The 63,914-nt window shown below is 41.9% G+C and overlaps 2 protein-coding genes across 6 annotated transcripts; one reads left to right on the top strand and one right to left on the bottom strand.

The window, feature by feature from the left end:
* Positions 1-3,696: 3,696 nt before the first annotated feature.
* On the bottom strand, positions 3,697-28,231 carry CENPN (centromere protein N). The gene is made up of 11 exons (XM_033219113.1): positions 27,695-28,231; positions 22,853-23,033; positions 20,756-20,801; positions 17,621-17,680; positions 17,167-17,243; positions 14,661-14,837; positions 12,227-12,328; positions 10,132-10,195; positions 8,216-8,328; positions 4,721-4,847; positions 3,697-4,454 (listed from the first exon to the last, which is right to left on the bottom strand). The coding sequence occupies exons 2-11, from the start codon at positions 23,021-23,023 to the stop codon at positions 4,372-4,374; spliced, it is 1,020 nt and encodes a 339-aa protein (XP_033075004.1). The 5' UTR covers positions 23,024-23,033; positions 27,695-28,231; the 3' UTR covers positions 3,697-4,371.
* CMC2 (C-X9-C motif containing 2) lies at positions 27,857-60,109 on the top strand. Of its 5 annotated transcripts, none has more exons than XM_033219119.1 (4): positions 27,857-28,231; positions 37,451-37,566; positions 54,310-54,381; positions 59,728-60,109. In XM_033219119.1, the coding sequence occupies exons 2-4, from the start codon at positions 37,486-37,488 to the stop codon at positions 59,812-59,814; spliced, it is 240 nt and encodes a 79-aa protein (XP_033075010.1). In that variant the 5' UTR covers positions 27,857-28,231; positions 37,451-37,485; the 3' UTR covers positions 59,815-60,109. The 5 variants fall into 5 exon arrangements, with proteins under 5 accessions (XP_033075010.1, XP_033075008.1, XP_033075007.1 ...); XM_033219117.1 differs by lacking the exon at positions 37,451-37,566 and having other exon boundaries at positions 27,992-28,087; positions 28,144-28,231; XM_033219116.1 differs by lacking the exon at positions 37,451-37,566 and adding an exon at positions 55,292-55,401 and having other exon boundaries at positions 28,043-28,231.
* Positions 60,110-63,914: the final 3,805 nt, after the last annotated feature.

Here is a 63,914-nt window from a genome sequence, read left to right as displayed (position 1 = left end):
TTTTTTTTTTTTTTTTTGAGACGGAGTCTCGCTCTGTCGCCCAGGCTGGAGTGCAGTGGCCGGATCTCAGCTCACTGCAAGCTCCGCCTCCCGGGTTTACACCATTCTCCTGCCTCAGCCTCCCGAGTAGCTGGGACTACAGGCGCCCACCACCTCACCCGGCTAGTTTTTTTTGTATGTTTTAGTAGAGACGGGGTTTCACCATGTTAGCCGGGATGGTCTCGATCTCCTGACTTCGTGATCCGCCCGTCTCGGCCTCCCAAAGTGCTGGGATTACAGGCTTGAGCCACCGTGCCCGGCCGGGGAACGTGTATAATTCTTTTGAGGAGCAGTAAATTATTATCAGGGAGAATAAAAGGACTAGGGAGACAGAAATTAACTTGTAAATGATTCTCTTTGGAATCTGAATGAGCCTGAGGGGCAGGCCTTATGAAGAGGTCCATCCATGTGTGGCTGTATTTCTCAGTCTTCATCTCTTTGATAGATAATGAGATTGGAAGGACAGAATAGAAGGCAACTGTGTTTCTTTTAGTAAGAAGCTTTCTTAGTCAGGCAGGGAAATTCCAGAGGGAGTTCCTCTCTGCCCTTGGTTGAGACAAGAATAAGACAAGGTTAGAGGGACCTTGACTCTCAGGCTTGTTTCTCAGGCCTTTCCATTTTCAAAAGCACCCAGCATGCCCAAGTACCATCATTTTCTGTGCTTCAGTATTCTTTAGTCTGACATTTCCCTAGAAGTTTCACAAACGAAATAGTGAGTTGGCTATGAAGAGAAAAATCAAGTTAAATAGAATAGCATTTTGGCTGGGCATGGAGGCTCACACCTGTAATCCCAGCACTTTGGGAGGCCGAGGCAGGAGGATCCCTTGAGGTCAGGAGTTCGAGACCAGCCTGACCAACATGATGAAACCCCATCTCTACTAAAAATACAAAAATTACCTGGGCGTGGTGGCGTGTGCCTGTAATCCCAGCTACTCAGGAGGCTGAGGCAGGCTGAGCAGTGAGCCAAGATCGTGCCATTGTACTCCAGCCTGGGCAACAGAGCAAGATTCCATCTTAAAAACATAATTAGCCGAGTGTAGTGGCAAGCACCAGTAGTCTTGGCTACTTGGGAGGCTGAGGCAGGAGAATCGCTTGAACCTGGCAGGTGGAGGTTGCAGTGAGCCGAGATCGCATTATTGCACTCCAGCCTGGGCAACAAGAGTGAAACGCTATCTCAAAAACAAACAAACAAACAAATAAAAATAGAGATGGGGATTTCACCATGTTGCCCAGGCTGGTTTCGAACTCCTGGGCTCAAGGGATATTCCCACCTCAGCCTCCCAAAGTGCTGGGATTATAGACGCCAGTCATCGCACCCAGCCTAGCCCTTTTAATTGCACATGAAGAAAAACATGTTTTGTGAGATAAAAGCATCTCCAGGTTGGCTACTGTAATTCCAGATTACTTTTACTGATATTGGTTCACTAAGAAAGAAATTTATAAGACGAAAGACTGTCACTTTTGTACATAAAACCAGCAGGGGTTCTGGAAGGGGGTGACTCGGCACCTATACGCTTAGAAGTAAAAGTCCCCATAGGTTCTCACTAAAAAGGGAAAATCCCTTTTTGGACAGCTGGCAACCAAGGACATTGGAAAAAGAACCTCAACCAAGGTAGGGGGTTAGGGGATGAGACAACTCGTCAACAGGGTCCGTGGCCATGGGAGGCGCGTAGAACACAAGCGGTTCCTCCTGCAGAAACTGTGCTTGAATCTGTGGCCGCCCCAGAACAAAGAAGAGAGTTGCTTCTTTGTCCCACTCAATTCTGACACCATTTAATGTCGTCCAAGGGGCAAAAGACCACAATGCAAAGCTGCAAGACAAGGTGTTTTTATTGAGGTCTTAGAAATTGCAATTTGGGAGACAGATTCAGCTAGAAGCCACTTGTGTTCTGAAGAGAGAGGGTAGAGGAGGGGGTTTTTTAAAAAAGCTGACGGTGATTAGACAAGGTGACAAGTTGTTTTGAAAGAGGCGATTGGCTTAGTACAAAAATCCATAGTTTATTGGTTGGTGCTGTTGAGTTGCAGTGCTGGTGAAATTCAACTTTCCAGGATGCAGTGGTCATTGCCATTTGGCCCAATTCAAAGGTTCAAGGTAAGTTCCTGTATTGTTTTTTTTTTTTGGAGCTTTTATTTTTTTCAAGTTGCAGGTCATGTAGGGAGTCCTTCTTAGAATGGCTTCCTCCCTCCATTTTAGAGCTTTGAACCAGAGTGATGTCATTTATTTTATTTTATTTAATTAATTTTTTTTGAGATGGAGTCTCACTCTGTCGCCTAGGCTGGAGTGCAGTGGTGCAGTCTTGGCTCACTGCAACCTCTGCCTCCCGGGTTCAAGCAATTGTCCTGCCTCAGCCTCCTGAGTAGCTGGAATTACAGGTGCACACCACCACGCCCGGCTAATTTTTGTACTTTTAGTAGAGTCGGGGGTTCACCTTCACCATGTTGGTCAGGCTGGTCTCGAACTCCTGACCTCAGGTGATCTGCCCACCTCGGCTTCCCAAAGTGCTAGGATTACAGGCATGAGCCACTACACCCGACTCAGAGTGATGTCATTTTGTGTATCATGTTTCATACTAGCTTAATGTGTGGGGGAATTGCCCCCCCACTGCCACATCTGGTATCAGAAGTGTGAGAGTACACTAGGAGAAACCTTGGGAAGTGCTGCGATTACAAATGTGAGCCACCATGCCCAGCCCAGTCTAATGTGTTTTTGTAACTCCAAATCATCTCTGAAGATAAAGAATAGATTTTAAAATGTTTAAAAAAGACATGCTGATGGGCATGGTGGCTCATGCCTGTGATATGGTTTGGCTGTGTCTCCACAAAAGTCTCACTTTGAATTGTAATAACTGCCATGTGTTAAGGGTAGGGCCAGGTGGAGATACTTGAGTCATGGGAGCGATTTCCCCCATACTATTCTCATGGTAGTGAATAAGTTTCATGAGCTCTGATAGTTTTATAAATGGGAGTTCCCCTGCACAAGCTCTCTTGCCTGCCGCCATGTAAGACATGACTTTGCTTCTTATTTGCCTTCCACCATGATTGTGAGGACTCCTCGGCCATGTGGGAATGTGAGTCAGTTAAGCCTCTTTCCTTTGTAAATTACCCAGTCTTAGGTATCTTTATTAGCAGCACGAGAACAGACTAATACACTCCTATAATCCCAGCATTTTGGGAGGCGAAAATGGGCAGATTGCTTGGGCCCAGGAGTTCAAGACCAGCCTGGGCAACATGGAGAAACCATCTCTACTAAAAATACAAAAATTAGCTGGGCATGGTGGTGCATGCCTATGGTCTCAGTTACTCGGAGGCTGAGGCAGGAGAATCGCTTGAACCCAGGAGGCAGAGGTTGCAGGAAGCCAAGATTGTGCCATTGCACTCCAGCCTGGGCGATAGAAGGGGACTGTCTCAAAAAACAAAAAACAATAACAAAAAAATTAGCTGGGCATGATGGAGCATGTCTGTAATCCCAGCTATTCAGGAGGCTGAGGTGGGAGGATCACTTGAGCCTGGGAGGTCAAGGCTGCGGTGAGCTGTGATCATGCCACTGCACTCCAGCTTGGGTGACAGAGTGAGACCCTGTCTAAATAAATAAATAGGAAAAATTTTTTAAAAAGATAGGGTATTTAGTGACGATCACTGAAGGACTTTCATCAAAAGTAACTGATGTGCCAGTTTTTTGACACCTTTATTCATAAGTCAGTATAATATTTGTCAGTTTGAATGTTACATACATGGTAAAATAGATTATGAAAAGTATATTTACAATAAGAACATTATTTTATATAACGGACTCACCAAATATGCAACCTCTTGCAACAATAACACAGTGGACTCAACTCTATCCTTTGAATGGACCAATTTCATGATTCTCCTTAAACTTTTGCGTTGAGTATAGTTTCTTGCTGCTTCTTTCTGTGATCTGGTGCTTAAGAATCAATCCCTGGAAACCAGCCAGTGGAACCAGACCTCTCCAGAATTAAGAAGAGACAGCCATAGAAGAAAGGACACAAACCCAAAAGTCTCAAGCGCTGGGCCATATGCTTGATTTCAGAGCATTCAGGCACTCAAGGTCAAGTGTGGGGCCATATATATATATATATGTCCTGTCATCTCAGATGCCACAGCAGCTACAGTTAGCAGGATATCAGAGAGAGGAGGCATATCGCGGAGGAATGAATCACTCCCAACAATTATGCGAGTATTTCTAAAAATTCAATACCACGGATTCTTGAAAATACAAGTTTACAGACAGAAGCTATACAGCTAGCCATGAACTGAAGTGCATGTGCAGTATCAAGAAGGAGGAGCTGTGCTTATGAAACCACACACGTGTTATTTATCTCTAATTTTAAAATAGTTCTTTCTCTTGTTGGGTATGCAAGTGAGCAGTGGAGAAAGTGGTGCATCTGCAATACCTGAAATTAACAACAAAAAAGGAAAAAATAAAATTAAAAGTCATCACAGGAGGATGGATTTGAGTCAGTTTAAAAATGGCTGAGATTAGAGGGTGGATCATAGATGCCCCTCTTCCCCATTAAGTACAGAAGAATATGTAAGAGAGAGCATGATGGGCTAACAGACTGGGGTGATGGGAGAGCTCCGAAGTAATTAGCAGATTCTAAGGACGGAATGGAGGCATGTTGTTAATTTTTCTAGCTTATAGAGTAAGCTGACCACTCACCGGCTGGTGCTAAGGATTTCAATGCTTCCAGAAGATGTGGGCTAGAGAACTTTATTAGGCATCGGAGGGGTTCTTCCCTCTCAGCCAAGATGCTCCCATTTAAATCACTTTTGAATTTCGTTTCAAGCTGTCAACGAACATATTTATAAATGACTATTAAACGTATTGTACAAATACGAATGCTAAAATATAATGAAATCAGAATAACATTTCATTAATTCTTGTCATGAAGAAATAAAGGATTTAACAGGGGTGGGAACCATTTAATCTGCTAACTGCAAACACAGAGGGCAGGTCAGGCATGGTGGCTCATGCTTGTAATCTCAGCACTTTGGGAGGCCGAGGTGGGCGGATCACCTGAGGTCAGGAGTTTGATACCCACCTGGCCAACATGGTGAAACCCCGTCTCTACTAAAAATACAAAAATTAGCCAGGCATGGTGGCGGGCGCCTGTAATTCCAGCTACTCGGAGGCTGAGGCATGAGAATTGCTTGAACCTCGGAGTCGGAGGCTGCAGTGAGCCGTAGATGGTGCCACTGCACTCCAGCCTGGGCGACAGAGTGAAACTGCATCTCAGAAAAAACAAAACAAAACAAAACATGGAGGGCAACTGGTGCATCAAACAACATTCAAGGCAAAATGCCAGCATGCACCGTGCCTGCCACATGGGAGATGCTGACTGCCAGTTCCACCCTCAGGTGCCCTTTACACTTTGCATTCTTAATGGAAAATTAATGCTCTCTTTTGCAATCTGTAACTTCAATGTAAAAATACCACATTTTTTTTGAGACACACAGAGATTTCTTTCTTTCTTTCTTTTTTGAGTCTCATTTTGTTGCCCAAGGTGGAGTGGTACAAACATGGCTTACTGCAGCCTCGACCTCCCTGGCTCAAGCCATTCTCCTGCCTCAGCACAAGTAGCTGGGACTACAGCCACATGCCACCATGCCTTGTATTTTTGAATTTTTGTAGAGACAGGGTTTCGCTGTGTTGCCCAGGCTGGTCTCGATCTCCTGGGTTCAAGGGATCCGCCTGCCTCCGCCTCCCAAAGTGCTGGGATTATAGGTGTGAGCCACTGTGCCCAGCTGAGATTTCTTTTTAACTTCTAATTATGGGATTTTTAAACACATACAAAAGTAAGGAGCATGGTATTAGCCCCATGTGCACATCACCCAGGTAAAATAATTATCAACTTGTAGCTGAGCGCGGTGGCTCAATCCTGTAATCCCAGCACCTTGGGAAGCCGAGGCAGGCGGATCACCTGAGGCTAGGAGTTTGAGACCAGCCTGGCCAACATGGTGAAACCCCGTCTCTACTAAAAATACACCAAAAAAATTAGCCGGGTGTGGTGGCGGGCACCTGTAATCCCAGCTACTCGGGAGGCTGAGGCAGGAGAATTGCTTGAACCTGGGAGGCAGAGGTTGCAGTGAGCCAAGATCATTGTGCCACTGCACTCCAGCCTCCTGGGTGACAGAGCGAGACTCCGTCTTCAAAAAAAAAAAAAAAAAAAGAAGTGAACCCCAATACCATTACCATATCATCTGATATCATCAAATATCCATGAAATTCTAAATTTCAGTTTTTTTTTTAAAGTGATCATCACATTTCAGAGGCAATATAGTAAACTACGTGGTGGATGAGTAATGTCTGCGACTAACTCAAATGGTTCAAGTAAATGCACCAAACTGTTAACAACTGTGAACCGAAGCCAAGAAAAATGGATGTTCACTGGAATATTCTTGCAAGTTTTCTGAAGATTTGACCCTTTTTGTTGAGATGGAGTCTTGCTCTGTTGTCCAGGCTGGAGTACAGTGGTGTTATCTCGGCTTACTGCAACCTCCGCCTCCCGGGTTCAAGCTATTCTCTTGCCTCTGCCTCCTGAGTAGCTGGGACTACAGGTCTGTGCCACCATGCCTGGCTAATTTTTGTATTTTTGGTAGAGATGGAGTTTCACCATATTGGCCAGACTGGTCTTGAACTCCTGGCCTCAGGTGATCTGCCCGCCTCAGCCTCCCAAAGTGCTGAAATTACAGGCATGAGCCACCGCGCCTGGCCAGATTTGACATTTTTCAAAATAGAAAAGGTAGGAAAAAATTAGTAGAAGCTACGAATAAATGTGTACCTTGACATACAGAATAGCGCCATTCTGAGATGTGTCTAAAGGAAAGTTTAGAAAGCACATTTTCTGCATGTTAGACGTGTGGCTCTCATGCTTGCGTGTGCAGACTCAGCTGGCGGGCTTGTGAAAACAGAATGCAGGCTCCCACCTCCCCCAGTCCAGTAGGACTAGGGTAGGGTCAAGAATTGGCATTTCCTCCCCCTTCCCAAGTGATGCTGATACTACTAATCCAGGGACTACGCTTCGAGAACCACTGTTGTAGTTTATCGCCTGTTTAAAGGAACTAGTGTAAAGCCTGCCATTAAGGGACCCAACTTGAAAGGTGTCAATCCATTTTTCCCACTAAAACTAAATCATATCAAACAGGCTTTGGGCCTAAGTGAGCAGATCAATGGCAGATTTAAAGTGTGGCCTGTAGCTATAGAAAGGCTAAAGAGAAAAAAATTTATTGGAAGGTTGCGGGCAGTAAGGTGTTTTGAGTATGAGCATGGACTGAAATTAGAGTGATCACAATATTAGCCTCAAGTTCTCCTAGTGGTGGCAGTGGGTTTGCATTAAACACCTGTAGCCCCTGCCCTGGCCTGTCTGGAAGGCACACTTCTGGAACAAGTCACATTTGTGGTACTGCCTAGGTTACTGGCTTTTCTCCATGTGATGCCGGCTGGAATATGTAATGACTTATCTATTCTTTCTTTTATTCAGCAAGTATTTATGAGTGCCTATTATGTGCCAAATACTGTCCTAGGTTGTGGATGGGCTAGAATGGTATAATCTACATTTTTTTCCCCCTCAAATATACAAATTACTCCCAGTTATGCATAACTGCATTAATATGTAAGATGAAACGAAAAGGCAAATTCATAATTTCTTTCTTTTTTTCTTTTTTGAGATGGAGTCTCACTCTGTCGCCCAGGCTGGAGTGCAATGGCGTGATCTTGGCTCACTGCAACCTCTGCCTCCTGGGTTCAAGTGATTCTCCTGCCTCAGCCTCCTGAGTACCTGGGATTACAGGTGTGTACCACCACATCCAGATATTTTTTGTATTTTTAGTAGAGACGGGGTTTTACCATATTGGCCAGGCTGGTCTCGAACTCCTGACCTCATGTGATCTGCCTGCCTTGGCCTCCCAAAGTGCTGGGATTACAAGTGTGAGCCACTGCGCCTGGCCCAAATTCATAATTTCTAAAAGTCTCCTTTGCTAACACAGGAACTTACAAATACAATAAAGAGGTTTATTTAATTCATAAATTAATTACATGAAATTTAAGTGACAAATGAAAAAGGAACAGTTTTTTAGGTTTGTCTTCCACTTAAGGTTTTTGTTCTTTTTAAAAAATGTTGACATCTTGTAGTTAGTATTTATTACGACGTCTTACCTTATATTGAGCAAATTCTAGTTGTGGTTGAGAATAATCTCCAAATGTTTCTTGAGTTATTCGTTGGACTCTCTCTTTTTCTACTTTGTTTTCATGTATGATCCTTGAATCCACTATAGGTGGAAGATTTCAAATAAAACAGCCATTAGGACTATATTTCATCCTTAAATTATTCTCCTTTCATTCCTAACCCTTCAAATTGTTTGTATAATTTTAAAATAATATTTACTGCTGCTTCTCTTGGCTGTAATAATTTCTTGTGTGTATATATATATACACATATCTAGTAGATATACATATATCTACCTATATATCCACGGCACCCAGCCTATATATGTATTTTTTTTTAAGAGATGGGGTCTTGGCCGGGCACGGTGGCTTATGCCTGTAATCCCAGCACTTTGGGAGGCCGAGGTGGGAGGATCACTTGAGGTCAGGAGTTCGAGACCAGCCTGGCCAACATGGTGAAATCCCATCTTTACTAAAAATACAAAAATTGGCTGGGCTCGGTGGCTCAAGCCTGTAATCCCAGCACTTTGGGAGGCTGAGACGGGCGGATCACAAGGTCAGGAGATCGAGACCATCCTGGCTAATACGGTGAAACCCCGTCTCTACTAAAGAATACAAAAAACTAGCTGGGCGACGAGGCGGGCGCCTGTAGTCCGAGCTACTTGGGAGGTGGAGGCAGGAGAATGGCGTGAACCTGGGAGGCGGAGCTTGCAGTGAGCTGAGATCCGGCCACCGCACTCCAGCCTGGGCGACAGAGCCTGACTCCGTCTCAAAAAAAAAAAAAAAAGTAAAAAAAAAAAATAAAAAAATTAGCCGGGTGTGGTGGCAGGCACCTGTAATCCTAGCTAGTTGGGAGGCTGAGGCAGGAGAATCGCTTGAACCTGGGAAGCAGAGGTTGCAGTGAGCCAAGATCACACCACTGCATTTCAGCTTAGGCAACAGAGTGAGACTCTGTCTTAAAAACAAACAAACAAACAAACAAACAAAAAACAACCATAAAGAGACAGGGTCTCACTATGTTGCCCTGTCTGGACTGGATCTCTTGGGCTCCAGCGATCTTCCCACCTTAGCCTCCCAAGTAGCCAGGACCACAGATGCATACCATTGTTCCCAGCCTCACCTATATATTTTTAAAACTGGAATTGTAAGAGACACACAATTTTATATCCTGCTTTCTTTACCTAAAATGAGATCAACAGCAGTTCCTATGACACTGGAAAATCATAGAAGTGTTTCGTTTATAACAGTGGCACATTTCATTGCCAAATCTCTACTAAGAGATAGGAAAGTTTTCATTTTTTTATGAATTTATATTTTACCCCACCACTTTCGTAAATTTACTTTAGTAGTTGTATACTCTGTTCTCTTGGGTTTTCTGGTGAGAGACTTCAGACATCTGGGAGTAGCAATACAGTCATGATTCTGATTGTTCTAGAAGTTTATCCAGTGCAGTAAGAGCATGGGCTCCAGATCCAGACATACCCGGATTTCACTCCTGGTTTTGCCACTCCTTAGCTGTGTGACTTTGCCTAGAGAGTTACCATACCTCCCTGAAACCCAGTTTCCTGATGAATAGTGCTTATTCATGGGACTACTGTGAGGATTAAGGAAAGGCTACATATAAACATCTTAGTATGGTGCCTGGCACACGAGAAATGCTCAACAACTGTTAGCTAATTTTTGTTTTTGTCATTATTGTTTTGTTGTTTATTGTTATCCTAGTAAATCCTAAAGGAGACCTATGGTAGATTAGCTTTCCTCCTTCAATAGATATTTCATTTTCAATTTTTCTGAAAACAATGAAAGTTGTGAATTAGGATCCTAGTATACACGTTTTACCAAGTGAAAGAAATCGATAAGGGAATGATGCGTTTCCAAAATTCAGGTTTATATTAACACACACATACTATTTATATCCAGTCCAAGGCTTCTTTCCTGTAGAGGTGTTGTAGAGTTGTGAGTTTCAAAGGTCTAGGGAAAAAAAAAGTGAGTATTTTACTAATTTTGACATCTTGATGTACACATATTAATTTTTTTTAGTATATTAAAGTATGCCAAACGCTTATTTTTTTCCAACGGAAAGGTCCAAGGCCATATCCTGGCTGAACCGAGCAGGACGCTGACAAGGAGGCTGCTGAGCCTGCAACTCGACCGTTCTGTTTGAGGAGCTCTGTGCTTTATCATAGAAATGGATCTGGCAAGTGCAAAGCCCAGGGAATCTATGGAAGCATTTGCACTGTGGTATTTCAGCGTCGTCAGTGCTGAATCTTCATAACCCTAAAAAACTTACTGAGATTGCTTTTGGAAAAATAACTTTCCTACTGTAAGACTGAATTTCTTGAACCCCTTCTCCTACCTTCACCCACTGAATCCATTGTTTTTATAGTTTAGTGCTTGACAACGTGGATTTTCCTAAGAATGCCACTGTCTTTGTTTTTTTTTTTTGAGGCAATATCTCAGTCTGTTGCTCAGGCTGGAGTGAGTGGCATGATCATGGTTCGAAGCAGCCTCAATCTCCCTGGGCTTTGGAGATCCTCCTAACTCAGCCCCCCAGGTAGCTGGGACTAAAGGCATGTGGCACCATGCCTGGCTATTTTTTTTTTTTGAGACAGAGTCTTGCTCTGTTGCCCAGGCTGGAGGGCAGAGGTGCGATCTCCGCTCACTGCAAGCTCTGCCTCCCAGGTTCACGTCATACTCCTGCCTCAGCCTCCCAAGTAGGTGGGACTACAGGTGCCTACCACCATACCCGGCTAATTTTTTTGTATTTTTAGTAGAGACGGGGTTTTGCCATGTTAGCGAGGATGGTCTCGATCTCCTGACCTCGTGATCCGCCCACCTCGGCCTCCCAGAGTACTGGGATTCCAGGCGTGAGCCACTGCGCCCGGCATGCCTGGCTATTATATTTTTTGTAGAGACGGGGTTTCGCCATATTGCCCAAGCTGGTCTTAAACTCCTGGGCTCAAGGGATTTGCCCTTCTTAGCCTCCCAAAGAACTAGGGTTACAAGCATGAGCCACCGTGCCTGGCCACTACTGTCATATTATAGCAGAACAGTTTATATCAATTTGGTGAGAGGGTAGTAGGTAGGAGAGGATGGCTAGAGAAGAAAATCATGATCTAACTTTAAAAAACATATATATTATTTATCTTTTATTTTGTAGAGATGGGGTCTCCCTATGTTGCCCAGACTCGTCTCGAACTCCTGGGCTCAAGCATTTGTCCCACCTTGGCCTCCTAAAGTGCTGGGATTATAGGCGTGAACCACTGTGGCTGGCCTCATGGTGTAAGTTCTTAATGTTAATTTTTCCTTAAGGAGGGACTGCTTGCACAGAGCCATCACTTCTTTCTGCTTAGAACAGATGAAAATACAGAACTATAACATCTCTAGTGGCTCAAAGATAAACACAGAGCATTAACAATGCACTCACAGGAGTGTCAACACATATGCAGACATTTGCCATGCATAGTTTGAAAAAACACACCCCTGCATCTGTAAGGACACATCTGTATTTGTCATTAAAAGGAACATTACATTCAAATAATTTTAACACATGAACTTTGGGACTTAAAAAACCACTGCTTTTCCCTTTAATTCCAGTGCCTGTATAACCTACTTGACTGATGGGACAAAAAGTTAATTCTTCTTTTCTGTTGTTTGATATAATAATATATTTAGCTTCAAAAGACAATGTGAAGTTACTCTAAAGAGAAAACAAATTCTACTGTGATTAGCTGATTTGGAAGCTGAGATCTATAACATAGACTCCAATGACTAATGACTGGTATAAAACACAATACAATTATAAAAAGATGGCTGTGAGGAATTTTTATTTTCCTTTCATGTTCACTAATTGCAAGCTTTCTTCATTTCAGTAATATCTAAAGTGATCTCCTCTTGTCGGAGGTAGATTTTCCCAGTAGCTACTTTTCCCAGTAGCTTCTAACTCCTATGTGAAAGAGAAAATAAAGATTTACCTTTAAAGAGAGTCACTGATTGGCTCACCTGATTATACTGTTTAAAAACAATAGCCTTAAGAGAGTCCAGATACCGACTTCTCAGGTCCATTTTCACAATCTGATGGTGTTTGCTAGCAATTGTCAGCGCCTTGAAATGAAAATTTTGCAAGACTATTATTAGGATTACTGTCTCTGTGTTTGTAATATTTGTTGAAGTAAAATGTAAGAGCAGCAATTAGTGAATAGTTTCCCCATAAATGTAAAAAGAAGTCTAGAGAAAAATCTGATAGCCTGTTACTGAGCTTCAAAAACAAAGTGGTTAATACCATTAAGATTCTGATAAATGCAGTCTTTTGTATCATTTTTTAGAAAAGTGATCCTGTTTAAAGTTAGAAGTTACTAATAAATCAAGTTCAGATTTACGAATAAACAATAAATACTCAAAATGTTACTGTTTTTAAATACCAGTCATCTAATACTATAATGATATTGCCATACAAAAATGCAAATATGTATGCTTTAGGACAAACACTGAAGAAAAAAGTGTATACTAAATATAGCTTGTAAGAGTTTCCTGTCATTAGGGGAAAAGAAGACGGAAACAGAATTACTATGATAGGATAAGATGTTTACCCAGATCTAGAGAATAGAGACAAGTATGTCTTAAGATACACAACAGAAATGAGTATTAGGCCACGCGGTGGCTCATGCCCGTAATCCCAGCACTTTGGCAGGCCAAGGCAGGTGGATCACTTGAGGTCAGGAGTTTGAGACCAGCCTGGGCAACATGGTGAAACCCAGTCTCCACTAAAAATAGAAAAGTAAATTAGCCAGGCATAGTGGTGAGTGCCTGTAGTCCCAGCTACTTGGGACGCTGAGGCAGGAGAATCACTTGAACCTGCGGGGAGGAAGGTGCAGTGAGCCAAGATCGCCCCACTACACCCAAGCCTGGGTGAGAGAGTGAGACTCCATCTCAGGAAAAATAAACAAACAAAAAAAAAAACATTAGCCTTTGGGGTAATGTTTAAACTACCTGTGGCAAGGTGTACTCACCTGGCTGTAAGTGGATGAAAGACCACTATGTATCATGGAGGAGAAGACCCCAAATGTAAAGAAGTATTTTAAGGAAATAGAAGTGAGTAGCAGTCTTTGCCATTTCAATAAACCACCAAAAAACCTAAATGACAAGCAAGTAGTCACAGGGACCCTAGGGCTCGCCTGGTCACAACAATGGAGTCCTTGGTACTCCACACTGCACCTCCACCCAGCTCTGCTGTGGAGTGACAGGACATGATGCAGCCAGGATGGCAGAGCTGCTCCCCTACAACCAGCTGACGTAGCAGCTCTGGAACCAATTGAAGGTGTCACTGTGGTTGTGAATGCTAATACTGGCAGCAGCAAGTGCCAGGCCAATTTAGGGAGAACTAACTTTGGGGAAAGATGCTAGGAAGCCTGTGATAGTAAAGGCAGAACCATAAAGAGAAGCAGGCTCTGAACAGAGGCTACATCTTATGTGGAAGCAGTCTTTTTGTGTATGGAATGTGGGAGAAATGGTTACAAAGGAAAATAATGTTCATTAATAAGCAAATTATACAATTATGAAAAAGTAATGTGGTACGTTCATTTGTAACAATGTGGAAATGTTATGTTACTTTTTGGTTTTTTTGAGATGGAGTTTCTTTCTCATTGCCCAGGCTGGAGGGCAATGGCGCGATCTGGGCTCACTGTAACCTCCGCCTCCCGGGTTCAAGCAATTCTCCTGCCTCAGCCTCCCAAGTAACTGCGATTACAGGCACCTGCCACCATGCCTGGCTACTTTTTTTGTATTTTTAGTAGAGACGGGGTTTCGCCATGTTGGCCAGACTGGTCTCAAACTCCTGACCTCAGGTGATCCACCGGCCTCGGCCTCCCAAAGTGCTGGGATTACAGACGTGAGCACCATGCCTGGCCTACCCTGACTTGTATAAGAACTGTCTTGTCAAAGGCAATAGCAAACTTTGACAGTAGTTATTTTGAACGAATGGAATAGGGAAAAGGGGTATGAAGCTTTGAAGACTTTTTATCTTTAGAGACTTCTGTATCGGTTGCATTTTTTTATATTAAGCATGCATTATTTCTAGATCAAAAAACAATAAAGTACAGCTCCAATCTAATATCTTATGCCATGTTCCCATCTGCAGATAACAACACTCTTTGTTCCTTATTTTAGGAGAACAAGAATTACATGTGGTTTTCTGTATCTTTTTTTTTTTAAGAGGTAGGGTGTTGCTTTGTCTTGTGATCACAGTTCACAGCAGCCTCGGACTCGTGGGCACAAGCAATCCTCCCGCTTCAGCCTCCCAAGTAGCTGGGACCACAGGTACATGCCACTGCACCTGGCCTGGTATTCTCTATCAAATACTTATTGAGCAATTAAAATCTATATAGACCTTTGAGATACGATAATAAAATATTATAGCTTGTAGTAATTTGTTCCATACCTGACCCAGAAGCGGTGTATTGCGCCTCAGCGTGGAGGAGGACTTGAAGGCATACGGAGTCTGGGAGTAGTATACCACATAGGTAGGTTTGTACTGGTTTGGCTTTGTGTACTGAGTTCCCCAGGCGATTCGAATCCAGATTGCATTCTCCTCAGTTTCTCTGAAGCTGACTGTCACCTTATTTAAAAAAAAAAAAAAAAAAAAAAAGGCTTAATTTTCTAATTAAAATTTCAATGTGGCATCAACTCCAGATGGTTTTTAGGGGTGAACAATGATGTCCCTATGCTTGTGTATACGGGTTGAGACCTGGCAGTCTTTTTAGGGGTGAACAATGATGTCCCTATACTCATGTATGCAGGCTGAGGCCTGGCAGTCTTTTTAGGGGTGAACAATGATGTCCCTATACTTGTGTATGCAGGCTGAGGCCTGGCAGTCTTTTCTGCTTTTCATGAGTATTTTGGGAATCTTTGGGAAAACATTTTGTGATTTTTTAAAAACATCCTTTTCATTTCTTTTTTTTTTTTTCCGAGAGTAGGTCTTGCTCTGTTGCTCAGGCTGGAGTGCTGTGGCATGATCATAGCTTGCTCACTGGGCTCAAATCATAGCCTTGACTTCCTGGGCTCAAGCGATCCCATCTTGCCTCCCTAGTAGCTGAGACCACAGGTACGTGCCATCATGCCTGGCTAATTTTTTTTAAAAAGTTTTTTTGTAGAGGTGATTGCTTTTTCAATAATTTCTTGGACTTGTCCTGAAAACTGTTCTTCCATCTGTAAGAGTTTATAAGGTAAGGCAGCCTTACAAATGAGATACTTGTTTTATAATGAAGACTTCTTAGCATCTAACCCAGACCTAGCACACACTATAAAGTTTAACAGTAAGATTTCTATGTAATTAGGCTGGGTGTTGTGGCTCAAGCCGTAATCCTAGCACCTTGGGAGGCTGAGGTGGGAGGATCACTTGAGCCCAGGAGTTTGAGACCAACCTGGGCAACACAGTGAAACTCAGTATCTACCAAAAAACAAAACAAAACAAAACAAAACCAGGCAGGCACAGTGGCATGTGCCTATAGTCCCAGCTACTCAAGAGGCTGAGGTGGGAGGATGGCTTGAGCCTGGGAGGTCTTGGCTATAGTGAGCCAAGATCATGTCAGTGCATTCTAGCCTGGGCAAGAGTGGGACCGTGTCTCAAAAAAAAAAAAAAAAAAAAAAAAGATTTCTATGTCATAATGGGCTTGAAAATATACTGTTCCTAATGCTCTTATGCATTTAGCTCAGAAACTAAAAACTCCTCTAAAGGAATGTTATATGGCGAGACCAAAGGAAGTACTACCTTGTATCCATTTCATGAATAAAATTCAGGCCTTTCCAAACTTTTAAATATGGTTGCCAATTGGTCTGGAATTTAATAGCCTGGATTATCAGCTCCCCTCTGATTCAGCTTCCCTTTAAAGCTTTGAGCCTAGAAAGTAGGGACTTGAGTGAGATGCACTCGGCTTGCCGAAGTCTCTGTTTCCTCCCTCTGAGATCTTGTTCTGGGAAAAGTGGGTTGTTATGGTGGCACTAGCAAATTCTGCCCATTCTTTAGCAGCTTTTCCAAATTCCCTCGGTGCAGGAGACAAGAAAGTTTCCCCAGTCCAGGGTATGGTGGCTTAGAGCCGTCTGACTTTCCTGAGTGAGCAGCACAGAGCTTGGCCCCAGTCACGTGCTCAGTGGGCCTCTACTGGCTTGAATGGAAGATCGTCTTATTCTGAGCAGCTTCTTTGTTTCACATTACAAAAGCAAAAACATCTGTAAAATCAACGGTGCTTCAGGTCTGCACTGACCATTACTGGAACTACTGGCTACATGTGGCTATTTAATGTAAAATCATTAAAGTTAAATAAGATTAAAAATTCAGGCTGGGTACAGTGGCTCACGCCTGTAATCCCAGCACTTTGGGAGACCGAGGTTAGGAGTTCAAGACCAGCCTGGCCAACATGGAGAAACTTCATCACTACTAAAAATACAAAAATTAGCTAGGTATGGTGGCGCACACCTGTAGTCCCTGCTACTCGAGAGGCTGAGGCAGAATAATTGCTTGAACCCAGGAGGCAGCTGCAGTGAGCCGAGATCTCGCCACTGTACTTCAGCCTGGGCAACAGAGTCTCTGTCTCAAGAAAAAAAAAAAAAGATTAATATTTCAGCTGCTCAGTCACACTAGCCTCAAGTGCTCAGCAGCTACATGTGGCTGAACTGAACAATGCCAATACAGAGCATTTCCATCACTGCAGAGAGCTCTGTTGGACTGAGCTCCTCCGGAAAAAGCAGCCTCAGGCCCTGAATGGACAGGAGAGAGGAAAGGGAAGTTTTTATAATATTTACAGTGTGTTTTTGATATGGAGTAGAACAGTATGAACTATTACTAACTGAATTTCTTACAAATAAAAAAAAACTAAGATAGTAGCAAATTTTAAGTGCACAGATGTTATGACATTGAATTTTACATAAAAGATGAATTTTATTCTTACATTTTTTAATGCTCTCTGAAGAATTTTCTTAAATGAATTTTTGAATTGTTTCATATCAAAAAGGTCAACATCTTCACCTGCCAAAGTGAAAAAAAATAAAGAAAAATCAAGAGAGCAACGATGTCTTCAGTAAATACATTTGTAAAGTACCATGAAACTAAGCATTTTGTGTAATTCCAGAGTAATAATGATCAAATCAAACAAATGCTGCTAGTACTTCTGACATGGCACCAAGAAATATGTTTCTCATTTTCCATAAGTAATAAATAATCACCTCATTTTTAAAGAAATGAGGAACATACTGCTATTCTTTTTTTTTTTTTTGATATGGAGTCTCGCTCTGTCACCCAGGCTGGAGTACAGTGGTGCAATCTCAGCTCACTGTAACCTCTGCCTCCTGAGTCCAAGCCAAACTATCAAATACAAATGTACAATTGTAAACAGAAAATATTACCTGGTCCTTTACTCATCTGAAAAACATCCCAAACTTTCTGGTGCTGATGAAATTGCGTATCTGAGAGAGGGAAGAAAGGTTTACTACTAGCATATCATAGAACTTTGAACTAATATGCTTATAGATATTTCTATACTATAAAACTTGGGAAAACAGTAATTCATAAATTGGGTTATACAGATTTGTGTTCAAAATATAAACTTTATATGGATTAAATTTACTTCATATAAATAAAGCAAATCATAATTACTCAATTCAACCGACTTAGATGATACAGTTGAGTTTTGGTATTTATTCTGTTAGCCCATTTATTCTATTTCTACATAAGCCTGCCCCACAGAATATCACATTAATCTGGCACGACAGGGAATGCTGTGCCCCACAGGACCCACATTTGAGCCAGCTGTTCCTCTGCCTGGAGCCTCTTTTCCTAGCTCCTTACACACCCCACTCCCCACCTCATTCTGCTCTCTACTCAGAGTAGTCCCCACCCTGATCACCCTACCCCAAACGCTCTGCATTAGTTCCCAGTTTCCGTCGGAGGACTCATCACTACCTGATGTCACATTACGTATGTATGTATGTATTAATATTTTTTTTTTTTGAGACAGAGTTTCACTCTTTGTTGCCCAGGCTGGAGTGCAATGGTGCAATCTCAGCTCACTGCAACCTCCACCTCCCAGGTTCAAGTGATTCTCCTGCTTCAGCCTCCCGAGTAGCTGGGATGACACACGCCTGCCACAACGCCCGGCTAATTTTTTGTATTTTTAGTACAGACGGGGTTTCACCATGTTGGCCAGGCTGGTCTCAAACTCCTGACCTCAGGTGATCCACCCGCCTCGGCCTCCCAAAGTGCTGGGATTACAGGCATGAGCCACTGTGCCCAGCCACATTATTTATTTAGATGGTCATTTGTACACTGCCTGTCTTGCCAATTAGACTCTGATGGAAATGAGGGACCTGTTCACTGTTGTAGTCCTGGGTCTAAATTGTGTGGCATAAAGCAAGCACTCAGTATTTGTTTTGTTTTTCTAAGAGACAGGGTGTCACTATGTTAACTGGGCTAGACTTGAATTCGCGGCTCAAGTGATCCTCCTGCCTCAGCCTCCCAGGTGTCCCACACCACCACAACAGGCGTCAGTATATGTTTGATGAACGAATGAATGACTAAGTATATGACAGAAAACACCTTTCAGGAGTTACAAACTTGGAGTATCTTGGAGTAGAAATGGATCTAGGAAGTTAGCAAGTTCAACCATATCCCTTCATCCTTCTGACTTAAAACTCTCTCTGCACTGACTTGTCTGTGTCTCTGGACCTCAGACCAGGTTTTCTTTTCTTTTTCTTTCTCTCTCTTTTTTTTTTTTTTTTGAGACAGAGTCTCCTGGTATCGCCAGGCTGGAGTGCAGTGGTACGATCTTGGCTCACTGCAACCTCTTGTCTCCTGGGTTCAAGCGATTCTCCTGCCTCAGCCTTCCGAGTAGCAGATTACAGGTACCTGCCACCACGCCTGGCTAATTTTTTGTATTTTTAGTAGAGATGGGGTTTCACCATAGTGGCCAGGCTGGTCTCCCACTTCTGACCTCAGGTGATCCACCTGACTTGGTCTCCTAAAGTGCTGGTGTGAGCCACTGTGTCCAGCCAGGTGCTTAATGAATTTCTGAATGAATGTATGAGAAATGGGAATGGTGTGGATCCACCTTTTATGCCTGAGAGAATCCAACCACTGAAAATGAGATAAACTAAATCAGAGGCAGATGCTCTAAATTCAGCAATAGCATGAATTGGAGCATGCCATGAGTTGGAGCAAAGTATTAAAAAAGATAATTTCTGTTACACTTACAGAAAACAGCTAATACATAATGATTGCAGTTAGTTAATACCAGGCTCTAAGTATTTAACTTGTACTCTTATTTAATCCTCACCATAACCTTATGTGATATTATCACTATTATACAGATGGGTCAAATGATAATTCTAGAGATGTTGGTATGCCACAGAGATGTTAACCAACTTCCTACAGGGCTCACAGGGAGGCAGTAATGGAGCCGTGAAATGAACCCAAGAAATCTGGCCCCAGGGCCTGTGTTCTCAGCCCCTACATTATGCTGCCTGCTGACATCTTGAAAAAGTACAGACGGGAAAGCGAGACAAAAATCAATGAAGTGGAAGGGAGGAGAGGTGAGAAGCTACACTGTAATAGGAACAAATTTTCAGAAAGTTATTTTCAAATCCTATAGTACTACTACAGATGCTTCTTGCCTTACGATGGGGCTATGCCTGATAAATCCACCTTGAGGTGAAAATAATTCACCTCACCTTCATACATCTTAGCTTAGCCTAGCCTACTTTATGTGTGCTCAGAGCACTTACAGCCTACAGTTGAGCAAAATCATCCAAGAGTCTTCTATCATAACCTGTTGCATACCTCATGTAAGTTACTAAATGCTGTACTGAAAGTCAGAAAAGAATGGTCATATGAGAACTCAAAGTGTGGTTTTGTTGAATGTCTGCTGCTTTCATCCTAGTTGAAACATTTTAAGTTGAGCTGTTGTAAGTTGGCAACCTGAGTCATACAAAGCCTAACATTTACTTTATGCTAGTTACTATGCTAACAGCTTCTCAGGCTCTACCTCATTTAATCCTAACAAGAATCTTGTGAAGTAGATACTGTACTATTATCTCTGCTTGAAGTTTGAGGCTCAGAAAGGTGATGCAACTTGTCAAAGAACATAGGGCTGAGTGACATACTGGGCTTTGCAACAAGGTCTCCTCGACTCTAGAATCTGAGGCCTTATATACAAAATTGCTTCTGGGACAAGTACAGCGGTTCACCCCTATAATCCCAGCACTTTGGGAGGCTGAGGAAGGAGGAACACTTGAGCGCAGGAGCTGGAGACCAGCCTGGGCAACATGGCAAAACCTCGTGGCAAAAAATACAAAAAATTAGCCACACATGGTGGTGCACTCCTAGAGTCCCAGCTACTTGGGAGGCTGAGGTTGGAGGATCACTTGAATCCAGGAGGCAGAGGTCGCGGTGAGCTGAGATGGTGTTAAAGCACTCCAGCCTGGGCGACAAAATTGCCTCTGATGCAACTGATCAGTTAAGTGTAAACACCAATCACTAAAACTTACAAATGATGTCTAACAGGGCAGCGTCATTGAGACTTGCACGCTTTTCCTAAAAGAGAAAACAAATTATTTAGTAACCGTGGTGATAGGTTTGGTTCTATCCCATTTGAAACACATTTTAGGATTGGTTAGAACAGACTATTAGTACGTTCTCAGTACTTTACTGACAAACTGTCTCCAATCTGTTCTCCTGTTAACCAATGGACATTCTTACTGATTCATGTCTTAGTCCAGGCATTCACAACCTTCTCTCACAATTTATTCCTCATTCATCACTGTTAACTTTTCGATTTGTACAAAATTAACTTTATTGAAGTATAATTATCATCCATTAAATTGTTTAAATATATACTTTAAATATATTTAAAGTATACAATTTGATACATTTTGACTTATGAATATACACACAAAACCATTACCACAGTCAAGGCAGTGACAATATCCACCAGCACTGCCTCCCAAATTTTCTCATGTTTCTCTTTTTTTTTTGAGACAGTGTCTTGCTCTATTGCCCAGGCAGGAGTACAAAGGTGCACTCTTAGCTCACTGCAACCTTTGTCTCCCAGGTTCAAGTGATGCTCCTGCCTCAGCCTCCAGAGTTGGGATTACAGGTGTGCGCCACCACACCCAGCTAATTTTTGTATCTTTAGTAGAGAAGGGGTTTCACCATGTTGGCCAGCTGGTCTCCTAACCCCAAATGATCTGCCTGCCTTGGCCTTCCAAAGTGCTGGGATTCCAGGCAGGAGCCACTGAGTCCAGTCTTGTGTCCCTTTCTTATCACCACCCACTTCCTTCCACTCTTCTTAGTTTCCATGTCTCTACCTCCCAAGCCTTAGTCCTAAGGCAAACACTGATCTGCTTTCTGTCATTACAGATTTGTTTACATTTTCTAGAGGTTTATATGAATGTTAACATAAGTATGTACTCATTTTTTGGTCTGGCTTTTACTCAGCACAATTATTTTCATATCCATCCATATGGTAGCATCTATGAATACTTCATTCCTTTTTATTGCTGAGTATATCCACTGTATGGATACATCACAATCTGTTCATCTGTTTACCTGCTGATGGACATTTGGGTTGTTTCCAGTTTGTGGCTTTTATGAATAACGTTGCTGTGAACATTAGTACACACATCTTTATGTGAACGTGTTTTGTTTTTAAAGCAATGCTACAATGCATCTTGATTTATATAACTAAATATTTATCAATTATAATATTTATACATACCTCCTTATTTTTTATTATTTTCTCATCATAAATTTCTGTAAGTAGAATTGCTAGGTCAAAAAGTATATTTATTTAAAAGCGAAGGAGGCCAGGCATGGTGGCTCACACCTGTAATCCCAGCACTTTGGGAGGCCAAGGTGAGTGGATCACCTGAGGTCAGGAGTTCGACACCAACCTGATCAAGATGGCAAAACCTTGTCTCTACTGAAAATACAAAAATTAGCCAGTGTGGTGGTGTGTGCCTGTAGTCCCAGCTACTCGGGAGGCTGAGGCACTAGAATCGCTAGAACCTGGGAGGCAGAGGTTGCAGTAAGCTGAGATTGTGCCATTGCACTCTGGCCTGGATGACAGAGCAAGACTGTCTGAAAAATAAACAAAGAAATAAATAGAAGTGAAGGAGGGATGGGTATATTGGAATAAGAAAATTATTTGAACTATATTTGCAACTTTTCTGATAGTCTGAAAACAGTTTAAAACAATAAGCAATTGAGTAGATAAATACACATGAAAGACAGAGTCTCTTTCCTTACAACTCTGCCAATACGTTTGGGTGGTGTTGTCTTTTCATCCTTGATAATTTGATAGGTTTAAAAAAATGCAAAAAACATTGCTCATTATTTTAATTTGTACTGTTTTTTCTTCTCCTATGATATTTACTTTTTCCATCTTATTGATTTGTAAGCGTTCTTTTAAGATGAAAAGGTCAGTTAAAAATTAGGTTTTTTTCCACTGCAGCTGTATATAGCCCTCATCAGTTCACTAATAGTTTAGCAGCTACCTTACATCTCTTTTGGGGTAAGGAATAGAAGAAAGAAAAATCCAAAGGGGTATCACTGTGTTCAAGACTCATCATTTTTAACACTGTTACCTCACACAGACGGATCAAGTGCTGAACTACAGATTCCTTTCTCTGCCGGAAATTTACAGTCTGCAGTTGATTTTCAGACAAAAAATCCCAGGCCTTCAGGATTGTTGTCAGTTCATTCATGGGGATTTTCAAGATGGTCCTCTTGATGAACTCAGCAACAGTCTCATCCATCTCTTTGGCGCTTTTACAAAACAAAAACAGCACAACAAAGTATTAACCAAATACAATACTGGTCTGTTGGTATTTACACACACACACGTATGAAAAATAGAGACAGAGGCTCACTACATAGCCCAGGTTGGTCTTGAACTCTTAGGCTTAAGCAATCCACCCGCCTCAGCCTGCCAAAGTGCTGGGATTATAGGCATGAGCCACCGCGCCTGGCCATCAGCATATTTAGCTGGGATTTTGATTTGTAGGTCAAACACCTAAATGTTTACACTTTTTCAGCTATTCTGCAGTGTTTTAGCATGAGCCTTTAATTATTTTCTCCTTAATGTATATTTAAATGTTTTAGAGTTTAAAAATTAGTGCTATCTCTCCTTTTCTGGCTAGAGTATTTTGATGTTTTGATAGCGATGATATATAAATCATTAATTCATTCACTGATTCATGTAACCCCTTACTGAGGACCTGTGCATGCCAGGCACTTTTCTAGGCACTGGGGATAGATATATCTTTGGCCAAAAAGACAAACATCTGTTCCAGTATGGTGCATCCATTCTAGTGGGGAGAGAGAAACAACAGAGGAATCACAAACTATGTTAAAAGTGAGGAGAACTGGAGAAAATGGAATAATTTTGGCAGGCTGAGTTGAGGGTAGGAGTGCTGCAGAAAGTAGGCCTCATAGAGAATATGACTTTGGGGCAATCCTTGCAGGAGAAGGAGTCACGTGGTGGAAGAGCTTTCCAGGCAGAAGGAACAGCATGTGCAAAAGTCCCAAGGCAAGAGCCTGCTTGGGGCCTTCAAGGAACAGGGAAGGGTGGCCTCCAGTGAGGGGACAGCAGAGACAGGAAGGAGGCATAGAGAAGGAGGTAAGGTCAGTGATCATGGAGGGCCCTGAAAGCCACTGCAGGGATCACTGCTTTTTTCACTCTGCAAGGTGCTGAGCACAGGCAGGACATGCTCTTGTTTAGCTTTTCTGCCAGGATCAATCTGGCTACTGTACTGAGAACACAGTGTAAGGAGGTGAGGGCAGAGGTTGGAGGTTAGTGAGGCAGGGGAAGAAGTCAGATTCTGGATACACTTTCAAGAGGGAACTCACGGGGTTTCTAGATGGATTACATGTGGGGTGTTAGATCAAGAAAAGAACCAAAGATGAAACCAAGGTTTTTACCAGGGAACTAAAAGACAAAGTTACTATTAGCTGAGATGGTCAAGACTGCGACAGGGGCAGAAGAAAGCTCAGGAATTCTGGAAATCTGTTCTCAATCTGTTAATACTAAGATAAAGATGAGAGTCCAAAGGAGATACTGAATAAACAGTTGGATCTGTGAGTCCACAGGACATGCTAAGAGCTAGCGGTGCAGTGGATTGCTGTCTCTTAGTCCTTTAACGCACTGCCTGTGAACAAAGAGCTCTTTCCTCCCTCACTTCTCCTGCCCATGCCTGAAGGTGAGATTCCTCAACTGTCTATAGGGTCCCGAGCCCCAAATCCAGTGTGGCTCCCTCATCAATAGGCAAGGGATATAATCTCCAGAGGAATGACCTAGCGGCTGAAGGAATAAGGAAGGAAGATTCTGAGCTCTTTTATTATTTTCCTCTGGGCAGAAGTTGTGAGCCAATGTTGACAGCTGATCTCACCTCTGCTACTTTATTTGGGGACACCGGTGAGCATCTCTCTCTCTCTTCAAATACAGAATAAAAAAGCAAACAAACGTGATATTTATTTATTTTTCATTCGAGATAGAGTCTCACTGTGTCACCCAGGCTGGAGTGCAGTGGTGTGACCTCGGCTCACTGCAACCTCCCCCGCCTGGTTCAAGTGATTCTCCTGCCTTAGCCTCCCAAGTAGCTGGGACTATAGGCGTGCACCACCACACCTGGCTAATTTTTGTGTCTTTAGTAGAGACAGGGTTTCACCATGTTGCCCAGGCTGGTCTCAAACTCCTGACCTCAAGTGATCTGCCCGCCTCGGCCTCCCAAAGCGCTGGGATTACAGGTGTGAGCCAACGCGCGGTCTGCAAACATGATTTTTAAACAATGCAGGGTATCACCCGCGTACTTTAATGTCCCTTAACAGTGTATCTTCTAGGAAGGCACACACAGACCTTGGGTGTCTGTGTTTAAGACTCAAGCCTGTAGTCTTATCTGTTTCCTGTACAACTTTGGGAATTCCAGGGACAAAGAAGTATCTTCCTACAAGAGTCCTGGCTGTGACTTATTTGTTGAAAACTGAAAAATTATCCTTGTCTGCTTCTGAAAAGAAATAGTTGACTGTATTTTAAAAATATACTGAAAATGATAGTAAAACAAAGATAAAGAGGAAGGATTAGGAGTCGTTTAGAAAGAGAAAAACAACTGAATTAAGGCTGTAGGAACAGAATCAGGATCATGAAACAGGAGTCGGATTTGTTTCTTTGTGTAGTTACTGGACCATCTAAAGCCTTCACCATGGTCTACAAGGGCCCGTGTTGCGTGGCCCCCGCTTCCCTCTCCTTGATTTTCTGAGCTCCAGCTACACTAGTCTCTTAGTTAAATACTCTCTCTGGAGAAGGACCATTGTGCCTGCAGTTACGACTGCCTAGAAGTGTCTTCCTGCACATGTTCTCTCCAGTGACTTCTTGTCATTCAGGTGTTAGCTTAGATGGTTTCTCCTCAGACTTATCCTGACCACCCAACCAAAAGTTACTTCCCCAGTCTCCACTGCTAATTTTTTTTTTTTTTTCCTTTTTTTTAGATGCAGTCTTGCTTGGTCGCCCACACTGGAGTGCAGTGGCGTGATTTCTGCTCACTGCAGCCTCTGCTTCGCAGGTTCAAATGATTCTCCTGCCTCAGCCTCCTGAGTATCTGGGATTACAGGTGTGCACCATGACACCCAACTAATTTTTCTATTTTTAGTAAAGATGGGGTTTCACCATGTTGATCAGGCTGGTCTTGAACTCCCAATCTCAAGTGATCTTCCCGCCTCAGCCTCCCAAAGTGCTGGGAGTACAGGCGTGAGCCACTGTGCCAGGCCATCCACCGCTAACTGTCTTTACGGAACTATCTGAAATTATCTTTTTAAATTTTCTTGTTTCTAAAGTTGAGCTCCAGGGCAGGACGATGTTTTTATTCACAGCTATACTCCTAGACCGGAAAGGCGTCACTATAGCCAAGAACAGTCTACTGAGTCCTTGATAAATACTTGTGGAATGAATGCCTGAGGAGACAACCTGGGCAAACTGGGATTCAACAGTCAGTGGAACTGGGATTCAACAGTCAGTGGAACATCAAATCAACACCTCTCCCATTAAGAACAAGGGCGAGGGGCCAGGAGCGCGCCCGGCACCGTGCATCACTTGAGATCAGGCGTTCGAGACCACCCGGGCCAACATGGTGAAACTCCGTCTCTACTAGAAATACAAAAATTAGCCGGATGTCGTGACGCACACCTGTAGTCCCAGCTACTCGGGAGGCTGAGATAGGAGAACCGCTTGAATCCGGGAGGAGGAGGTTGCAGTGAGCCAAGAACGCGCCACTGCCCTCCAGCATGGGCGACAGAGCAAAACTCGTCTCAAAAAAAAAAAAAAAACCAAAAACCAAAAAAAACAAAACACACACAGGCGAGGCGAGGCTGTTAAAATTGATTCCTGGGCCCTATCAAATTAAACTGTGGGGAGGGCGCACAGAGGGATTGAGATTTAGCATCTTTTAAAGAGTACGTCAGATGATTAATTCCGGGTAAACTTTGCAGAACGCCAGTCTAAAGAAATTTGGTAGAGCGCACTCAATCTCACCAATTAAGATGGAAATCCCTTTAGTAAAAGTTTACCCCTGTGGCCATTTTTAAACTTTCCTTTTTTTGTTGTTTTTGAGACACAATCTCGCTTTGTCGCCCAGGCTGGAGTGCAGTGGCGCTATCTCAGCTCACTGCAACCTCTGCCTCCCGGGTTCCCGCGCTTCTCCTGCCTCAGCCTCCCAAATAGCTGGTATTGCAGGAACCTGATACCACGTCCGGCTAATTTTTCTATTTCTAGTAGAGACGGGGTTTCACCATGTTGGCCAGGTTGGTCTCGAACTCCTGACCTCGTGATCCACTCGGCTCGGCCTCCCAAAGTGCTGGGATTACAGGCGTAAACTACCGCGCCCGGCCCCATTTTTAAACTTTCTTTGTACTTCCTAGCGCTTTAGTGCCTGGCATACGGTAGATACTCAAGGTCTGTGGAACGCATGATCAAAAAGATCCATTTTAAGTAACGTTCCCGTAGCCACACACCTCTGCAGAGCTCCAACAGGCAGCGCGAGGAGCAACGCAAGAGGCTACACGGACGAAAAACGACGGACGCCGAGGTGACAGAAAAGCAAAACACCAACTCTGGGCCAGGAAGCAACCCCAGGCTCGGAGAGCGCAGCCCCTGGTCACATGACCACACGGCCCGCCTCTGACGCAGTCGCGTGCCTACGTACGGCTCGACCCGCCCCACCACGGGCGAGGTGACGTCACGTCCGGCACAGCGCCACCGCCCCCTCACCTCGGCCAGAACCCGTAGTTCCCCGCCCCGAGCCGAGACCCAGCGCCAATCTTGAGCCTCACAACGTGCGACAATTAAGAAAAAGCCGCTCCCCGAGGCCTGGGATCTGGCTTCTTCAAGGCCCCACACCCTCCCGGGCCCGATCCAATGCCGCCCGGGACTCTCTTACCGGCCCACATCTCCTTCAGTCTCCCTCTTCGGCAGCTGTTCCCGCCCGCCGCGCCTTCAAAGCCACCAATTGCAGTTCCCGCCGCCTCCAAGCCCCGCCCAGCGGAGCGCAAGCAACAGTCTTGGGCACAGGGGACTGCACGGGGGAGCGACTGAAGCGAAGGTCGCCGAGCCCCCGCGCCGCTGTTCTTAGAAGTGTACAGCCTTGCACCAGTAGTGGACTTACACATAGGCTCCGTTAGGGTCTGGCTTGTGTGCTCGGCTTGTGACTTAGACGCTGTCGTGCCTCAGTGGACTCACTGTGTCTCCCCCCCAGACGGATGGAAATGGGCCCGTCCAGGCCAGGCGGTGCATGCGCCTCGGGGCCCGCGGGCAGCGGGGGTGGGGAGCCCGGACCGCCGTGGAGCGGTGGAGGGCGTCACTGGCCCTCGGTGTCAGGCAGGCGGTTCAGCTCTCGGCTCCCCGGCAGACGGCTTTCGGGTCGGGCGTCTCCGTTGGTGACTGCCGCTTCAGTTCTCCCGGTGTGGCCGCGAGTCCGGTGAGTCTTGGGAGTCCGGGTCGTCGCGAGCGCTGTCCGTTGTCCCTCCTCAGGTCCCCTGACAGCGCGTCCCGCCGAGCCCCTTCCTGCCGCCAGTCGGCCCCAGGAGATGGGGACCCGGAAGAGCCGACTGCCGCAGGCCCATAGCCGGGCTGCTGCGCTGGGGAGGCTGCGAGTGAGATGGCTGGGCGCTAGCTGGAGCGCGCTGGTGGCTGAGAGCGGCCTTGGGCGTCGCTCGGGGTTGGAATCCGCTCGCCACTCACTGGCTAGTGACCTTGGGCGCGCTCCTTTCCTCCCAGAGCTGGGGCTTCCTCGCCTGTAAAATGAGCCTTGAGGAATGGAGCCCTCAACACAGGGTTTGACACGACGAGCGCCCAATAAAGTGTTGTTTATCTAGCAGTTGAGAATTTGCGGGTAGAAAACGGGCGCCGTTCAAGCACGTCTCAGCTGCAGTGCGCTGTGGCGGTCAGTACACTACTCTTTTTTCCCCTTTAGTACCTTTTTTTTTTTCCTCCCAGGAGAGTAATACACTCACCTTTCTTTCCTTGGGTTTAAAGATCAGACGTTTTATGTAGAGTCTTAAATAAATCAGTTTTGGAAGTCTTCCTTGAAAACCTTAAAGGCATGGAAGTTTTCAATGGCAAAGAAATTGTGTTGTGATGCCATTCGTATCTCTTCTCCTGTATGTGCATGCCTTTTGCACTTGTTTGGTTGATTTAAAATGAGTTTCTTTTTCATGCTTTTCCTTCTGCGTTGAGGCCTTAACTAGTTGTCCATTTCTGACATTTAGCGAACATGGATTGGGCATTTACCACGTGCATTTGCAAGAATGCTCCCTCACGATCGTGCCTGTGCGTTCCTTGAGATGTATGAACGAGTATTTGCCTCTGAAATTCACATGATTTTGGCAGAGTGCTCGGCACCTTGTAAGTCCTGGTAATGTTTATTCAGGGAAAGCTGCGAGGTCGCATTCACTGAGAAACTCTTTGGTGGAAGTCAGAGTAGTTAAGCCCTTCTCCCCAGGCCGCCCCCGGGGTCCGTCTCAGAAGCAGCCTGGCATGGGGTCTACAGTACTAGCGCCAGTCACGTTCTTGGTGGTATCGGTTCAGAATTGGTCCTGTGAGAAGTCGCTGTGATAAGTGGAAGTGGGCAGGGGAGGCAGTCCCTGACTGTCTGCTACCTCTGCTGCAGTATGGCTCATAGTGTGAAAAGTTGAAAAATAATTATTTAACTAATACCAGGGCCGAAATGTAGGCTTTAAAAATGTTTAATGTTTATTTTTATATATTTTTATTTTTTTTATTTTGAGACGGCGTCTGGCTCTGTCGCCCAGGCTGGAGTGCAATGGCGCGATCTCGGCTTACTGCAACCCCCACCTCCCGGGTTCAAGTGATTCTCGTGCCTCAACCTCCCGAGTGGCTAGGGTTACAGGCCACGCCCGGCTAATTTTTGTATTTTTAGTAGAGACGGTGATTCACCATGTTGGCCAGGCTGGTCCTGACCTCAAGTGATCTGCCCACCTCGGCTTCCCAAAGTGCTGGGATTACAGGCGTGAGCCACGGCGCCCAGCCTAAAAAAATGTATTTTGGAAAGCGGAGTGTTTACAGTTTTTTTCTGGAGAACAGATTCTTCAGACCCTGAACAACAGACTTTTCTGGCCTTGTTTTTTGCATGTTTTGCAATAACATTAGAAATTACAACTGTAGTGTAAATTTCCTGTGCGGCCGCATAGTAGGAAAATCTTTCTAAAGAAAAGCCAACTGGCATTAAAATACAGGGTTCTTCTTGTGATTATAGATTTGCTGAAGTGAGTTACTAGAATGCTTACCTGTTTTCTTTATTCTAGAGTTAATACAGCGCTCGATTTATTTTCTAAAATTGTGCCACCTGGTGGTTGAAATCTGTCTTAGACTGCTCTTGAGGAAAATTGTACCTCAGAGTCGGTAGACTAAGGTTGAAGGAGTAAAATAAAGCTATAATTTTTTATATCTTCACTAAGAGTACCCTACTGCTTCTACCCTCTCAGCTTACTCCCCAGGAAAAATTAAAATTGCCCTTATGGGCCCCTTAGCTAGCTATCAAACTACATTTGACAGCTGAAAATTTTAAGGGATTTCAGTGGACTGTTTGGTATCGTGTGCATACACACAGTGGATGGGGCTGGATTGAGGAGGGAGGTAGTGAGATAGTGACAAATTTACCCTTTTGATGTTTTCTCAAATGCCAGTGTAAAGATGAGACTGACAAACTCTTTGGTGGAAGTCAGAGTAGTTAAGCCTTTCTCCCCAGGCAGCCCCTGGGGTCGCTCCCAGGAGCAGCCTGGCATGGGGTCTGCACTGGAATTAAATATTACTCTATTCAAATAATAACAGTTTGAATGGAATTTATCCCTCTCTATTTCACTGGAAACATCCAAGAACGAGGTCTTATGTTCCTTTCACTCTCGTTTCCATCATGGTGATGTTCGTAATTATTATTTTTTGAGATGGAGTCTCACTCTGTCACCCAGGCTGGAGTGCAGTTGGTGCCATCTCGGCTCACTGCAACCTCTGCCTTCAGGGCTCAAGCGCTTCCCCTGCCTCAGCCTCCCAAGTAGCTGGGATTACAGGCCCCCACCACCACACCCAGCAAATTTTTGTATTTTTAGTGGAGACTGGGTTTCACCATGTTGGCCAGGCTGATCTCGAACTCCTGACCTCAAGTGATTTGGCCTCCCAAAGTTCTGAGATTACAGGCATGAGCCACTGCTTCCAGCTTCACATAAATTATTTTAAACCCATGCCATCACTGAGATATAGGTCAAGAGCAAATTCCATTTTATGGAAGAGAGACTCAGGTCTCAGATTAGTAACCAAAATGACATAACTTATGAGTAGCTGACTAATGACAAATACAATACTCTTCTCTTTTTGTGTGTGTCTTGACAGACTCACTGTTTCCACACTTACAGAATAGTAGTATGTTGGCTGCTTTGGAACTTGGGCCTAGAATGACTACCTGTTGAACTTGTAGTCAGTTAGAAGCTCTTTGGGAATAGTTTTTTCCATTTGAATTTATTTCATTCACAAACTGCTGTGAAGGCATGTCTTTCCTATTTTGAACATGGATTAAAAATCTGTCATGGTTAGAGATTATGTTGGGTTGTAACTTTGCAGCTAACTGCTGTGTGACCTGGGGCTTAGTTTCTCTATGAAAATGTGGGCAGTGCGTATTTTGACCTGTAAAAAGACAATTTCTCATGGTTCATCTGAATTTAAAAGGCTACCAGTTTCATAGGGTTGTTGCATTATAAGATTTGTGCTTAGCACGTGGCAAGTGTTCAACAAATTATTTTCTAAACTAATAATGATACCTTCTTATGAGTTTGAAGAAATTTTAAGAATAAGAATATGAAATACATATTTAGCTTTTCTTCAGTTCGTAAAATGTATTTTGAGTTAAATTGTGTTACTACAATAGTCTTTTAAAGGTGAGTACTGGAAGACATCAGCATTTAATTCCATGTGTTCTGAGAGAACATTGCCATTGTTTTACAGTTCTACCTTATGTATTACACCCCAGAATACAGCAGTACATCTGTGTATGCACCAACATTTAGGTAAAGCCAAGTGACACAAAGTGGATGGAAGGGAGCATAGGTGACGGATATATAGAAGGCAGGGGGAGGAAGAGCCTATCCAACTAAAAATATGTGGTAAAAGAAGGAAAGGAGTGACAGGAAAAGCAAGGAATCTGTTGGATAAGGGATAAGGTGAGTGTTTAGAGCTTTAGGTTAAGTAGTACTTTCTTATCAAGAATAAGAAAAGAAAATGAAATTAAACCATTTTATTCTTTGACATAGTCATCTAAGCTAAGAAAGCAGAAGGGCCTCATAAATATATACAATTATTATTTGTCAATTAAAAGTAAAAGTAAATAATGAGAATTAGAAGGGAAGACGTTTTATTGGTACACCACCCAGATCGACAATAGCATACATATTTGAGGTAAACTTGTTATAGAGGGAGGAAAATATATACCATTTTATGTACTTGGGCTTATATACATCTTTGCGTCTATTAATATTATCTCAGTCAGTGTCTTCTCAGATGTTTGTCAATTAAGTCATTTCGGTACATCATAAGCTTGTTTCTGAGTTGTAGAGGCACACATTTGAGTGCCTGTTGATAGAAAAGTGCAAAAATATTTTGTCAAATACATTTAGAAAATGTTAGAGACATTTTCTAGTGATTAAACCAGTGTTTGTTTTCTGTTGTTGTTGTTTTTGAGATGGACTCTTGCTCTGTTACCCAGGCTGGAGTTCAGTGGTGCCATCTTGGCTCACTGCAACCTTGCCTCCCAGGTTCAAGCGATTCTCCTGCCTCAGCCTCTCAAGTAGCTGGGATTATAGGTGCCCGCCACCACGCCGGGCTAATTTTTTAAATTTTTAGCAGAGATGGGGTTTCGGCATGTTGGCCTGGTTAGTCTTGAACTCCTGACCTCAGGTGATCCACCTGCCTCAGCCTCCCAAAGTGCTGAGATTACGGGTGTGAGCCACCATGCCTGGCCTATACCAGTGTATGTTTTCTTTAGGAAAAAATAAGGCAGAAACCAGATAACTAACACTTCACATAAATGTAGGTGCATAATATTGGTATGATATTAGATGACTTAAATTGCTGAACTGCATGAAACTTAATTTTTCTAAGGCAAAAAATAGATGTCATTGGAAGGATCTTGGAGTCAGTGGCAGGCAAACAATTTGAACTTGACTGCATTTTTTTCGTTGCAAATAAATACTTAGCTGGGTGCAGTGGCTTTATTTGTGGTCTTCAGCTGTGTGTGTTTAGTAGTTACTGAATAGAACAGGGACCTACTACATTTTTATAAGTTGCAATTGAAATAGTAGCTATGCTGTAATTCTTTGGAATTATTTGTTCAGACAATTTTTTGTTTTTGTTGAGTGGCAGGTGGATGGACAGTTTGAATTTCTCACAATTTTTTTTTTTTTAAACAGCTTGAGATGTAATTTACCTACCATAAAATTTGTATGGTGAAATACACATAAAATTTACCATCTTAACCATTTAAATGCCCAGTTCAATGGTATCAAATACATTAATAATGTAGTGCAACCATCACCACCGTCTATCTTCATAATATTTTTTATCTTATAAAACTTTCTGCCCATTAAACAATAACTCCCCATTCTTCTCCTCCTGCCCTTCCACCTCCCTCTGGTAACCACCATTCCACTTTCTGTCTCTTTGATTTTGACTACTTTAGGTGCCTCATATAAGTGGAATGTTAAAATACTTGCCTTTTAAAAAATGTATAGTTTCAAACTTTTATTTCAGATTTTGGGGGTAAGTAATGTGCAGGTTTCTTACATGGGTGCATTGGGTGATGCTGAGGTTTGGGGTACAGTTGATCCCGTCATGCAGGTAAGTGGGCATAGTACCTAACAGTTTTTCAGCCCTTACCCTCCTTCCACCCTCTGTTAGTCCCCAGTGTCTTTTGTTGCCATCTTTATGTTTGTGAGTATCCAGTGTTTAGCTCCCACTTACAAGTGAGAATATGCCATATTTGGCTTTCCGTTGCTGCATTAATTCACTTATGATAATGACCTCCAACTGCATCCATGTTGCTGCAAAGGACATGATTTCATTCTTTTTTATGGCTGTTTAGTATTCCATGGTGTATATGTATCACATTTTCTTTATCCAGTCCACTGCTGATAGACACTTAGGTTGGTTCCATGTCTTTGCTATTGTGAATAGAACTATAAAGAACATATGAGTGCATGTTTCTCTTTTTGTAGAACGGTTATTTTCTTTTGGCTATATACCCAGTAATGGGATTGCTGGATCAAGTGGTAGGTGTTTTAAATTCTTTGAGAAATCTCCAGACTGCTTTCCACAGTGGGTGAACTAATTGACATTCCCACAACAGTGTCTAAGCATTCTCTTTTCTCACAGCCTCCCCCAGCATCTGTGTTTTTTTGACTTTTAGTAATAGCCATTCTGACTGATGTAAGGTTGTATCTCATTATGGTTTTGATTTGCATTTCTCTGATGATTAGTGATGTTGAGCATTTTTTCATGTTTTTTGGCCACTTGTATGTCTTTTTGAGAAGTGGCTGTTCATGTCTTTTGCTCACTTTTTTTGGTTGTTGTTTATTTGTTTTGTTTTTTGAGATGGAGTCTCACTCTGTCGCCTAGGCGGGAGTGCAGTGGTGCCATCTTGGCTCACTGCAACCTCTGCCTCCCGGGTTCAAGCCATTCTCCTGCCTCAGCCTCCCAAATATCGGGGACTACAGGCGCCTGCCACCGTGCCCCGCTAATTTTTGTATCTTTAGTAGAGATGGGGTTTCACCATATTGGCCAGGCTGGTCTCGAACTCCTGACCTTGTGATCTGCCTGCCTCAGCCTCCCAAAGTGCTGGGATTACAGATGTGAGCCACCGCGCCTGGCCTTTTGCCCTCTTTTTAATGGGATTATTTATTTTTTGCTTGTTGAATTAATTTCCTTATAGATTCTGGATATTAGACCTTTGCTGGATGCATAGTTTGTGAATAATTTCTCTCATTCTGTAGGTTATCTGTTTATTCTATTCATAGTTTCTTTTCCTGTTTTGAGATCTTTAATTAGGTTTCAGTTTTTCTTGTAATTGCTTTTGAGTGCTTAGTCCTAATTCTTTCCTAAGGCGAATGTCCAGAATGGTGTTTCCTGGGTTTTCTTCTAGGATTCTTATAGTTTGAGGCATTCTATGTAAATCTTTAATCTATCTAGAGTTAATTTTTATATATGATGAAAGGTAGGGGTACACTTTTATTCTTCTGCATATAGCTAGCCAACTATCCCAGCACCATTTATTGAATGAGAAATCCTTTTGCCATTGCTTCTTTTTGTTGACTTTATCAAAGATCAGAAGGTGTGTGACTTTGTTTCTGGGCTGTTCTGTTCCATTGGTCCATGTGTGTGTTTTGTAGGAGAAGCATGCTGATTTGGTTATTGTAGCCTTAATCTGAAGTAGGGTAATGTGATACCTTTGGTTTTTGTTCTTTTTGCCTAGGATTCTTTTGGCTATTTGAGCCCCTTTTTGGTTCCATATGAATTTTAGGATAGCTTTTTCTGATTCTGTGAAAAAATGCCATTGGTAGTTTGATAGGAATAGTGTTGAATCTGTAGATTGCTTTGGGCAATATGACCATTTTATGATACTGATTTCCCCAATCCATGAGCACGGAATATTTTTCCATTTGTTTGTGTCATCTGTGATTTCTTTCAGCAGTGTTTTGTAGTTCTTCCTGTAGAAATCTTTAACCTCCTTGGTTAGATATATTCCTAGGTATTTTATTTTTTTGGTGGCAATTGAAAATGGGATTGCTTTCTTGATTTGGCTCTCAGGTTGAAAGTTATTAGTGTATAGACATGCTACTGATTTTTCCATGTTGATCTTGTATCCTGAAACTACTCAGGTCATTTGGCAATCTTGAGGGTTTTCTGGGTATGGAATCATATCAGTGAAGAGAGACAATATCTTTTCTTATTTGGATGCCTTTTATTTCTCTTCGCTGATTGCTTTGGCTAGGACTTCAGTACTGTGTTGAATAGGAGTGGTGAGAGTGGGCATCCTGTTCCCTTGTTCCGGTCCTCAAGGGAAATGCTTCCATCTTTTGCCTGTTCAGTATGATTTTGGCTGTGAGTTTGTCATAGATGGCTCTTATTATTTTGAGGTACACTCTTCAGTGCCTAGTTTGTTGAGGGTTTTTATCATGAAGGGATGTTGCATTTTATCAAAGGCTTTTCTCTATTGAAATAATCGCGTGGTTTTTGTGTTTAATTCTGTTTGTGTGGTGAATCACATTTATTTTGCGTATGTTGAACCCTATATATATGTTTTTTGACTGGCTTATTTCACTCAGAATGTCCTCACGGTTCATCTGTGTTGCAGCATATGTCAGAATTTCCTTCCGTTTTAAGGCTGAGTAGTATTCCATTGTATGTATATACCACACTGTGCTGATCCCTTCGTCTCTTGGGCTCTTGGGTTGCTTCCATGTTTTAATTATTATGAATAATATGCTGTGAACATGGGTGTTCAAATATCTCTTCAAAATCCTGCATTTAATTCTTTTGCGAATATAGCCAGAAGTGGAATTGTTGGATCATATGGTAACTTCATTTTTAATTTTTTGAGGAACTGCTATACCGGTTTCCACAGTGACTATCCCAGTTTACATGCCCGCCAACAGTGCACAAGAATTTCAGTTTCTCCACATCTTCTTTAGCATTTGTTACTTTCTGGGTTTTTTCAGCATTAGCCATCCTAATGGATGTGAGTTGGTTCCTGCTTTCTATTTGGAGCTTTTAAAAAATGAAAGCAACTGGTAGGTTCTTTCTTTTGGTAATCATTTCTGAGTTAGAAAGAATAGGTTAAGCCCAGGTGGGGCACTGTAGCTCATGCCTATCCCAACACTTTGGGAGTCTGAGGATCCCTTGAGGAGAGGAGTTTGGAATCAGCCTGGGCAACATAGCAAGACCTCTGAATACCAAAAAAAAAAAAAAAAAGAACAGCTGCCCATAATGTTTTTCCTTTGACCTTGACTGCTAATTTTCCACTTTGTGAATGAACCAGTTAAGCTTAAGTTCAGAGATTTCAGCTTCATGTTTTCAGTGTAATAATTAGTTTTATGGCTATATTTGTTAAATTTGAAATGTTTTTTTCACAACTTCTGGTGTCATTTCATTGTTTAGTTTTTTTTTCAGCCAGCTATTAAGAAAAAAGCAATCTATATTCACACTAATATGAGACTAATGACCCCTTAACCCTCAGAATAATATACATTTTAAAATAATAAGCCAACTCTCTTAACAAATCTGAACAAAATAAGTTGTTAATTTTGGGAATGTGGCAAAAATATTTGAAGTCACGCTTGTTAATATAAGCGAGCTATTTCTGCTTTAGCACTTATTTCTGGGATTGGGTCTCTTCATGCTTCCTGCTTTTCTCCTGAACCTGCAGGTTCTCTAAACACTACTGATAACTTGCTGAATATGTTAAATCATTGAATTTAGAAAGCTTTGGCTCAAGTGTAATAATTTGCCTGAGGTCACAGAGCTGGTTAATGGTTAACATACTTCTCTGATAAAGATCACTGAAGGTTCTTACTGAAGATACTTTTAGGTGGCATAACAAATGTATTTATGCATATTCAAGACACTCTTGTATCCACAGGTTGCACTGCTGTGATCCATCATCATCTCCTAAAAATGCATCCTGACTTATCTCCACACTTGCACACTGAAGAATGCAACGTCTTGATTAACTTGCTTAAGGAATGTCACAAAAATGTAAGAGTTCAGAAAAACGACTGTACAGCCAAAATGAAACTTAGGTATAACACACTGATGTAAAATGTTATCTCTGTTAATAGAAGGAAATGATAATGTCTTAGTAAGGAGTCTGAGTTTAGTCAAGATAAGCAGTTGATATGTGTGAATTTTTTTTTTCTTTTTTTTAACACAACCTACCTGCTTTTATGATTAGTAAAAATCAAACATGGTAGTTTGTTAGGTAACATCTGAACTGGTATGTAACAGTTGGAATCCATGTTCTTACAATAAAATGCTTTCTCTTTCCTAATTATAGGGCACAGAACAATTATATTCAGTGCTGACTCTTCTGATTATAATGGAATTGTTCTAAGAGTATCTACTCTTTGATGGCTACCATTCTGTTTAATGGTAATAGAAATGTGTTACATAATTAGACATTAACTAGATTTATGATTGGCTTAATCTGATGTGTTTAGTTGTTAGTGGAGTGGAAGTAAAATTACATGGTTAAAACCAACATAGAAAAGGAGCCCATCCATATTTGGAATGCATTAAATCAAGCTGATATTTTTATAGCTGTTGAATATTTAGCTTTTCCCTATATGTTTGATATATGACACCATTGTTACAAGAAGCATTTGTTTTTTCTTTAGCTTTGCATGATGCATAGTTTTTCTCATGATATCCATAAACTGTAGATATATCAAATTATAATAATAGTAAGTATCACTTAAATGAGTAAAATTTATAGACCAAAAGTAAGGTGGTAAGTAGTACTTATAAAATGTGAAGTCAGATATTTTTACTGGTTCAGAGAATGTTGTTGATGACAATATTTTTTGGGCTATTTTCACTATACATATAGATCAAAATGAGCCAGACTACATAAGTAAAACATAAAGTTTCGATTTTTAAAGTAAAAACTATATAAAATGTTCACTTTTTAAAGAACAAGAACTAATTATTTGTGTTAAAGTAGAATATTTCAATTTGTTTATGGTCAGTTACAGTCAGAGACAGAAAAGGAGAGGGTTCTCGCAACAGAGAGGCACAGTGGAGAGAAAGAGACTCTATGGAATAACATTTCAGTCTTGTTATTGAGAATTTTGCCAGTATAGCCCTTTAGATGTATGTTGTGCTTTTTGTAATACTAGACATAAATAAGGATATTATCTCTTCATATTTATTTCCTAGGTTAATCAAATTAAGGGCCATAGTTTTTCAATCCTTGCTTTTAAATAGTCTTTGTTTTATGTTTATATTTGTATGTTGCTTTTTGATCCATGACTATTTTAAATTGAAATCTATTTAAACATTGTTGTGGTTTTTTTTAAATTTCAAATGGATTTCTTCTTGAATCACTGGAACTAAAGATGGATTTAAAATAATTAACTTTATTGAGGTATAATTTACATGTAAGGAAATGCATCTATTTTAAGTGTACAGTTTGATGAGTTTTGTCAAATATAGACACCCGTGCAGCCACCATCACTGTCAAGATCTAAAACATTTCTATCAGAGTTTCCTGTACCCCTTTGCAGTGAGTCCCCAACCCTTACCTCTTGCCCAGGTAACCACTGATCTATTTTTGTTGATACAGATGAATTTTGCAGTTCTAGAATTTGTTAGAAATGTACACTGCATTGTATATTCTTTTTTATTTTTTGAGATGGAGCTTCACTCTGTCACCCAAGCTGGAGTGCCATGGTACAATCTTGGGTCACTGCCACCTCCGCCTCCCGGGTCCAAGTGTTTCTCCTGCCTCAACTTGCCTAGTAGCTGGGATTACAGGTGTGTGCCACCACACCTGGCTACTTTTTTTTAATCTTTAGTAGAGACAGGTTTCACCATATTGGGCAGTCTAGTCTCGAACTTCTGACCTCAGATGATCCTCCCACCTTGGCCTCCCAAAGTGCTGGGATTACAAGCTTAAGCCACTGCACCCGGCCTATATTGTATATTCCTGTATTTTGAACCGTGATATGTTTTTGAGGTTCATACATGCTGTTGCACATGTCATTAGTTCATTTTATTTCTGAGTAGTATTTCATTGTATGGATATGCCACAGTTTATTTACCTATTGATGGACATTAGGCAGATAAACAGTTTGCAGCTGTGCTGTTTTGGATAAAGCTGCTATGAACATTCATGCACAAGTTGTTTGTTTTTGAGACAGAGCCTTGCTCTGTTGCCCAGGCTGGAGTGCAGGGGCATAATCTTGGCTCACTACAACCTCTGCCTCCTGGGTTCAAGCAATTCTCCTGCCTCAGCCTCCCGAGGAGCTGGGATTACAGGCGTGTGTCACCATGCCTGGCTCATTTTTGTATATTTAGTAGAGATGGGGTTTCATTATGGTGGTCAGGCTGGTCTCAAACTCCTGATCTCAGGTGATCCACCTGCCATGGCCCCCCAAACTGCTGGGATTATAGGCATGAGCCACCGTGCCCAGCCATCATGTGCAAGTCTTTGTGTGGACATCTTTTTATTTTTCTTGGGTAAATACCTAGGAATGGAATGACTAGGTCATGTGGTAAGTGTATATTTACCTTCATAAAAGGCCACCAAACTGTTTTCCATTTTATACTACTTTACATTCCTGCCACTCTCCATCACCAGCACTTAATATTGTAAACTTTTTAACTTTAGCCATTGTGTGGATATGTAGTAGTATCTCCTTTTGGTTTTAAATTGTATTTCCCTGATGACTAATGATTTTAATGTGCTTTTCATGTGCTTGTTTGGCCATTCATATAAAATTTTTTGCCTATATTTTAAAATATGACTGAGTTATAAGCATTCTCTTTATCATTTGGCATACGAGTACTTTGATAAGTGTATTGTGAATATTTTCTCTGTGGCTTTTTTTTTTTTTTTTACTTCCTTTAGGATGTGTTTTTTCAAAGAGTATCTTGTACATTTGATGAAGTCTTTTTTTTCTTTCATGGTTTGTACTTTTTGTGTCTTTGTGTATTCTGTGGTCACAAAGATACTCTTGTGTTTTCTTTTACTTCTATAGTATTAGCTTTACATTTAGGTCTATGATTCATTTAAAGTTAATTTCATTTTTTTCCTTTGATATTTGTGTATTCTTTTTTTTTTTGAGACAGAGTCTCGCAGTCGCCCAGGCTGGAGTACAGTGGCCGGATCTCAGCTCACTGCAAGTTCCGCCTCCCGGGTTTACGCCATTCTCCTGCCTCAGCCTCCCGATATTTGTGTATTCTTATCTGATATTTCAAGTTAATTTTTGCGTATGGTATGAGGTGTGAGTTGAAGTTGATTTTCTTTGCCTGTGGGTAGCCAGTTGTCTCAACACCATATGTTGAAGAGACTGTTCTATCCCTGCTGATTTACCATGGTCCCTTTGTCAAAAACCAATTGACCATATGTGAGTGGGTCTATTTCTGGGCTCTCTAGTCTGTTTCACTGATTTATATGTCTATTCTTAACACCAGTACCATGCTGTCTTAATTACTGTTGCCTTGTAGTAAGTCTCAGTCATATAGTATAAATCCTCCAATTTTGTTCTTTTTCAAAGTTGTTTTGGCTATTCTAAGTACTTTCATTTCCATATTAATTTTAGAATCAGCTTGTCAATTTCTACAAACAACATATTTACTGGTTTTTGTTTGAGGCTGAACATTGTTAATGACTTAGATTTTATCTTTTGTATCAGCAGGCAGTTCGTGTTTTTACATATTTTTAGGGCATGGCTGGCATAGCCTTTACTCTAGAGTTAGTTTAGCCTAATTACTAAAATAGGATTCTTCGCTGATTGACTTGAGTGTTCAATGAGATCTCTACTTTGGCTTATAAGGACTCCACTGACTCCCAGCCCTGTGTGAGCTCTGCGTTTTTCAGCTTGTAGCTGCTGTAATTGTTCTTTGTAGTGATTGTGGCATTGTGAAAGTTCACCCAACACATAGGTAGTGAATACTCAGTCAGTGACTTAAGGCAGCTCCATGTAGATGTCTGGTGTTCTTTTGCTGCTTATCTCTACCTCACAAATTCCAGCTGCCCCAACCTGCCCAAACTCTGATGTTTGCCTCCTCTGCTCGGTGAAACCACCATTGTCTTCTTGAGTTCTTTTCTCTGCTACATGGTTTGGAAATTGTCTGTAGGTAGAAAACTAGGTGAACGTAGTGTTCACTTGGTTTTGTTTCTTTCTTTCAGGTGTCACGACACTCCTGTAGTCTGTTGTCCCAATATCTGAAAATAGTTGTTTTGTATATTCAGTTTATTCTTTCATGGCTAGAAGCAGAAGTCTGGAAGATAGATTTTTAAGTAAATAGCATGGGGACAATTTATATAGCTGTTTGGAAAAAGTTAAAATACCATACATATGAATCAACTTCATCATCTTCTAATGGGGCAGACATCTAAATGTCAAAAATGAAACCGTACAAATACTAAGAAAACCTGGATAAATTCTTATATAACCTAGGTGTGGGGAAAGTGTGCCTAAGTAAGGACCCTGAATTCCAGAGGTAATAAAATCAAAGATTGATAAAGGATCGTTTGAGGCCTGGAGTTCCAGACCAGTTTGGGCAACATAGCAAGACCCTGCCTCTACAAAAAATAAAAATAAAATTGCCTGGGCATGGCACATGCCTGTAGTCCTAGCTACTTGGAAGGCTGAGGCAGTAGGATCACTTACCCAGTTGTTTGAGGCTGCAGTACAATACATTAGCCTATGTGACAGAGTGAGACCGTCTTTACAAAAAAAAAAGAGGGGGAGTAAGAGGCCAAAAGTCAGAAAAATGAGCAGAAGCATGAGAGATAATTTACAAAAAGAGAAAAGATGGCCTTTAAACATGAAAAGATGTTCAACCTCAATAATTAGAGAAATACAAATCCAATATACTTAACATACTATTCCTTATCTGCAGGGAAGCAAAATTAAACAGTGTGACAGGGCGTTCTGTTGACAAGGCTGTATACCCTCATACATTTCTGATGGGACTGCAAATTGTTATAATCTTTATAGAGAGGAATTTGCTGCCGTGTAGCAAAACTGCAGTATATTTGATTTTTAATCCATCAGTCCCACTTCTAGGAATTTATCTTAAAAGTATGATGCTAACAGTATGAAAAAATGTATGCACAAAGTTACTTACTGCAATGTTGTTTGCAGTTGCAAAATGTTGGGAACACCCTTTCCCAACAAAGTAGTTGAACAACCTATGGTACATCCACACAATGGAACACTATACAGCTGTTTTGTAATTTTTATTTTTAAATAGACTTCATTTTTTTTAGAACAGTTTTAGATTTACAGACAAAACTGTGAATGTAGTACAGGGAGTTCCCATATACCTCACATCTAGTGTCCCTTATTATTAACATCTTACATTGATAAGGTGTTTGTTACAGTTAATAACCAATATCGATACAATCGTTATTTAAAGTCCATGCTTACTCAGATTGCTACAGGTTAGTGTTTACCTAATGTCTTTTCTCTGTTACAGGATTCCATCCAGGATGCATATTACACTTAGTTCTTGTGACTCTTTAGGCTCCTGTTATCTGTGACATTTTCTTTGTTTTTGATGACCCGAAAAGGTTTGAGGCATAATGGTCAGGTATTTGGTAGAATGCTTCTCTGTTTGAATTTGTCTTGTTTTCCTCATGGTTGGACTGGGATCATGTGTTTTTGGAAGAAGACCACAGAGGGAAAGTATATTTTCATCAAGGCTACATACTACAACATACTTTATCACTGTTGTTGTTGACTTGCGTCACCTGGCTGAGGTATGTGTTAGGTTTCTCTACGATTTTTTTTTTTAGGAGACAGGGTCCACTGTGTCTTCCATGCTGTAGTGCAGTGGTGTCATTTTGGCTCACAGCAGCTTCAGACTCCTGGGCCTAGGTGATCCTCTCATCTCAACCTCCCAAGTAGCTGGGACTACAGGGCATGTCACCATGCTCGAATAATTTTTTGTCTTTGTATATTTGTAGAGACGGGTTTTTGCCATGTTGCCCAGGCTGGTCTTGAACTCCTGAGCTCAAGCAGTCTATCTGTCTTAGCCTCCCAAAGTGCTGGTGTTACAGACGTGAGCCACTGCGCGTGGCTAGGTTTTTCCACTTTGAAGTTACTCTTTTCTTCCCTTTTCATAACTCTGGAAGGAAGCCACTGTGTGCAACCTACAGGTAAGGACTGGGAAGTTACCCTGTTCCTCCAAGGTGGTGGAGTGTCTACATAATCTTCTGGAATTCTATTCTAGAGAGTTACTTGTTCTCCCCCATTTATTTACTTATGTCAGTATGGACTCATGTATATTTACTTTATACCTTAGGTTATAATCCAGTATACTTTGTTTTGTTTTTCAAATTGTTCCAGCTTTGGCCCCTGAGAGTCTTTCAGTTGGCTTTTTAAAAAAACAGTGCAGCTGTTAAAGAAAAAAAAAAAAAAGGCCAGGCTTGGTGGCTCAGTTCTGTAATCCCAGCACTTTGGGAGTCTGAGGTGGGAGGATTGCTTGAGCCCAGGAGTTCAAGACCTACATGGGCAACATAGTGAGACCCCCTGTTTCTACAAAAAATTTTTAAAATTTGTGTCACTAGATGACACATGCCCGTAGTCCCAGCTTCTTAAGAGGCTGAGGTTGAGGTGGTGAGAGGTGACAACATGCTACCAGCCCTCGCTCTTGGCGCCGCCTCGGCGTCCACTCTGATGGCGCTTGAGGAGCCCTTCAGCCCACCACTGCACTGTGGGAGCCCCTCTCTGGGCTGCCTGAGGCTGGAGCCGGCTCCCTCTGCTTGTGGGGAGGTGTGGAGGGAGAGGCGCTGGTGGGAACCGGGGCTGCGTGCGGCTCTTGTGGGCCAGCGCGAGTTCTGGGTGGGCGGGCTCAGTGGTCCCGCACTTGGAGCACCGCCGGCCTAGGGCAGTGAGGGGCTTAGCACCGGGCCAGCAGCTGCAGAGGGTGCGCCAGGTCCCCAACAGTGCTCAAGTTCTCGCCCGGCCTCGGCTGGCTCCCCACTGGGCAGGGCTCTTGAGACCTGCAGTCTGCCATGTCCGCGCCCCGCCCCCCCAAGGTGGGCTCCCGCGGGCCCGAGCCTACCTGACGGGCACCGCCCCCTGTTCCATGAGCCTCCCTGACGGGCACCACCCCCTGCTCCATGGTACCTGGTCCCATTGACCTCCCAAGGGCTGAGGAGTGCAGGCGCGCCTTGGGACTGGTGGGCAGCTGCGCCTGCAGCCCTGCGCGGGATCCACGAGGTAAAGCCAGCTGGGTTCCTGAGTCTAGTGGGAACTTGGAGAACTTTTATGTCTAGCTAGAGGATTGTAAATGCACCAGTCAGCACTCTGTGTCTAGCTCAGGGATTATAAATGCACTAGTTAGCACCCTGTCAAAACGTTCCAATCAGAGCTCTGTAAAACAGACCAATCAGCTCTCTGTAAAATGGATCAATCAGCTCTCTGTAAAATGGGCCAATCAGCAGGATGTGAGTGGGGCCAGATAAGGAAATAAAAGCAGGCTGCCTCAGCCAGCTAGCAGCAACCCGGTAGGGTCCCCTTCAGTACTGTGGAAGTTTTGTTGTTTTGCTCTTTGCAATAAATCTTGCTGCTGCTCACTCTTTGGGTCCACTGCCGCCTTTATGAGCTGTAACACTCACCGCAAAGGTCTGCAACTTCACTTCTGAAGCCAGAGAGATCACGAACCCACCAGAAGGAAGAAAGTGCGGACACATCTGAAGGAACAAAGCGGGAAGAACGAACAACTCCAGCTGCGCCGCCTTTAAAAGCTGTAAAACTCACCGCGAGAGTCTGAGACTTCATTCTTGAAGTCAGCAAGACCAAGAACCCACCAATTCCGCACACAGTGGGAGGATCATTTGAGCCTGGAAGGTCGAGGTTGCAGTAAGTCGTGATTGTGCCACTGCACTCCAGCCTGGGTAACAGAGTAAGACCCTGCCTCTGAAAAGAAGAAGAAAAAAATTTATTTGAACTGATGTGTAATAACTTCCAGGATACATTTCTTGAAGAAATCAAAGGACAAAACAGTATTTTTAGTATCCTAGCATTTATATAAAAAAGAAGATAAGCAAAACATATTTGTATCTCCTCATTTGTGCAAAAAGAAACAAAATAACTGGAAGCTAATGAGATTTATTACCTTCTGAGTGGTGGGAAGGAGCAGAGTGGAGGAGTGACACTACAAAATCTTTTGGCCGGGGGCAGTGGCTCGTGCCTGTAATCCCAGCACTTTGGAAGGCCAAGGTGGGTGGATCACTTGAGTCCTGGAGTTTGAGACCATCCTGGCCAACATCACAAAACCTCATCTCTACCAAAAATAAAAAATTAGCTGGGCGTGGTGGTGGGCCCCAGTAATCCCAGCTACTCAGGAGGCTGAGGCAGGAGAGTCACTTGAATCTGGGAGAGGGAGGTTGCAGTGAGCCGAGATTGTCACTGCCCTCTAGCCTGGGTGACAGAGTGAGACTGTGTCTCAAAAAACAAAAAAATATATATATTTTATGTAATTCATGTTGTTTGAACTTTGTTAACGTTTCATTTACTCAAAAAAAAAAAAAAGGATAAAAAAGGGATGAGCAGGGTTGGGAAGAAAACTCAAAAATGGAATACAAACAAAACCAGACAAACTTACTTCAAATGAGTCATGTAATTACACTAAAGGATAAAATGAACTAACTCAAGTAATTTGAACGTAGGCTAAAGACAAAGTAGAGCTGTTGTTAGTAGTTTGGATTTTGCAGTGGCATGGATTGGCAGTTCTGAAACTGGCTTCTGTGTATTCTGTGTATTCCAAGACTGAGCAAATGAGTAAACATACTGTAGATAATAAGAGACAGGTTTCTTACTGTCATAAATATGGAAGAGGAAAGGCTAGGATGTATGCTGTGATGTTGCATTGGAATTAGAGGTATCAGTGTGAACTCATGGTTTTCAGTATATATAAGATGTAGAATAGGTAGATATGTGTGTCTGTGTTTCATACATGTATTCCATATATGTTTTCCTGTAGCAATGAGCATGCGTAACGCCCAGATTTTGTTTTTGAATACCACTTTTCAGTAACAGGGATCCTTGGAGAAATTACTGATTGTAGGGCTAGGGCTGGGAAAGAACAAGAAGAACCTGCAACATCTTGTACCAGAAAGTAAGACATTTATCAAAGAATGATGGGGGCGGTTAAAAGGACAGGGGCCAGCTTGAAGGGATTCCTGCTGGCCAAAAATGGGACAGAACATCAAAGTGATGAAAATAATATAATCAATTGAATAAGGATCCATGAGTCCAAACTCATATAAATATATAAATGGATGAAAAGGGAAAGTTTCCATTACAGTAGAATGCCAACTAAAATATAAGAGGAGTGCTAGAATTAGAAAATCACTGTTAACCGTTGTAATAGTAATTGATTTAGTCGGTAATCATTAATAGATCCTCATACTAGTGGGTGAAAAGTTTGAGGAAATAATTGGATAGTTAAATGGTCTCAAAGTGTGTACCTATAATAATTACAGAGGAAAAAGGAATAACTTTACAGTGTAGAAACTTGGCAGGTAGCTCCTTACCTAGGTAATAGAAGTTAACATCAGTAATGGGACAAATTGCCATGTGCCTCTTGATGTGATACACCAAAGATACAACATCACTTCTAGGGTATTCCTGCCAAAAAGTCATAACCTGAATCACGTTGTGAAGAAACAGCAGACCAACCCAAATGGGGGAGCATTTTGCAAAATAACTGACCTGTACTCTTTAAAATGTCAAGGTAATGAAAGAAAAAAGAGACAAGCTGTTTCAAATAAAAGATTAAAGATAAGAAAAGTACTGTAAGAGCTGGAAAAAAAAAAAAAACAGACGAAAGAGACATGACAACTAAATGCAATAGCAATCCTGGACTGGGGGAAAAAAACCACCCAACTTTTTTTGCCTTTTGCATGAATGATACTATTAGGCCAATTGGTGAAATTTGAATAAGGTCTATAAATTAGATACTAGTATTAATGTTAATTTCCTGATTTTGGTAATCGTTTGGGTACTTAAATTTAAGTCCTTGTTTTTTTAGGAAACGTGCATTGTATCTGCAACTTAATCAGTTCAGAAGAAAAACTCCTGTGTGTATGTAAGAGCTAGAAGAATAAAGCAAATGTGGTGAAATGTTACTATTTGGAAATTCTTTGCACTGTTCTTGCAACTTTTCTTCAAGTTTGAAATTGACAATTGTTTTTAAAGACATCTCCGGTCATCAAGTTTTGCATAAGTGATCTTTCTGAAGACTTGCACTTTTTAAGTGTTAAATTGAGCCCAGGAGTTTGAGTATAGTGAGCAATGATGTCACTCCGACACTTCAGCCTGGACAATGGAGCGAGACGACACTTCAGCCTGGACAATGGAGCGAGACCGTGTCTCTCAACAGCAATAACACCACCTAGTGACTTAAAACAACCATAATTCTGCAGGTCCAGATCTGGGGGGAAAAAGTTAATTAAAAGTTTATGGGGAGGATGGGCGACAAAGCAAGACTCCGTCTCAAATAAAAAAAAAAAGTTTATGGGGAGGATGTCTCTCTCTGTCACCCAGGCTCGAGTACAGTGACACTATCAAAGTTCACAGGAGCGTTGAACTCCTTGGCCCAAGTGATCCTTCTGCCTCATCCTCCTGGGTAGATGGGACTACAGGTGTGTGCCATCATGCTTGGATAATTCAGTGTTTTTTTTTTTTTCCTCTGAGAGACAGGCTCTCCTCTGTTGCCCAGACTGGTCTCAAACTCCTGGCCTCAAGTTGTCCTCCTACCTTGTCCTCCCAAAGTGCTGGGATTATAGGCATGAGCCACTGTGCCTGGCCTGATCCCAGTTATTTAATTAATAAATTGAGTGAATTGTATTACCTAAGATGTCTTTTAGCCCTGAGTTTGTGTAATTCTGTTTTAGTCTTTTCTTGTTGATTAGGCCATCTTTCTGAATGCCCCGGTCTGTGGTGGAATGCTGCAGTGCTCTCCAATCTGCTTGAAGTGCCTGAGTGTTTTATGTCCAAATAGCCTACCTTGCTGTGCTTTTATCATTCTTTCCGTGCTTTTTTAGTTCTGCTGTGATCTTCGCAGACAAATGTTACTTCCACGGCTTTCAGGTGTCTGTGGGTGACTTCTGATCGACTGGCCTATTTTGCCTACATTTGTCAGCAAGACTTAGATATTCTTTCCATCTGAAGGTAAAATACAGAATTTAGAACAGCTGATTTCCTCAAAGCTACTTGGAAATCCTTATGTATTTTTTCTGATTTATAAAAGTAATATGTACATAATACGTATCATTTTAGATAGTATAAAAGAGGTAGGAAAGTGTAAAGTGAACAAAAATTACCTTTTGTTCAACCATCCAGAGATAAACTCATTAAGAACTGGGTTTTTTCACCATTTTACAATTTTTGTGTTTTGCCTTTTTCTCTTCTTCTTCTTAGCATTTTGAAATGCCCACATTTTTTCCATCATGAGAAAATACATAAGATTCCTTCCCATAATCCCAGCCTTCTGGTATCTTGTGGTAGCATCTGTTTCACAGCTGACTATTGAAAGAATACTGCTTTCTTCTTTCAGTTTGGGTTCTACCCTCACTAGGGTCCCAGAACTACCAAGATCACTAATGACTGCCCTGCTGCCAAATTTGGTGGATGTTTTCAGTAGTTACCTTACTTTTCTCCCAGCAGCATTTGATTCCCTCTCAAAACACTCTTCCACAGGCTTCTACCATAACTTTCTCTTCCCTGGTTTTCCTTAAGTTTCTTTGGCCACTCTTCAGGCTACCCCAGTCCACACCTTCCTGCAAAAAATCATTCATTTTCCTGTTTTCAGTAACTCTCAAATCTGTATCTCTGGCTCAGATTTCCTCTGAGTTCCAGGTCTGTTTATCTCAGCTAGACAGTGGACTTAACTGTTCTACCAGTAAACTCAACATGTCCAGATACAAATTTATCTTATCTCTTTTTAAAACCTCCAGTGTCATTCTTAGCTGAAAGCCAGTGTCATCTTTAATTCCTCCATCTGCCTCACCTCTTCCTGTGAGTCTTTACCAAGTGCTGTTCTCTGCCGAATCTCTCTTGAACCATTGTTCTTCTTTGCCAGGGCCACTGCCATAGTCTGTGCCAACACTTTTATTGGGACCACCTGTAAAGGACTTCTATCTGGTCTCCTGGCGGTTTTGTTTTCTTTTTAGTCTAAATCAGTTTTCCACCCTGGATGTAGAGTAATGTTTCAAAAATAAGTTTAATCATTGTTACCTTTTTTTTTTTTTTTCCCGAGGTGGAGTCTCATTCTGTCGCCCAGACTGCAGTACAGTGGTGGGATCTCAGCTCTCTGCACCTGTTAGGAATCTGCATTTTATTTATTTATTTTATTTTCGATGCAGGGTTTCACTCTGTCGCCCAGGCTGGAGTGTAGTGGCGCGATCTTGGCTCACGTACAACCTCTGTCTTCTGGGTTCAAGTGATTCTCCTGCCTCAGCCTCCCGAGTACCTGGGATTACAGGCCCCCACCATTACGCCCGGCTAATTTTTGTATTTTTAGTAGGGACGGGGTTTCACCATGTTGGCCTAGGCTTCTCTCAAACTCCTGACCTCAGGTGATCTGCCCAAAGTGCTGGGATTACAGGCATGAGCCACTGTGCCTGGCTCATTGTCACCTTTTTAATAGGTCCTTTTGCCTACAGAATGCATTATAAATGTCTTGCCTTGTGTTTCAAGTCCTTAATGAAACTCATCCTTAAGTAGCTGTTAGTCTTCACCACTCTCCCACAGCTCCTTCCCCCTCATTCCTGTGGTGGTTTTTTTTTTTGCAGGTACATGGGAGAATGGTATTTCTGTCTTCCAAGCCTTGATTTTTCCTTTGCTGAGCTTAGTGCATTCCTTCTGGCTCCACTTACTGCTTTCTAAACCGGGTTTTACCATCCATCAGGTTTTCTTCAGCTTGGTTGGTCATTTCCTTTTCCCTTTCCTGGCCTAGATTCTCCTAGGGCAGTCACTCAGTTTGAGTAGCATCATACATAATACCTTTCTGCTTCGTGGCAGTTCTCACACTTTTTGGTCTCAGGACTCCTTTACACTCTTTTAACATTATTAAGGACTCTTGGGAGCTATTGTTTATGTGGGTGATACGTACAATATTTATTGGATTAGAAATGACTGAGAAATTAAAAAAATTATTTTAAAGTTACAATGGTAAATTATAATTTTACATGGTAAGATGACATGTTAGCATAGTTATTTCTCACAAAAATCTTATTTTTCAAACCAGAACAAAGCGAAAAGAATGACATCACTTTTCATTTTTTTAATGTCTGAATTCATAAAATATACCTGAATTCTCATGTCTGCCTCTACATTCAATCTGTTGTAATGTTAGACTTTGTGTAGCCTCAGGAAAACTCCGCTATATCCTTGTGAGAGGATGAAAATGAACAAAACAAATGTTTTTGTGTTATTGAGAAGGTAGTTTTGACCTTGTACATTCCCTGCAAAGGTCTCAGGAACCCCTGGGTGTCTCTGGACTACACTTTGAGAACCACTGCTTTATGGCAATCACTTCTTATTTGTCTTTTTCCCTCTGACTGTGTACTGTGAGAGTAGGGCCCAGATCCACCTTGCTCACTTCTGCATCCCTGGTGCCTGGGACATTGTTTTTTATGTAAAAGGTTTGCAGATATCTGTTGATTCACTTATTTAATCAATTGCTTGGTTGGTTTGGTTCTCAAGAAATTGACACCAGGCACTAGAGACTTACTCTACAAAAGTATGAGAAACTTGTAGCCTGCGGGAATTTCTTCTACCAATTTCTCTGAGGCATTTGGGTCTGATATTTTTCATGTTAACATCACAAGAGTATAATTCTCATTTTACCTTAGGTAAAAGGAAGCATATAAATTAGTTTTTGTCATGGATTTTTGAATTAAAATGTACATGTATGGAATGATATGAATAAATGTCAACTATGAAATACTGTCTTACATTTGAAAACTCTGCTTGACTAGAAGGGGTGAAAATGCATTGTCATGTTTATTTGTTGTCAAGGAAGTAGTATAAGAAAAATACACAGGAAATACTTATTCTTTGGGAATGATAGAGGAAAGAAAAAAGTAAAATAAAAATTAAGTACAGAAAGTTTTTTAAATTAAAAAATTTATTCTGGAAAGGTCATTAGGTAGCAAACAGGAGATTTTAGTCTATCTTAAATGCTTCCTGGAAAAACTGACCACTTATTCAGTGTGGACTTGAAATGTACATTTAAAATGGTGGTGAAGCAGGAAAAAAAGAAATAGCATGAGGCATAGCTTATTAATTGTGTGTTGTCTGGTTTCCATGAAAGTCTTAATTAGAACGGAAAGGAAAAGATGTGCTTCTTATTACAACTACCAAGTTCAGCATATATGACCTGTCATTATAAAACAGATCACCGTGCTATCTGACCCACCCTTGAAAATCATGAAGTGCAAACACACTAATTATGTTCCTACTGAAATTCAGGTTCTTAACTTCAGGCTTCAGCTTAACCTGCTTCAGAGAGCACTCATACTTTCTGCCACGATGATACTCACAGGACTAGAAACAGCTAGGAGATTTTATTTTTTAAATCAGACTGAACTTCAGGCGGATTTCCTTGTATTGTAAATTAGTGGCTTATTTATATGACCTTTGTAGGGCATCTAATGATAGTGTTATGTATTTTTTCTTTTTTTTCCATTACGGAGTTTCGCTCTTGTTGCCCAGGCTGGAATGCAATGGCACGATCTCTGCTCACCGCAACCTCCAAGCAATTCTCCTACCTCAGCTCTGGAGTAGTTGGGATTACAGGCATGTGCCACCATGCCTGGCTAATTTTGTATTTTTAGTAGAGATGGGGTTTCTCCATGTTGGTCAGGCTGGTCTCAAACTCCCGAGCTGAGGTGATCCGCCCGCCTTGGCCTCCCAAAGTGCTGAGATTATATAGGTGTGAGCCACTGTGTATGGCTGTGTTATGTATTTGATGTATTTTGGTGACATTTTGAATGGGGGCTAATGAGAAAAGGGCTGTGGCACTAAGCATTTATTAATAAGATAACTCTTACAGGACAGTGTTTGGTAGTGAAGTTACTCTGCCCATGGCAGTGTGGCCATGCTGCAGCTTGGCACCACTCCCTGTAATAGAGAATGGATTGTGCTGATTTTAACATTTCCCTTAAGAAAAGGATGTTAGGTTATGATAAAACATTTACACTGTGAGGTTTTGGTGAGTTAGTAAGTAGGCTTCCCTTTCATCAAGAAAAAGTCCTTAACTCTTTGTTTCTACTTGCAGAATGTTTATTCCTTCTTTGTAAGAAAAACCAGGATAATTTGTTCATTTGTATACAGTTCATCCTTGAACAGCTTGGAAGTTTGGGGCACTAACCACCATGCAGTTGAAAGTCCACATATAACTTTTTGACTACCCAAAAACTTGATCGAGAGTTTCCTGTTGTCTGGAAGCCTTACTGACAGCATAAATAGTTGATTAACACATGTTTTGTATGTTATATGTATAATTCATTGTATTCATACAATAAAGTAAGTTAGAGAAACGAAAATCATAAGGAAGAGAAAATATATTTATAGTATGGTATTGTATTTATTGATATGTAAGTTTACATCATCTGTTCACAAGATGATGTATGTCAGTCTGAAATGGTAGGCAACCACAGCTGCAGACCTCAATCTACAGTAAGTTTCAAGTAGTTCAGCTTTTTCCTGTAATGTCATTACTTTTCTCTGCTTCTTGGGAGCACTTCTAGCATTACTAGTGGTGCTTCATATGGGTCCTGTGGTGTTATTCAAGGTTTATGGTTGTTGCAGTAAACATGACTTGCTTCCTGTGTATGTTATTGGTATCACAGGGTGTTTTAAGTGCATAATCGTAACACTTGAGCCCACTGTAATAGCAATAGGAAGTGACTTCAAAATCATTACGGTAGTACAGTATATATCGCAGCTAATTTTATGTAGCTGTGATTTGATACATCTTTACGTTTGCTTACATTTCTCTCAACTTTGGTGCTATATATGTTCTGTGTGTGTGTTAGTTTTGATAAATTTTAACGTTTTGAAATTTGTATATGTTTTATGGTAGTAAATGACAACATAGTATTTACGTTTTTTTTTTTTTTTTCTGAGATGGACTTTTACTCCGTCGCTCAGGCTGGAGTGCAGTGGCGCAATCTTGGCACACTGCATCCTCCGCCTCCCGAGTTTAAGCGGTTCTCTGCCTCAGCCTCCCGAGTAGCTGGGATTACAGGTGCCCACCACCATGCCCGGCTAATTTCTTTTGTACTTTTAATAGAGACAGGGTTTCACCATCTTGGCCAGGCTGATCTTGACGCCTGATCTCGTGATCTACTCACCTGTCTTGGCCTCCCAACGTGCTGGGATTACAGGCATGAGCCACCCTGCCCGGCCAGTATTTACATGTTTTACGCATTTATGCTGTACTTTTTGTTATTATTATTAATTTTCTGTATTTCTAGGCTATGGTGGTTCATCTGCGAGTTTTTTCAAATTGTTACAACTGTTCAAGAATGTTTTCAATATGTTTATTGAAAAAAATCCACGTGTAAGTGAACTCACGCAGTTCAAATCCATGTTGTTCAAGGGCCAACTATGCTTCATACATGTGATTTAACTATTGTTTATTAGCAAAGTGACACTATAAACTCATTTCTGTAGGAGTATTTAAATTGTATGTACCCTAAACCTTGGCATATTATGGGATGAAATATTTTACTCCTTTTCTTCTTTTTAGCACAACGTTCTGAAATTTTTTGGTTATTGTAACGATTTTGATCGGGAGGTGAGAAAATGCCTGAGAAATGAGGTAAGAAAAGTGTCAAAGGATGGATGTGGTTGAACAATAGAACATATTTGAATATTGTATATTACTGCCATTATTGAATTTTTCCCAAATTTTTGTGTCATGGAGAAAATTGACTTTACATGTGTATGACCTTCCTCTGTTTAAGGGAAGAAATGAAAGCTTTTCTGGGGACAGTTTTAGAACATAGCTTTTTGGCCATGAGCACAAATGAGGAAAACAACTTCCTTGTGATGATTACTGTAGGTCATCTGGATGAATTTAATGGTTTAGGAAGTTGTATCTCTGGCCAGCAGAAAGACTTCTATCAGTCACCTATTCACTGATAGGCAGGTAATTAAAACTCTCTGGGCCTCAATTTCCGTATATAAATTGAGGAGGCTAGAATTAGGCTCTTTTCAGCTTTAATATTTTGAATTTCTTTGTAGTTATGCTTTGTGTAAGCCATAGGGATCTGATTTGACTTGTTTTGGAACACTCATCTCCTGAACTTAATTTTAGGGCACGACTTGGACTTGGGCAAATAGCCACCGTACACAGTTCATTGTCTTTTTCCAGGCACTGCCAGATAAGCAGAGTACATTTTAAACCTTTGAAAAGAAATTTGATTCAATTTGTTTCGTACATCAGATTTTTTGTGTCCAGAACTTTTTAAAATATACGATGGCTAAAATTTTGCCTTTCAGATATCATTTTTGTTATTTTTGAACTTTTTTTTTTGCCTCAGATTGAAAGATTTAAATGTAATATTTGAAGTTGTCCAGCATCTTTCTTTTGATTTTGTTTTCTGCTCAGGCTGTTTTTCCCTTCCTGGATTCCCTTTTCAGTGTGACACCCACCTTTACTGTTTGAAGAACTGTTCGGAGTTCTGACTGAAGAGTAATAGTTTGCTTCTTGTTTTCTTTTGAGACAGGATCTCTCTCTGTCGCCTAAGCTGGAGTGCAGTAGGGTGATCGTAACTCACGGAAGCCTCCAGCTCAAGTGATCCTCGCACTTCAACCTCCTGAGTAGCTAGGACTACAGGTGCGTATCACCGTGCCTGGTGAAGGTTTTACACATTTTTTTGTAGAGATGAGAGTCTCCCTGTGTTGCCCAGGCTGGTCTCAAACTCCTAACCTCAAGCAGTCCTCCCACCTTGGCGTCCCAAAGTGCTGGGACAATAGGCATGAGTTACCATGCCCAGCCTTATTAGTGTTTTTAAATGATTTATTATAAATATTTGTCCTTTATATGAAAAAACCAGTTTACATGAAAACTACACCTAGGGCAATGTTTCTGTTTTAATAGTAAGCTTATGAGCTGGCATCTGTAATCCCAGCTATTCGAGAGGCTGAGGCAGGAGGATTCCTTGACGTGAAAAGTTTTGAGGCCAACTTGGGCAACGTAGTGAGACCCTGTCTCTAAGAAATCTCTTAAAATTTAGCCAAGTGTGGTTACACACACCTGTGGTCCTAGCTACTTGGGAGGCTGAGGCAGGAGGATCGCCTGAGCCCAGGAGTTCATGGCTGCAGTGAGCTGTCTAGGTCACCACTGTGCTTCAGCCTGGGTGACAGAGTGAGACCCTATCTCTAAGAAATAGTATTGGCCGGGTGTGGTGGCCCACGCCTATAATCCCAGCATTCTAGGGGGCCAAGACAGGCAGATGACCTGAGGTCAGGAGTTCGAGACCAGCCTAGGAAACATGGTGAAACCTGACTCTACTAAAAATACAAAAAAATTAGCCAGGCACGGTGGCGGGCACTTGTAGTCCCAGTTACTCAGGAGGCTGAGGCTGAGGCAGGAGAATAACTTGAGCTTGGGAGGTGGAGGTTGCGGTGAGCCCAGATCACGTTTCTGCATTCTAGCCTAGGTGACAGAGTGAGACTCTGTCTCTAGATAGATAGATAAATAAATAAGTAAATGCATTCTAGCTAGCCTGGGTGACTAAATAAATAAATAAATAGGTAGATAGATAGGTATCTTATGAAAAAATATAGCTCATATTATTTTATTTGGTATGGCTATTTGTTTTTTACATACTTTGAGCTGTATAACGTAGCTTTTTTCGTGTTTTTAGATGTTTTCCCCCATTTTGCCGTTAAGAAATTTTGCCACTGCTTTGTCAATTAGATCTTCATATGAAATTGTCTTCTCAGCTGGCCTGAGATCTGTTAGTGACTTTTTAGTAGACTGTTGGAGATATTTTTCTTACTTTGTCTGAGTTTGTTTTCCTATACGTTTTATGTTTTCTCCTTGATTTCTTTTCTAAGTCCTCTGTGTAGTTGTATGTTATTTTATCCTCTAATTTGTAGATGTTTTTCTCTCTGCTCGCCCATCACTAATGTCTGAGTCTGCACTCATGTGTTTCTTCTCTACTCTTAATGCTTGCTTCAGATGCTTTCCTGCTACTCTTTGCTTCATGTGTCATCTGATTACTTCATTCCGTGAAGCTTTTTTTTGTTTTGTTTTGTTTTTTTGAGACAGAATCTCGCTCTGTCGCCCAGGCTGGAGTGCAGTGACGGGATCTCGGCCCACTGCAAGCTCCGCCTCCCGGGTTCACGCCATTCTCCTGCCTCAGCCTCCCGAGTAGCTGAGACTACAGGTGCCCGTCACCACGCCTGGCTAATTTTTTGTATTTTTAGTAGAGACGGGGTTTTACCGTGTTAGCTAGGATGGTCTCGATCTCCTGAGCTTGTGATGTGCCCGCCTCAGCCTCCCAAAGTGCTGGGATTACAGGTGTGAGCCACTGCACCTGGCCTCTGTGAAGCTTTTAAGTAGAAAAAGTATATGGCCATTTCTTGTTGGGACTCTGCTGTGTCACTGCTTTTATTCTTTTTTTTTCTCTCTCTTTTTTAGGGAGATGGAGTCTTGCTGTGTTGCTCAGGATGGTCTCAGACTCCTGGGCTCAAGCAGTTCTCCCACCTTGGCCTCCCAAAGTTTTGGATTACAGGTGTGAGCCACTGCACCTGGCCTTTTCTTCTTCTTGAAAAAAAAAAAATACTAATAATACTTTTGTGGCATCCTCTTTTGTCCCTCTTAATTGTTTTGTTTGGTTTGGGGTTAATTGGCCTTTTGTTCTGTCTGTTATTTGATGGAGTTTTGTGAGTAACTTCATATTCATTCTTTTCCCCCCTTTTATTCAGGGACTGTCTTGACTTCCTATGGAGATGTCTTAACATATTTTAATGTACATTGTATTTTAATTTGCTCTGTAAGTTATTTGTTGGCCTGCTACAAACTATTCTGAAGACTTTCCCTTAAGACCCTCCTCAACCTGATTGCTGGGGCAATCCAGTAGATGTGATTAAAGGTAGATATGAAAGCTTTTTCTCAGCAGGTATCCCTCCTTGTTTTAGAATAGTGTTTTTTGATTTTTTCCTGAACAATTTTATGAGTAAATTGAATGCATGATAGATAAAATGAATGACTTTGAAGGGACCTCGTGCTTCATGTGTAATTTGAAATAGCCTTTTTTTTTTGAGACGAAGTCTCACTCTTCGCCCAGGCTGGAGTGCATTGGTGTTATCTCGGCTCACTGCAACCTCCTCCTCCTGGGTTCAAGTGATTCTCCTGCCTCAGCCTCCTGGGTAGCTGGGATTGCAGGTGCATGCCACCACGCCCGGCTAATTTTTGTATTTTTAGTAGAGACAGGGTTTGATCATGTTGGCTGGGCTGGTCATGAACTCCTGACTTCAGGCCATCCTACCCACTTTGGCCTCCCAAAGTTCTGGGATTATAGGCGTGAGCCACCACACCTGGCCTGAGGTAGCCTTTTGACAAAGAAGGAATAAAAAGTTGGAAAACTACCATTCCAGAAGATATGTTAGAATCCTTCAGTCAAAACTTTTGATCTAGAAAACTTCTTAAAGATTGTCTAGCCCACCTGCTTATATTTGAAGTTACTGGCCCAGAAGAGTGAAGTAACTCAAAGTCGTGAATCCCCCCATTACTCTGTCTTGGATGGCGGGGTTCATCCCTGATGAGCTCGGTATCACTAATCTTTAATTTCTGTGGCCTTGCTCTCCAGATCTGTGGCTCCTAGAAGATTTTGATGTTTAACTGTTCACCTGTTTTCAGTTTTTTCTATTTGAATTTACTTTTACCCTTTTCCCCTTCTGCCCAGGGGAAAACACAGTCATTCACCTTTAAAGTGTGTTGGTTTGGTATATATATTGTAAGCATGTACATATATTCATATAAAAACACTTTTAAGTTTCTCTGCTTTAAACGTAGGTTAACTATTTAAGAAAATCTAAGTGCCAGGCTTCATGTCTGCTGTTATTTATAACCTGCCGGCCAGATCCGAATACTAGGCCGAAAACCTCTTGAGGTGAAAATTGCATTTATACGTAGCTGATTACGAAACATAGGATTTGAGGAGTATCAGGTTTGTTAACTGTTCATGAAGAAGAAACCTTGGGAAGCTGAGCTATGTGTTTCTATATGAGTCAATAAGATAGGTTGCTAAGAGCCAGTTACTCTTTTGATAATGTCTAAAGAAATACAATGTGAGTTGGTCATAAGATCTAGGCCCACTATAGTCCATGTCTGTCATTGTGACTGGAGCACTGTATTCAATTTTGGTTGTGATTTTTTTTTGGTAAGGGGCATTGATATTAAAGTGCTTCATAAAAAGTCAATAAAAGTCATTTTATAGGTTAGATATTAAAAGACAGAGGCTATGTTCTGTGCAGCAGTTGTAGAAACCAGCAATGTTTAGCCCAAAAGGTAGTAAGTGGGTTATCTGTAATCAAATATTTGAACATTATAGCAGACAAGAAGAAATAAAAGGTGGTAGTTTACAGGGAAGCACTTTTGGTTTAAAATGAAAATTTTTGGAACGAGTAGAATTGTCCAGCAGTTAGACAAGCTACCTCTCATGGAGTTTACAGGGAAGCACTTTTGGTTTAACATGAAAAACTCTGGAATGAGTAGAATTGACCAGCAGTTAGACAGGCTACCTTTCAAGGACGTGAGCCCCTCCACTAGAGGTACTCAGCAGAAGTTAGAGGACTTACTAGACTGTGAACCCCTGGAGAATACGGACAGAATTTGCCCATCTTCAGTACTTATTGAATTCATATTTTGGGAGGAAATTGAGCAAACAATTGTGCACCTGTTAGGATGTAGATGCTGTACTGTATTGAATTAAGTTGTGCTAGATATGAGATATTCTCTAAGATCACTATTTCCAATCTCAGATTTAGTTCAATAAAAGAAGAATTTTGTCAGAACATTTAAAAAAAATTTGACCCCTGTTAACCTCAAAGAACATTTATATTTTGCAAATATTTCTAAATAATATACTGCTATAAATAGTGACATAATCTGCTATCTCTTTTCTCCCCCCTTCTTCCTTTTATTTTTCAGTACATAGAAAACAGGACCAAGAGCAAGGAGGATGGCATTGCAATGCGAAAGAAACTTTTTAATCCTCCAGAGGAATCTGAACAATAAATTGCATTTTCACTGGATGCCTTGGCTGAGAGAAGACCTAAAGACTCTGGGTTGATACCTGAAAGAATCCTGTCTTATTTGGTCTCCATAATCCTTTGAATGGAAGATGACCTGTGAGAGATTGAACCGTGGAGAAATATGAAAACCCTGGATTCTGAGTGCTTGTTGGGCAGGGCGTTTAGTACCGTCTCCCCTTTACCAGCAAACCTGACTTCACCATGTTTCTTCTGTTTGCCTACAACCAGTTAATATCTGAGTAACTTATCTCCTTCAATAAAATAATTTATTTAAACAATTTTTTTCTCCTTTCTCTTAGAGTCTCCTGGCATTAGGGCAAATGATGCCATTAGGCTTTTTCTTTTTGACAACATGATATTGAAGACTTCCGGGGAAATACCATCAGTGTTTACTATTTGAAAATGTTCCAACTTTATTGTTTTTAAAGAGTGATTTTCTAAATGATTAAAAAAAATTTTTTTTTGAGACATAGTCTTGCTTTGCCGCCCAGGCTGGAGTACAGTGGTGCGATCTCAGTTCACTGTAACCTCCACCTCCCAGGTTCAAGTTATTCTCCTGCCTCAGCCTCCCTAGTAGCTGGGGCTACAGGCGTAGGCTACCATGCCTGGCTGATTTTTGTATTTTTGGTAGAGACAGAGTTTCGCCATGTTGACCAGGCTGATCTCAGATTCCTGAGCTTAGGTGATCCGCCCACTTCAGCCTCCCAGAGTGTTGGGATTATAGGCGTGAGCCACTGTGCCCAGACTAAAAGATTAAATATTTACGCTTAACATTAAAAAGTTGCATCTGGTCAGGAATTGAGTCTTAGCAGACTTTGCTTTCCCATTTGGTTGAATGTGCCCACTCGAGATGCCAGTTAACCTTAGGCCAGTGTATCTCCTCTCTGTTGAGTATAGGACTGTTCTTCCTGTGCCCAATTCTAGCAGTCATCTCACCAGTGTTCCTTCTGCCAAGTGTTTCTGAGACCTGTGACAACCTGGAAGTCAGCAGCTTCCAGCTGCAGGCACAGCAGGGGCTTGATCTTCTTGTCAGGTGTCAGGGAACAGACTCAGCTGTGGGCTCCTTCTAGTGGAGTTCTGTGTATAATGTCCAGCGTGAGGCCTTGTTGGTGTCGGTGTTTAATAAGTGATTTCCCTATCACAGGAGACGTTCAAGAGGCTGGACTTTCACTCAGTACGTCGATTACAGAGCATAACAGACAATCAGTGGAAGGATGGGGAAAGAACCAGAATTAATTCTGAAGTACCTTCCAAGACAAAGTGTATGAATTTTTATTCAGTCCCCCTAGTGTCAGGCAGTAGAAATACAGAAATGAGACATTTTTGCCTTCAGAATCTTGTAGTAAACTGATAAGTTGACATTTAGTCACCTATAATCATCAAAGTACCATGATTAGGTAGGCGTCATAGGAGACAGAGGACATTCATGTTCAGTCTTCATGAAGAAGGAGCTATTCCAAGAAAGCTATTTAGCAAAGATGACCTTTGACAAATGAGTGAAAATGAGATACATTCTGAGGCGCACTTTAAGTCATTTAGCATGACTAGAATATGGGAGCTTAGAGTGGAGGAAGATCACAGACAGCTTTGAAATCTGTTGGAATTTTATTTCCAGTGCTTTGATGACCAGTTGCAGGTTTTAATATGGTGATTAGGGATTTGGGGAGAGGAATTAGTTCGAAGACTGATATATTTCAATTTGTATTTTAGTAAGATTTTTTTGGTTATAATTTGGGGGATAAATTGGAGGGGAAGGAAGATTATGCCCAGGGAGACCAGTTAGATTTTTGTCCTAACTTAAGTTAGAAATGAGGGCCTGAATGAAAGATGTGGCTTTGGGATCAAGAGGAATGACGAGTCAAGCGTGGAGTCAGCATGACTGACTAGGTGTAGGGTTTAAGGAAGCGTCTAGGATGTCTCAGGCATTGGATTTGTGCCTGTGTGGGAGGGGGTACTGGGGAGGTGAAGTGTGTGTGAAAGATCCAGGGGGAGGTGGCTTCCAGGTTGCTGCTGGATATTTAGGTCTGCAGCTTGTTAGAGTCGCCTGGATTAGAACAGAATTGGGAGATGTCAGCATGCAGATGCCAGCTAAGGCCCTGTAGGCCAATGTCAGTAGTTGACCATAAGAGCAGGATGAAACTTTGGAAATGAATTTTTAAAAATTTTATTAGTAACATATAAGTGCATTTTTTGGGGATATTCAAACTACCTAATGTTTTTAAATCTTACACTCTGTATTCCAGCTGTTGCTGATCCCTGTAGAATAAAGTAACCACTCAAGGCTATGGCAATGATCTACCTTTCCAGCTCCCTCTAGGAAGGGAGTTTGAGAAATAAAATGCTAGTGAGCTGGAGCACAGTGAGCAAGGGAGAGGGTGGCATGAGCTGAGGACACAGGTGGGCAGGGTCAGAACATGCGGGCCTTGGACACCACCTCAGGGAACTTGGCATGTTATTTGGAGGGTAATGGAAAACCATTAGAAGGTTTTAGGGATTGGTTGTGATTTCATTTATTTATATTTTATAAAGATCTTTTCTGATTATTTGGTGAATAGTTATGGTTAAACCAGTTCAACCCAGTGACGGTACCTGTCACATAGTTATTGTGAGGATTGGTTGAGACGTATGTAATAAATTATCTGGCACAAAGTAAGGGCCCCCTCAATATTGTTACTCTCTCAAGTGCACCCAAATTGGGGTATTGTAAACACTTCCTCCGTACTTTGGTAGAATGCACCAAATCACTAGGGGTGATAGCATTTGAGTGGGGCTCCAGCTGATGGGGTAGGGGGTCGAGCGGTGAGGGGTGAGGGGCTTAATATGAGGCGGAAGGAAGGGCCAGGCCTCTAGAACTCATCCCAAGCCGGCCCCATTCTCTGGTTCCCTGTAGATCCTGCCTTTCCATAGAGGAAGCCAGTCCCAGGGGTGGCTGCATCTTATTCCATGCTTTACATCTCGTCAGCCTTGTTGACTTTCCCCAGCCTACTGTAGATCAGAGTGAGATCTGTTTCTCCTGTCTAGAGCAAGCACACTTCTTCCTGAGGATTTCCAAATATTTTAAATTCCCACATGCGGTAGAAACCCAAGAAGCTGGAGGGAGAATGGGGTTGGGAGGTGCAGAGGTTCCATGTCTTCTTGCCCTTATGAAGCATGTGGCATTGTGCTGGGTGCAGGTGATACCATGGAATAAGATGGATGTGGTTCTAGTGACGGTTCACATCATGAAGGACCATCTGTGTCCTCTTAGGGAGTCTGGCTTTCCCACTAAGGGCAACAGGAAGGCATTGTAGGGTCTGTGCAGGATGCCAAGTGAAAGAAGATACTTACTGTTGACTTGCAGACGATAAGTACGCCTTTTGGTCACAAGAGACCATCTCTTGGGAACTGAAGAGCTTAGGCCAAGGTTTTCCTGAGAAATCTAGTTTTGCAGAATGCTGTGAACCTTGATGCTCTGGTGACAGTGAATTAATGGTTTATTTTAGGAAGCACTGCACAGTTTTACTTAAGAGTGAGGATAGAAAGTTGAGCTGTTTCTGACCTTTTATAAATGAGGTTTAAAATCAGATTAATCTCCATGGAGTTTTTAGCTCCAGGCACCATTAGTTTTCTATAGAAAGGGCTTAGGCTGAACCAAATTATGCCATTGACCTGCCTGGTGGACATACAGATCATCCTGTTTTTAGGGGAAAAAAACCTCACTGTCCCAAGGGAGTTGCTCCTTTCACTACACCCTGATACTGAAATTGGTGCCCCTTAAATGATATCATATTCAGGGAACCAGCTATGCTGGAATCTACCTTAATCCGTAGACATTCCTGCCTCCCCTAGAGAGGTCACTGAAGGAGATAAGTACATAGCAGAAAGTGGTGAAGGGAAAGCAAAGGTATGCTTTATTGTTACCGGTCTCCTGCCTCTGATGTCAGATGAAGCAGGTGGCCTGAGCTAGAGACCTGTGGGGCCATTTCTGTCCTCTAAGCTCTAGTCTGATCTCACCAGCAGCTGGTCACATGGGAGGACAGGGGATGGAGGACAAGGTTGACAGTAGGGAGGGGAGAGCAGAGACAGGTGGCTGAGTTTCTCTCA

Source organism: Trachypithecus francoisi, unplaced genomic scaffold (genome assembly GCF_009764315.1).
Source record: "Trachypithecus francoisi isolate TF-2019V2 unplaced genomic scaffold, Tfra_2.0 Lachesis_group10, whole genome shotgun sequence".
Classification (NCBI taxonomy): domain Eukaryota; kingdom Metazoa; phylum Chordata; class Mammalia; order Primates; family Cercopithecidae; genus Trachypithecus; species Trachypithecus francoisi.
This window is presented reverse-complemented; position numbering and strand designations above follow the sequence as displayed.

Coding starts and splice junctions, on each gene's coding strand:
- CENPN (XM_033219113.1), bottom strand. CDS start 23,023: ATGGATGAGACTGTTGCTGAGTTCATCAAGAGGACCATCTTGAAAATC. Junction 12,329..14,660: donor ATACACCGCTTCTGGGTCAG/GTATGGAACAAA, acceptor TTTCATTTCAAG/GCGCTGACAATTGCTAGCAA. Junction 8,329..10,131: donor CCTTGGACTGGATATAAATA/GTATGTGTGTGT, acceptor TTCCACCTATAG/TGGATTCAAGGATCATACAT.
- CMC2 (XM_033219114.1), top strand. CDS start 28,046: ATGCGCCTCGGGGCCCGCGGGCAGCGGGGGTGGGGAGCCCGGACCGCC. Junction 28,232..54,309: donor CCGGTGTGGCCGCGAGTCCG/GTGAGTCTTGGG, acceptor TCTTCTTTTTAG/CACAACGTTCTGAAATTTTT. Junction 54,382..59,727: donor GAAAATGCCTGAGAAATGAG/GTAAGAAAAGTG, acceptor TTTATTTTTCAG/TACATAGAAAACAGGACCAA.